This window comes from Leptonychotes weddellii, chromosome 8 (genome assembly GCF_054177405.1).
Source record: "Leptonychotes weddellii isolate Sample4059 chromosome 8, ASM5417740v2, whole genome shotgun sequence".
Taxonomy (NCBI): Eukaryota; Metazoa; Chordata; class Mammalia; order Carnivora; family Phocidae; genus Leptonychotes; species Leptonychotes weddellii.
Window position 1 is genome coordinate 108,109,738 of NC_138376.1, and position 72,089 is coordinate 108,181,826.

A 72,089-nucleotide genomic window follows, 5' to 3' on the forward strand; every position below is an offset into this window, starting at 1 on the left:
CTTTTTCATTGGTCCTCCTAGGTGCTAATCACCGCAGATGGGGAACAGGCCCTGTCAAGACCTTATTAATGGAGGAGGGAAAACTCCCCTCCCTCAACATAGTTTGCTATTGTTAGAAGAGGTGAGAATGGAGGCAGGAAGACATAAGCAAGAGAGTTCCAGTAGTATACTTAGTTTGAAATAATATCATTTAAAGATTTCATCTTGGGGACAAAGTATGCCAAGTAATGTGCAAAAGTCTATGTCATAACTTTGATGGAGGGCGTTAGTATAACCAATAGCCTGTGCAAAAACTGACTTTCTAGTAAGACTTTTAAAACATCTTTTTTATTTGGGAATAGTTACAGATTTACAAGAAATTGGAAAGAGTACAGAGAGGTCCCACGTATCCTTAACCCAGTTTCCCCAATGGTTATATCTGATTACATCCTTAGAGTACAAAATGAAATTTAGGAATTTGACAGGAGCACAATGTGTGTATATAGGTCTGGGTCACTTTGCCACATGTGTGGTTTTGTGTAATTGCTACCTCAGTGAGATACAGAACTGTTCTCCCTCTACAGAGATCTCTCTCCTGTTACCCCTTTATAATCACGCCTATCTCCTCCCTCCCTCAATCCTCGACCCCAGGCAAGCACTAATCTGTGCTCCATCTCTATAATTCTGTCATTTTGAGAATATTATATAGATGGAAACCTTCAGTATATAACCTTTTAAAATTGGCTCTTTTCACTCATCATAATGCCCCAAGAGCAATAAAAGTTGTGTATATTGTTAGTTCATTCCTTTTTAGTGCTGAGTAGTAATATTTCAAGTATGAATATACCATAGTTTGTGTAGTCATTCACCTATTGAAGAATATTTTTGTTGTTTCCAGTTTGGGGCTATTACAAATAAAGCTGCTATGAACACTTAGGTTCAGGTTTTTCGGGGGACACAGTTTTCATTTTTTGCTGATAAATGCACGGGAATGTCACTGTTGGATTGCATGGTATGTGCCTGTTTTCTTTTGTAGCAAACTACCAAATTATTTTATTCAGAGTGGCTCTATATTTTACAGTCCCATCAGCAATGAATAAGAGATCCAGTTTTTCTACCTCCTGGCTAGCATTTTGTGCTGCAACTTCAAAAATTTTAGCCATTCTGGCACACCTGAGTGGTGCAGTCAGTTAAGCACCTGATTCTTGGTTTCGGCTCAGGTCACGACCTCAGGGTCCTGGACTCAAGCCCCATGTTGGGCTCCATGCTCAGCGTGGAGTCTGCTTGAGATCCTCTCTTCCTCTCCCTCTGCCCCTCCTGTTCTTGCTCTCCCTCACACTCTGTCTAAAATAAATAAATAAATCTTTTAAAAAAATGTAGACATTCTGATGGGTATGTTGTGATATTTTGTTGTGGTTTTAATTTGCATTTTCTTGATGGTCAGTGATGTTGATCATTCTATCATATGTTTATTTGCTGTCTGTATATCTTTTTGGGTGAACTGTCTATTTTTTTTGCCCATTTCTAACTGGATTATTGTTTTAATGTGGTATTTTGAGAGTTCTTTATATGTTACAGATCGAGTCATTCGTCAGATGCGTAGTTTGCAAATATTTTCTCTCAGTCTATAGATTGTTCTCCAATCTTCTTCATATGGTCTTTTGGAGGGCAAACATTTTTAATTTTGATGAAGTCCCATGTATTGATTATTTTCTTTTCTAGACCTTGATTTTGATGTCACGTCACAGATCTGTTCACCAGGCCCTAAACCTCAAAAAAAAACCCTATACCTTACATAAAAAAAAAATCAACTCAAAATGATCATGTATTTCAATGTAAAGTATAAAATTATAATTCCAGAAGATAACATGGAAGATGTGTTATTTTTATGTAAAATTGCTGTATTTCCTCTTTAATTTAAGGTTTATTTGAAAATGCAGGTATGCCAGGAAATATTTAGAATTGCTCTGTGTAAACTAAGAGGGAGAAATTATTAACGGCAAAATATTTGAGATTCCTATCAAAGTAAGTCATAAACTCTGTTTATCCTGCTCCCTTCCTGACACATACTAGGACATTTCGGCAATAGCTGAGGAGTTATTCCCTGATTCAAAAGGGTATTAAAACAGACCCTCAAGTAGTCGCAGGTATTGCCATTATAATGATATAAAAATCTTGTTAATCATCATGTTTGTGCCCTCCGCAGTCATCGCTACCTTCTGACTGAGATCGGAAGTCCCTGAGATAGGAAACTACTTTGGGGATGCAGGGTGTTCTTCATCCCTGGTGGAAAGCTGTGTCTCTGTGTTCTGTTTGCAGGTGGCTCTGAGTGTTGTACGATAGGAGCACTTTCTATATTGAGGCCGCACCGTATTTGTCATAATACAGTCAGGCCAAATTGAGAGTGGCTGAAAGGAAATGGTCTTTCCTTCCTCCTCAAGCTGTATTTATAATTTCCTATTCATTTTTAGTTTGGCTACACTGGTGTGGAACTTTTCTTCTGACTGGGCAATAAAACAAGTAAAATTTACTTCTCACCAGGTGGTAGATAAAGTTGAGAGCACCAGTTAAAATAATAACAGAAAGCGCTGGGATTTGAATAACGCAACTTCTTTTGCAAGCATACAAAATGGAAATTAATTCTATGAGTCTCTTTTAACAGAATATGTTTAATCCATAAAAGCTATAACTTATTATAAACAAAATATCCCCTTACCTTTTGGCAGTTTTTTTTGGGGGGGGCGGGGGAGTGTATGTTTATGGTGTTCCAAAGTTTAAAGTAACATGATGTGATTAAACATAAAAGAATTTGGTAACTGACAGGAGACTGGAGTTAATGGTACTCACTGGAGACCAGCCTTAAGGTCTTCAGGATACATATTGACAGAAATTCTCAATGAATCATTCAGAAAAGTCAGGAGGGGCTGGAGTATGTACGAGTTGTTGCCAGGCTAACTTTGGAGGCCATTTATGTTTTAAAATGGGATAGGAATATTGGATGGTAGTGTTGGGTAGGGATGAAGGAGAGGAGGCACCATTTTTTTACTGCTGCCAGCCTACTAGAGATGACTGGGAGACCTGTTTTGGGTTGTGGTGGGTTTCTCCTGGGACGATAGTGACAACTATCACCACCCAATTTATTAAATCTCAATAGGAATGTTTCCATCATCTTTTTGCTAAGAATTTTTTAGATGTAACATTTTCCAGAAGTACTGGAAAATTTACTTAGGTGCCAAAAATAAGAGTGAAATTGACTAGAAGCAGAAAGTCCCTGTCCAAGCTGAGGAAATGCAAAAAGTAAACAAACGGTATAAATAGCGAAAGAATGTAAGTCTGTGGTTTGCAGTGACGTCTGGATGTCCAGTTTAAAGTTTTGTGCTTTATTCCCAACCTTACTTACAAACTGAATAAGATTGCAGTAATATAAATGTCCAAACAGTCTGTAGTTACACGAGCATTTCATAAATATGTCATTCTGGAATGTTTTGAGATTTGAATCTTGAAAATGATTGTCTTAAAGCAACTCATTTTAATTTTCCCTTTTAAATTCATGTTAGAGATAATAGTATATACTCTTTTAACCTAAACACACCTTTTACTGTGGCTTACAGATTCTGTTGGTTGGTGGTGATAGTTACCATTTAAAAGTCTGATGCTTAAATTTTTGTGATTTTTGTTTGATTTAATTTAGTTTTGTTGTTGGCCTTAAATCTTCAGGATACTTATTTTTATTTTTATTTATTTAAGATTTTATTTATATATTTGACAGAGAGAGACACAGTGAGAGAGGGAACGCAAGCAGGGGGAGTGGGAGAGGGAGAAGCAGGCTGCCCACCAAGCAGGGAGCCCGATGTGGGGCTCGATCCCAGGATCCTGGGATCATGACCTGAGCCGAAGGCAGACGCTGAACGACTGAGCCACCCAGGCGCCCCAAGGACACTTATTTTTAAACACAAATGTCCAGAACCTAACGAACATGAAATATTTTCAGGTTCCTCCTTGCATGTTTTTTGAGTTGAGATTGTCCTAGGTACTGGTTATCTTGACTGTTAATGTATTTATGAAGATAAAAAAAAATGATAATTACAGTCAATACCCTTTAATTTGTATATTGATCATTCAATATTTTGAAAGTACAACAATTAACTGCGTAAACAGATAAAGATACTGGCATTTTCTTTCGAATGCTTTAGGAAACAGGTTAGGACTACTGCAGATTTAGATTCATGTTTTCCTAAAAAAGGTAAATGCAATGTAATGCAGTTCCTTTCCTTCGCACTCTGTGCTTGAAATTTTATAATGATATTGACTCCAATTTTAAAATATAACTTACAAACGTTTGTAGTGCATATATTTAACTGCAAATCCTTATGATTTTGTAATTTCTAATGGAAATTATTAGACTCTCATGGTTTCTATGCCAAGTGATTTAAGACCTAAGAATGAGATAGATGTTAACTCTCCCTCACAACTATTTTGAGGTATGTTTCCTACAAAAAAAAATCTCAAGAGTCATTTTTACTCTAAAATTTGGTCTTTCTTGCTTTACTATACATTGTAAAATATCACACTAGTCTTTTTTCTCTCCCTTTCTCTGTTTCTTCTATTTATAACTATTTTACAGCTAATTATTTTTTTTTATGTAAGCTTTACACCCAACATGGGGCTTAAACTCATGACCCTGAGATCAAGAGTTGCATCCTCTACTGATTGAGCCAGCAAGTTGTCCCTACAACTACTTATTTTAAGTAAAATCTTAGAATGCTACTGACAAGAAAGGACCTTAGATATTATTTTGACCAGTCTCTATGTTTTACATAGGAGGAAGCTGAAATCTGAAAGTATTATTCAGCAAGGGAGGAAAAATATCTTTATCTTCCTATCCTTTTGGTTCTCAGGTGGGTCTGTGTGACAAAAGACAAACTAAGAAAAGAAAAGCATATGCATTTATTTAATGTAAACTTTACCTGACATGGGAGCTTCATAAGGAAATGAAGGCCTGCAGAAACAGCTAATCTGAGTGTTTTTATACTAGGTTTGATGAAGGGTAGAAAGTAGTAGAAAAATGTGGTAGAACAAAAAGGGATGTGAGCTAAGTGTAGTAAACTGGGGGAAACTTAGCAAAGCCTGTTCATTCAGATTTCTCTTGCTCTCTGTCTTTTGAGATAAGGATGACCCTTTCCTCTGGGCATAGGGAGGGTACTTCTCACATGAAGATCTTCTGAACTGCTTCAGGGAAAATCCTTCCTGCACCTGCTCGTTCTCAAATTTCTTCAGCTTAAAGTAATCAATATGCCAAGGCACCGTATTTGGGGGTAGCATGTCCTGGGACCCATAAATGCCCTTTATGTCTTTTCTAAGGAAAGTGGGGACAAAGCAAAGGTCATCTGCTGAACCAGGGGAATTTTTTATAGCTAACCATGCCATTCATTTAGAAAGTCCTCTTGGTTTCCCTGTTCTTTAAAGTCCAGCTGACAATTTTCAGAAATTTCATGGTGGAAAAAGTTAAAAGGAGCATATATGGCTCTTTTCTAACTATGTAAAGGTAAATATAATGTATTGAGTGTCTAATAATGGGTGTTTATAATTAAATTGAGCATTTTCACATTTCAGGACTTTTTTTTTTTTTTTAATAATCTTTACCCCCAATGTGGGACTAGAACTCAGGACCCCAAGATCAAGAGTCTCATGCTTTACCGACTGAGCCAGGCAGGTTTCCCACACTTCAGGATTTTTTAAAAATTTATTTTATCATATTAGTGACTCAATTTGTGTTCGTTAGTGATGTGTGCTTTCTATGAAAAAGCTAACATAATCTTCAAAGAATAATTTTGACAAAATTTATCACTGAGTACTATTATTTTTGTTCTTCAGAATGTCTTGGATTATCTCTTTATCTTCTACATCCCTAGTCTCATCAAGAGCATGGCTTACTAGAAAAAGATCATAATTTTTGAAGCTGAAAAATCAAAACTCAAATTCTATCTTGCTAGGATGTATAACCTTTGAAATTTACTTAAATATTCTGGTCATTAGTCTTAATATTCCTAAAATGAGGACTATACTGAATATCTCAGGTGATATGAGTGATTTTTAGAATTTATTTTGCTTATTGATGTAACCTATGGATGTTAGTTAGGTAGTTGTTTAATGATTTGTTGACTGAATAATTATTTCATTCCTGTTCGAAGAGACAGTTACTATTTGTATTTGGTGAAAGGTGAAAAAACATCTTCATATGGCTGTTTTAGCAATTGACTAAAATTATAACATGCATAAAGTACATACAAGTGCTTCAATGTTAAAGTCAGTCAGAACTCTTTGGAATTTGTACATGGGGTCTTTGAACTTACCTATTACCAAGCTCTCATTTTACCAAAAACAAAACTTAGCTTAACATGGTGGTGGTTACACAGAAAGTTAATGTCCGTTCTGGAACAGAACACGGACCACTCTACTTTTAGTCTCCAGCACTTTCCAAAATATTATGCCACTTTTTAAAAAAAATTTATTCTATTATGTTATGTTAATCACCATACATTACATCATTAGTTTTTGATGTAGTGTTCTATGATTCATTGTTTGTGTATAACACCCAGTGCTCCATTCAATACGTGCCTTCTTTAATACCCATCACCAGGATAGCCCATCCCCCCACCATCCCTCCCTTTTAGAACCCTCAGTTTGTTTCTCAGAGTCCATAGTCTCTCATGGTAAATCTTCCCCTCCAATTCCCCCTCTTCATTTTTCCCTTCCTACTATCTTCTAAAATTAACAAGTCAGGAAATGACAGATGTTGGCGAGGATGTGGAGAAAGGGGAACCCTCCTACACTGTTGGTGGGAATGCAAGCTGGTGCAGCCACTGGAAAACAGTAGGGAGGTTCCTCAAAAAGTTGAAAGTAGAGCTACCGTATGACCCAGCAATTGCACTACTGGGTATTTACCACAAAGATACAAATGTAGGGATCCGAAGGGGTACGTGCACCCTGATGTTTATAGCAGAAATGTCCACAATAGCCAAACTATGGAAAGAGCCAAGATGTGCATCAAAAGATGAATGGGTAAAGAAGAAGTGGTGTATATATATACAGTGGAATATTATGCAGCCATCAAAAAAACCCCGAAATCTTGCCATTTGCAATGACGTGGATGGAACTAGAGGGTATTATGCTAAGTGAAATAAGTCAATCAGAGAAACACATGTATCATATGATCTCACTGATACGAGGAATTCTTAATCTCAGGAAACTGAGTGTTGCTGGAGTGGTGGGGGGTGGGAGGGATGGGGTGGCTGGGTGATGGACATTGGGGAGGGTATGTGCTATGGTGAGCACTGTGAATTGTGTACGACTGATGAATCACAGACTGCACCTATGTCACCTTTCTTAATAAAAGGGTAATTATGTTGAGTCCAGTTATACTAGTATATTTTAGTAGATATGTCAAGACCATGAGAATTACCAGATATATGTTGCAAGATTTTATTAAATAATTAAACACACATACATTAGTATGATATATATTTCTTCAGATGCATATTTAATTATTAAATTGATATCAATTAGAATTAATTTTTAAATATGTGCTCTAAGTTAAAATTAAATAACATTAGACTGGAAAACATCACAGGCCATTTTCCTGTGTGTTAGAGCAAAGCTGAATTCTTTTTCTGAGGCAAATGTTGACTCTGACAATATGTTATCTCCTCTGTGCATATCAGTGTAGAAATGAGATGAGTTTCTAACTGTTCATATGTTGTGGCTAGTTCCTAACTGTTCCCAGTGAGATGTCAGTCCTATGACTGTCATGTGGTACGCCTTAAATTGACAATATATTATCCTTGCTATCCAGGTACTCATCGGAGTATGACTAAACTTACTGCCCCACAATTCTTACCTATTAGGATTTATTCTGGGATTTATTGGAGATTGAAAAATATGACAAGATTATCTCTCTAAGACATTCTAAAACTTCTATATCAAGTCAGACCCTCATAGAGGTTCACTGTGGGACCATATTGTTTTTTGCTACTCTTAGGATAGCTTTCATTCAACCTTACTTTGGCCATTGCCTCCAATCCAAATACTGGTTATGCCAGTGCCCTTTGGAATGGACTCATTTACTGGAGGAATGCCAAAGCCACTGCCCTTTCTACCAATTGGTACTCATCTCATGAGGACTAAAGGAAAAAATTGTGTCTGTTTTTAGTAACAGCCGTGGCTATGATTGTCCTTCACTACTGTTCTTGGTTCTGTGAGCCCATCTTACCAACTCTATAACTTATGAAACATAATTTTTTCCTTATTCCCTTTTTTGGTTATTACAATCATCATCATTAGGACATGCATTAGCTTTAGGAAAAGCAAAGGCATATTTATAGTCCAGATTCTTACAAATTATTGTATGGCATTCACTGGTATGTTAACTTTCCTGACTTCACCTCATCCTTTCTCTTCTTATTTTCATCATTTATTTTTTTTTAGCTTGCCAGAATCCATGTAATTTTATAAAGAGCTTCAAAATATTTTTAGAATAGATATTTGAATAAATAGTACTTATTATTCAAAATATATGTCACTGAGAAAGTGATCTGATGTAGCTGCTCTCAGAGATAAAATGTAATTTTGTAAAATTTTCAAGTAACTGAAGAATTTTTAGAAAACAGAGGTAAAGGAATGTGTCAGTGAAAGTGTAAAAATGATGATCATACTAAGAGTAGTAGACCAAGAAGAGGAGGAAGATGAGGAAAAAAATGAAGAAAAGGATAGAAAAGGAAGAGGAAGGAGAAGAACTTAGCATGTGCTAGGCACTGTGTAAAAAAAGTTTCCATCTACCCAAATTGTACTCAGGAAAAAAATGACTCTTAGAGAACTTAAGTAACTTTCCTCATGTGAGACAACTTGTAAGTTACAAAAAATCACACTCTTGAACTTTGCTACCAACTTTTTAAAAATCAAAAACAACATGAATTCAGAATTTATTTTATGCTTTTCATTCGATCTAATTCATTAATCTCACAAGTAACTTTGGATTCAGTTGAGATTTTTTGTATAATCTGTGCTACTACATCCTGAGAGAATTTAATTCTGTCCTAAAATGACATCTGAAGCCAATATTTATAACCCAGTCCTATGTCCTTGCCAAGTTTCCTGTGCTAATGATCTTAAGCTTCAATAAAAGCTGTCATGTAGATGAATTGCAAGGTACTTTGGGAGCTATATGAACATATCACACAGCTTATATCACAGATACATTTTCTCTATCACCCCTGGATTAAAATGTCACCTATTTTAAGAATACCTAGCAAAGCATAAAGAAAAATGTGAATACATATACCATGGCCAAGTGAAAATTTAGAGTAAAAATTAAGGTTGACAGAATGTCATTATCACACAAATTAGACTGGACGTGGAAATTAATCTTTGGAATTTATAAAACGATAATAATCATTTCTTTGTATTTTCATCCATTTCCTTTTAAAAAGAAAATATAGGAAGAAAACTAGTTCTCAGCATTTTATGGTTAATTAATTCAGGGGTTATTCAATGGCATAAAAGAGTTTCATATAATTCTGAAATAATTAATTTAAATCTTACCTTGACTATGGCATACTAAATAAATTATTTTTCTTATAATACTGGTTTCTGTCCAATGTATACAATAGCTTCAATGTATTTTATTTTATTTTTTTTTTGCTTCAATGTATTTTAATATTATTTAAAATTAAAAAAGAAAACATTGAATTTGATACATTCTGTTTTGATAGAAATCACTGCTAAGGAATAGCCACCAGTTAGTGCTTTTCAAGCATGTCTGATCATAAGAATCTTGTTAAGAGTCCAGACTCCTGTGCCTTCCCAGACAATATTGTATCAGACTTCCAAACAGAGAGGCCTCATAACTTGGCTCTTTTTCACAACTCCAATTGATTCTTTTTATCAAGGAAGTGTGGGAAATAACGTTGAAGGTAATATACACAGCAAGAAAGAAAAATAGTAAGTGTATGAGTTCTCCAGAAGCTTAATTTTGAAGGATATTTACTGCCTTTTGTAGAATGCTAGGACCCAGGGATATCTTGGGATTCAAGGCCTGCAGACATCTCAATTCATCTTACTTATCCATCCTCATTTCTCATGATTTCTGGCTCACACTTTTTAATTGAGCATCATGAGGTAGCTTATAGTTTCCATGCACACAGTATGTTGATTTTCATTCCCATGTCCCTCTCCTGCTACCTCCTTGATTCAATACTTTTCTTCTCTTCTTCTTTTTATCCCATCATCCTCACCATCTTTTTTCCCCTGGTTAATTCTATTCATTAAAACTCCTTTTATACATATCCTTGCTTCTTCTTGTGTCTTCCTTCACACTCTCCCCATAAACTGCTTTCAACATCCAAGACTTCATAAAATCCTGAGCATTCTTCAACCAGTGTTTACCTCACGTAATTGTGGCTTTAATGTGCCCTCTTCCTTCACTAGTTGAAAATATTCTGAAGGCACTTACCAGGACTTTATTTAGTTTCACTTGTCTGGCAACTTAATCTGGCACATAGTAGGTCCTTAATACATGATAGTGGATGGATGAAGAGATGGTGGATAGTTAGATAAATGGTTGAATGAAAGGAAAGATCTTGATCCACAGAGTGGGAAACAAAGCAAAGTTTTACAAGAATAGAGTCTACACTTCAATGAGTTCTAGAGCAGTATACACACAGCTTTTTTAGTAAATCAAGCTGGGTACAATCAGGGAGGCACCAGAGAACACTATTTCTAAAGGCAGGAAAACAAATGCTCCAAGGTCAAGTGCTTGCTAACTTCCAAATATATACTGGAAGCTCAAGGCAGGAGATCCTGATGCTGAAATCACCTTTCCTCACTCAGTTGTGTGTGTGTGTGTGTGTATGTTTGTGCGTATGTGTATTTTATAACCTCTTCTGTTGAACCAAACTTGAACAAAATGAGGCTTCAGTGTAGCCCCTGGCCATACCTGGAAGAGCCTGAAAAGCCTATACTGATTAGTTTCAGTGCAGTTGAGTCTTGCTCTTTCTTTTATTTAGAGGACGGGAGTCTTGGAAGGTAGGGTGTAATTTGCCTCCCATTTGAGAAACTGGATAAAATCTAGATGTACAACCTCAAAAACAAATTAAGTTATAAATTTATCAGGCTTTGCCTTGGTTCAGTATTCTCAAGAATAGAGAAGAATGAGGTGGGTCAGAGGGTTAAGTTCTTCTCACATAGGCTGCGAGTGATACCACAGCTTGTGTCCTCTTGATTTGTAATGGAAATTAGACCCAGTAAGGGGCATCTTACCTTTTAAGCCATGACATTTTTGAAATTATACATTCTAAGCAGGCTGGATAATATTTTAAACAAAACACCATTGAAAATCCAGTTCATCAGAGTCACTGCACATACTCAATTGCTGATTTTTATATTGCAGTATTTTTGGCTCTAAAATCATGATGAAATAACACCAAAAGCAAATGGGCCATATTATGCACAAATTGTTTGCTAAATCTAAATTGCTAAATTGAAGCTTTTTCCAGCTGTGTCAGAACAAAAATATATGCAGCTACAAATATATAGAATTGGGATATTTTGAAGGTGAAAAAATATGCTAGGGTTCCATTATAAAACTGATGGAAAAAAGATATCCTTCCTTTAAATTCTGTTTTTTAAACAGAGGAAATTTATATTTCTGAACAAATCCTTTCCACATTAACATTTCCTAGGACATGTGTCCCATTTGGTCTATAAACTGCTAAAATGGAATTATGAAAGAATAAAGCTGCTCATCTCATAAGGAGGGTTGGATGGTTTCATTGTAAAATTAAAACTGAATGTCTATAACACAGAGTACCTTAGGTTCTATGGGATGCGCAACGACTCAAATGACTCAAATTTGAAATTATTGTCTAAATTCTTAGGTTCATGCAAAGGTTACTTTGCAAATTTACTTCAGAATTATGGTACCGTAAAAGTTAAAAACAAGTTAAAAATTTTAATCCTGTGTTTCAAATTGAAATGCCTAGAAAAAAAATAATGCAACTGAGTGTTTTCAGACTCCTTATGAAAGGTCCCACCATTGCTTTACTCTAGTCAATTTGCAAGGTATAAGAATAAGGAGCTCATTGCCATATATGTTAAATATATGTATTTACTTTTTAAGAGAAGTTCAAAATCCAGATTTTCAGTGGATTTTCCCCATTTTTAAATAGCTATGTGCACCAAACAGTTGTCATCCATGAGCCACATTTGGCTTTTGAGTCCCCTATGCCATTTATGTTTCAGAAAATGACTCTTCGTTCAGGTGGTAGCATAGCCAAACCATCCCAGGCAGAGCCTTCTCTTTTGCTTCTGAACTTCTATCCCCTTCCTCAAGGCCCACTCAAGCTCCCCTTAGCCATCCCCACGTCACCTTCTTGGAAAGTCCAGAGGAAGTTGTGATTCTTCTAGTAATCATTTCTGAAGCTTGTAGTACTCTCTGCCTCTGCATTCTTCCAGAACATTTTTTTTGTCCCATCTATTTGGGAGGGATTATAGACCACTGCAAAAGGTATCTTTTTCTGTCTTTTCACTTTCAACTTATTTTTCTCTTTGACTTCAAAGTTAGTCTTTTATAGACATGAAATAATTGGATCATTGTTTTTTTAAATCTATGCTGCCAATCTCTGTCTTTTAACTGGAAAATTTAATCCATGTATATATTTAATTTAATTAATGATAAGTAGGACTTACTTTTGTCATCTTAAATTTTTTTTCTATTTCTGTATCTCATATCTTTTTTATTTCTCAACTCCTCCATTACAGCTTCCTGTTGGGTTTAGTTGATTTTTCCCCATAATACTATTTTGGTTCCTTCTAATTCTTTTAAATGTATATTCTTTAGGTATTTTCTTAGAGGTTATCTTGGGATTTACAATTAACATCTTAATTAATAACAGTCTAGTTCTAATTAATGCCAGCTTAGTTTCAGTAGTACATAAATTTGCTTCTTTGTAACTCCTTCTTATACTATTATTGTCACAAATTTTATCTTTATACATGTGTGTTCATTAACATAGATTAATAATCATTTTTATGCATTTCTATTTTAAATTACATAGGATAAAAGAGGAAGAAGTCATGGAAATAAAAGGCCCAGCATAAGGAATATAGTCAGTGATACAATAATAGCATTGTATGGTGACAGATGGTTAGTTATACTTGTGGTAGGCATAGCATAATGTATAAACTTGTCAAATCACTGTGCTGTACACCTGAAACTAATATAACATTGTGTGTCAACTATACTTAAATTTAAAAATTTAAAAATTACAAAGTAATAAATTAGTAAAAACGGAAAAAAATTGGCTAAAGAAAAGAAAAAGAGTAGTTACAAATCAAAAATACAGTAATACTGGCTTATCTATTTATCTAAGTAGTTACCTTCACCAGTGTGTTTATTTCTTTCTGTGGTTTTGAGTTACTTCTAGTCCTTTTACTTCATCCTGAGGACTCCCTGTAACATTTCATATAGGACATCTCTGTTACTGCTGAACTCTAGTTTTTGTCTATATAGGAATGTCTTTATTTTTGAAAGATAGTTTTCCAGATACAGAATTTGGGCTGACAGATTTTCTTTTTCTTTCAGCACTTTAAATATCTCATCCTACTGCTCTCTGGCCTCTATGGTTCTGATGAGAAATTGGCCGTTAATGCTATTAAGGATCCTTTGTACGAGACAATCCAGTTCAGCCTTGCTACTTTCATAATTCTTTCTTTATCTTTCAGCAGTTTTCAAGAAGTCTTAGTGTAGGTCTGTTTGAATTTACCCAAGTTGGGTTTGTTGAACTTCTTGATGTGTAGATTCAGTTTGCAAATTTGGGAAGTGTTTAGACATGAGTTTTTCAAATATTATTTTGGCCACTTTCTCTTTCTCCTCACTTTCTGGGATTCCATTACGTATATGTTGGTATGCATGATGGTGTTTCAAAAGTCTCATTTTTCTTTATTGTTTTTCTTCATTTTTTTTCTTTCTGCTTTTCACATTGGATACTCTCAAATGGCATATCTTCAATGGCATATTTTTTTCTTCTTCTGTCTATTCAAAACTGCTACTGAACTGCTTTAGTGAAATTTTTCTTTCAGTTATTGTACTTTTTAACTCCAGAATTTTCATTTGGTTTAAAAAAAATTCTATCTCTTAATTGATATTAACCATTTGGTGAGACCTCATCCTCCTGATTTCAGTTAGCTCTTTTTCTTGGTTTCCTTTAGTTCCTTTAGAATATTTAAAAACACTTATTTTAAATTACTTCTCAGGGAAGCCCAATTTCAGGGCTTCTTTGGTGACAGTTATTATTAATTTTGTTTTTCCTGTGAGTGTGATGAACATTCTTGTTTCTTTGCATGACTCATAATTTCTTGCTGAATGAGGGATATTTTGAACATTGCACTGTGGAAACTCTAGAAATCAGATTCTTCTCCTTCCCCATAGTTTGTTATTACAACTTGTTTTGGTAATTGTTAGTCTAGTTCTTTTTCTAAACTAATTTTGATATGTCTGCAATCTTTGTCTTATTGGCCACTGACATGTCTGTTTCTTCAGCTTTGTAGTCAGCTAGAGATTTGATAGAGGTTTTCTTAAGTACTTGGAACCAAAAAAGAAAAAAAAGAAAGAAGAAAGAAAGAAAGAAGAAAGAAAGAAAGAAAGAAAGAAAGAAAGAAAGAAAGAAAGAAAGAAAGAAAGAAAAAGGAAGAAAGAAGAAAAAGAAAAAAAAAAAACAACACCCAACCCTCTCCTTTTCAGATTGACTCTGTTAGGGCTCTCCAATGCTTGCCAGGTAATTTATAGCTCTGCTGTAGCCTTCATTTCCTGCCCACACAGAGCCTGAAGTTTAGCTGTAGGTGAGAACCTCGGTTCTTCTCAGGTGTTTTCTGAGCATGCATTCAGACTTAGTCATTTTCACGATCTTCTAAGTACCCCAGAATATGTGGGAGGTTTTCAAAGCTTTTCCTTTCTATGTTTCTCCTTCCCCAGTGTCTTAATTCCCAAGCTTCTGATCTATTGTTTGCCTCAAATATTACACTTTGGTCCAAGTGGCCATGGCTAATAAATTTACCTTTAAATGCTTTCAACACACTCTGCTGGAGATACGTCACAATCCTGTGGAAACTCTGAGGCAGATGTAACACATCAAGCTCTTGAGTGATCCTTCAGAGACCCACCAGACAGGCCAAAACACACAGCCACAAGTCTTTAAGAACAAAGTCTGTGTTGATCCCTCTGGTACCAATAACCTGAACCAGTAATACAGGTTGCCATCTCAAGGCTGCTGCTAAACTGGGTTGTGCAGATGGCAGCCACATAAGTTAAAATGTCCCAGAGCTCTCTTAACAAATCCAGCAGTTTTTCTCTTCATTAAATATTCCCCCAATTGTTATGTTTTATTTTATTCCAGAGCGCCAAAAAAATGTTAATTCTGACAGTTTTTGCCAGTGTATTTCTTGCTTTTGCAACGTGACAAAGTTTTGAAATTTCTACTTTATTTTTTTGATGTCACTCTACCTTACTTTTTATTACTGATTTTAAGCCATAGGTAGAATGGACATTTCTTATGGTCTAGACTTTTATTTTGTACTACTTTTCATGATTTTCCACTGTAAAGCCTAGAATTTTACTTATAATAAATATAGAAAAATAATATTAAATGAATGCATGAATGAATTAATAAATCAATCAGTATATCCATAGAAAGGTTTTTATTATCTACCTTAGTGACTTGTTCTGTAGTATAAAAATCTTAAATATAGGATAATGTTCTTTATACTCTCAAATAAATTTGTTATGGTAGCATTAATTTCCCTTTGCTCAACTGTTAGTAAAGATAGAGAAAATATGCTTATTACATTTTCATGTTGTCTTTCTTAGTGTACACTGAGTAGTTCTTTAATTTAATTTTCCCATAATCTTATCAACTCTAAAATAAACAATCTTTCAGCCCTTCCTCATTGGTTTTATTTTTTGCCTAAATTATCCAGATAAGGACTGGAAAATAGAGACCTATCTCATTTGGCTAAGTTAGCAGTCTTCAATTCACTCGGGAGTTGAGCAATCATTTCGCAATGAACTTTACTTTAGAATCTTTTAATTGAGTGTGATAATGTAAAATAGTAACAGGACTATTACCCTTAGGAATGGTGTTTCTTGCATAGTACTAGTAGCTGGCCATAGATATTTATGGTTGATGTATTTGGGTTAGGGTTATCCTTAGCACCAGTGAAGGCAGATCCAGAGTGGAGACTGACAAACTTAAAAATGATACATTCTGAAAGACAATTAGCAAACATCTGTAGAGATAGAGATAGTGGTATTATTGAATGCTCTATATTTATTTTCATGGAACTATTTCCAGAGTACTTTTTATGTACTAGGTAAATTCCTAGATGCTTTCTAGTGATTATTTACTAACAAACAAATGCTAACACCTTAAATTAGGTCTAGTGTTCCCATTTTAGTCAAGGAAATGAAGCATCAGAGCTGTTGAGGGACTTGTGCGGAGTGTGGTGGCCATGGGGCGCACCACTCTAATCACCCTTTAAGAGAGATCTTGCCTCAGGTGATCATCTCTGAGTGCAGTGTAGCTGAGGATATGCTCTCCTCAGGCAGCTTCAACCAATGTCCAAGCATAGTAGAAGAGGATTGTGATTTCTGCTAAAGGCAGGACTCCTCTACTGACAATCTTTGCCTTAGAGATCCCCTTTGGTCTTCAGACTTTCTCAGAGCTACACCACAGTCTGAGTCTCTTCCTTCTTCTTTGTTTCCTCTTTCTTCCACAGCTGTCAGACCTGCACCACAGACTGAGGGCTTTTCTTGCCCACTTCTGCTCTCTTTTCTGTTAGTTTTCACACACCTTACCTAAAATAAATCTTTTATACTGCAAATTCTCTTGTGGCATTTTCTTTCCAAAGAATCCAAACTGACACAAGGAGGAAGAATGATATATTGGAAGAAAACAAGAGTTATTTATTTATTTGGGGTGATTGCTTTGGTAGAGGTTGTTATGGTATACCTGGATTTTATTCTATTTCTCTCACTTAGCAATTCGGTCTTTTTGTATAGCAATATTGTTTTTATAAAATGAGGACAATCATATCTATCTTGCAGAATTATTGGACATCTTTATTATTATTATTATTATTATAAGCAAAAATAATAGTATTATATAGTAAATATTAGGAAATAGATGTAAATAATAATAGATCACATATTAAGTATTGGTTCTGGTATGAAAAGTCAAGCACATTCCCCAAAACTGTGACCTTTCCAGGCTGCATAACTCTTTCTGACATCATTCTAATTGATAATACAAGCTTTTGATTTCTTAACATTTAGTTGCTTTTCCTTTTCCAATAAGACATCGAGTTGATATTGTCACTAAATGTTTGGATTGGTGATACACTGTAGTGATATACAGTTGTCTGTATAGTAATTGGTAGAACCTGCCAACAATCAGTGTGTAGCTCTATGTGTCTGGAAATGGCACCCATGTACATTGTCTACTCAGATATTTTCTAAAGGGTTTAGTCAAAGAAGCCATGTGATTTTTTTTAAAGATTTATTTATTTATTTGAGAGAAAGAGAGAGAGAGAAATAGAATCTTCAAACTGACTCCCTGCTGAGTGTGGAGCCCAGTGAAGGGTGCCATCCCGAGACCCATGAGATCTTGACCTGAGCTGAAACCAAGAGTCAAATGCTCAACTGACTGAGTTACCCAGGCGCCCTGAGGCCACACAGTTTAAGAGTAAAATACTTAGACCTAGGGTGAGAAAGTCTGCTTTCAAGTTTGAGTCATCATACCAATGATGATTTAGGGCAATCATTAACTCACACATAACTCTAGTTTCCTTTATTACAAAATGAGGGAACCTGGGCGATTTATTCCTAAAGTACCATGAAGCTATGAAATCTAAAAGCTGACCATAAGCAGTTCTCTAGAATTTAAACTTTAAGTCTATAAGTTATACCAGAATATTCCTAGATTTTCATTTTGTACAGTTGGTTTTATAACTTATATTGAGGATGGATTTTTAAGAAAAAAAGAAAATAGTTAAATGGATGGTCATTTATTAATAGCTTAATAAATTAAGTAAGAAAATTAATCATTAAATTTTGCAATTTGATCCTATTTATTTATAAAAGATTGCTACAATAGTAATAAATATTAGAATTAATAGAATTGTAATAAAATTCACCAGAAAATATTAATGTTAAAGAAAATCTTTTCTATAGCCCCTTTCCCGAAAGAAAAAATTAAGGAAAACATGCAGAAATGTACCGTGCTAAAGATGTTGAAACAATGAGAAATATTACAGTGAGGATGATGTTTCCATCCTGCAACTAAGATAGAAGCTATGCTAGAGTTTCTACACTATGAAGTTTGCATTATCATAAAGAGTATGTTTAAGGTTCATGTGTGATAATGTCATCCAAAACAATATAGGTTCAGGCTCTTATCCAAACTGAAAGAGTCACATTTGGCTTCTGGATCAATGTCATGTTTGACATTAAAAGCCCAGAGTTAACATCGATAGATAAGAGTAGGTCACTGGTAATTAAGGATGGAAATGCCACCCATCTACAGCAATTGAAACCTCACTTCAAATTATCTGAATTCAATTAGAAAATCCAGAGGGGGTAGATACAAAAACAGTTGCCTAAAGACAATTTTAAATGGTATGGTTCAATTCAATACAGCGGTTAGTCATTCAGCATCTATTGCAGACCAGCAGCACTATGCTAAGGTCTGCATATCCAAAGATGAGTAAAATATGGCCCCTCCCATCAAGGAAGAATGACTTATTGGAAGACATGAAGCTTAGTCTAGGAATACTGGAGGGCAATTGATGCAAGTTGCTATTTCTTACTGCATAAGTAAGACATATAAATAGTATTCAATTTGGGCAAAAATGCTAAATGCTCAGAGAGAAAGGTAGAATGACAGAAATAATAACATATCAATAATAACATACCAAGCAAACACAACTGCATCTGCTCATCTAAGGGTTTATTCTGTGTGGCAATGATGGTTTTGCATCTTGGTCATCACTTATAAATTTCACAGCACCAAAACTGAATCATCTTAGGATGAAAGAAGCAATAATATAATAAATACAGATTCCCCCCTCCAATGTCTCTTTCTGTTTCTCAATCTCTCTCTCTCCTTCTGTTACACACACACACACACACACACACACACACACACGTACCTAAGTGGCACTGATACTCGATGACTTATTGTGGTGGTAAAAATCAATGCGGAACTATATTTGGAGAATAACTATTTCCAATGACAGTGCTGGTTAAATAGAATGCTATTCTAGCCAATACTTTTAGCGTATCTGGGGTAATGGGGAAGCTTCTGCACTGGAATAAAATGAGAATAAAGAATAGCCAAATAATGACGTGCTATATGTTGGCTAATTGAATTTAAATAAAAAAAAAGAAGAATAGCCAACAATATTAGATGCTCAAACTGTGAATTTGACTTGCACTTCATGGGCTATATTTTGAATAATAAGATAATAAACTTCTCTATCCTCCTTCATAAATCCTATTGGTTTAAAGACAGTTAACGCAATGACAGGAATATGACACCAATGAATGCCATTTAAATACAGCTGTCTCTTAGTGTTCAGAAACCAGGAAGTGATGTTTAAGACATGTAAAAACATCTTTAGGTATATGCCAAGGGTGCGGAGATCTGGTGCGTCATGTTTTCTTGCCTGTGACTTAAAGACCGCTGTTCCTTCCAGGTGGTGTAGTTGGTTTTCTGGGAAGGGAAGGATACAGCTTGGTAATACTAGTAATCACTGGTAGCTGCCGAGTACTCACTATACGCCAGGCCCTGGGTTGCGTGCTTCGCCTTTGCCTTATCTCATTTAAATCTTACAAGAGCACAGTGAAGTAAATGCTGTTATTATTCCTGGTTTACACGCAAGGCAGTGAGACTGCCGATCCCTTTTCAGGTTATTCTGATTCCATAACATGCCTCTCTGGTTGTACAGCTCTCAGTTATGATACAGTTAGGGTGCGACAATGTATACCCTGAATTCTTATAAAATTACTTCACTTATTTGAAAATGCTGCTTATTATTTCAAGGTTCATGCATATATCTGTTTTGCTGCTTTACTCAGGGGCCATGTTATGGGAAGGATGTGTTTTCCAAGCAGAATTGACCTCTTTGTTCTGCACCAATCATTTCCTACAACCTGTGGCAATTTGCTGCCAACAAGTCTACATACTTTTATATTTCTTAATGCCTATTTTAAAATATCATCTGTTGATGTTACTCTAAATACTTTCTGCCTTAGTACGGCACAATTACACATAGATTCCTAGACGAATACACCATTTAAATCTAGTTCCCTATTTTTCTCATCCTTTATAGACAGCTTTTCCAAAGGTAAAATTTAAAAGCACTGATCTACCGAAATGAAAAATATTTGAAAGGCAGATAATAATGATACTACTAAATGCGAACTGTTTCCTAATTATTTTGGGCTACTGTACTAAATCCCACCTGCAAAGACTGGGAATCAATTATTTAATGCAGAACAATTAATTCTAGTATTAGATTCTGGAGGAGGATAAAAAGAAATTCTGAATATGTTTCCCACATAGATCTCAGTACCATTACAATAAGCTGGATGCTTTCCAATCCAGCCATTAGACTGTGAGTCTTTTTATGTGTTTGTGTACAGATCTCTATGGGTACCTAAAAAAATATGTTCTTGCTAGCAGTCTGGGCCTGCTGTTTACCCACAACTTTGTAGCATGCATGATCTTGAGCAAATAATTTAAGGCGTCTGTATCCCAGTTTCTTTATCTATAAAGTAAGAGGCTGGGTCAGATGACCCATGAGATCCATGTCAGAACTAAAATGTATTGATTCTGTAGCTGAGAATGATGGTTTACTGGAACTATTGTGCAGCTTAAACCAACTGCTATCAAACTGAAAGTGTTCATTTATTTTTCCATTTTCTATAAAAATACTTTCACAGTGTTAGAAAAATCACTGCCATCTCTATTAATAGTAAATACTAAATTCCCACTTGGCCTGAACTCTTAGATAGCCTTTTTTTACACTTTGCAATTTTGAGCACAAATTTTTAGCCAGAGAGCAGAGATTTGTGATTGATTCACTGTGATCATGAGATATAATTCAAGAGACTGAGAAGCCAGCACATTGAGGATACAAAACAGAGAAGTAGAGTTTTTGAGTTTCCTCCTTCTGGACATTCTGTTACATTGGAAAAATATATCCCTATTTATGTACAAATGGTTGTTTAGGTTTTCCATTATTTGAAGCACTTCTAAGTCATCAAAACTTAGAGTTACCCACACTTTAGAATCAGATGAAGTTTAAAAACTATCAAATCTAATTGCTAATCAACACTGTGACATAGTGTTATTATTTCTACCTTTTAATATTTTCCTATGATTGATGAGAGAGATGTTTTTACAATATGCTTCAGTTTCATGCACTTATTTTTATTATTTTTGTTTTTCACTTAGTGGTAATAAATATAATGGATAAATTTCTGCAGTTAGAATTTAATGGTAATCCTTTTCTATTGGCAAGGTGTCTGTGATATTTGGTACTTACTTTCAATCCTTCCAGGATTTTTTTTCTGTGTGAAGATTATGACAAATAATAATTCAAAATTAGTTATTTGGTATGAGCATTCCAAGAGTAAAATATTTCAAGAATATTACACTCCTGGATTATCAAATCAAGGTGTTGAACGTACTTCAAACAAAACAGAAGCATAGTGTATTCCAAGTCCCTTGTTGAATCCTAGAGGATAAAAATAAGTATATTTTTATATAAGGATAATAACATTTGATCTGATTCCCATCTAGTCTTTTGAGAATAATATATTAGTCATCTGGGATACTTTTGAGATACCAGGTGCATTGCTTAGCATTTAAAACAAAACCAAATCCAATGACTGATTAACTTGGTCAGAATGCTAGAATGGGCTTATATACATCTTTAGCTATCATAATGTTTTCATCGGAAAATTTAGAACACCTTCTTTCAGAAATAAATATTTTACAATTTATACACACATTTTTTAATATAAAGATTTTATTTATTTATTTGACAGAGAGAGACAGCAAGAAAAGGAACACAAACAGGGGGAGTGGGAGAGGGAGGAGCAGGCTTCCCCCTGAGCAGGGAGCCCGATGTGGGGCTCGATCCCAGGACTCTGGGATCATGACCTGAGCCGAGGGCAGACACTTAACGACTGAGCCACCCAGGTGCCCCTCTCCATCATTTTCTTAAGTCAAGAGTACAAAAATGATAAATCAAGCTTTAATTTGTAGCTTTTACAGATTTTCATGCAGTTAATACACCAACCATGAACAGTATCATCTGAACATAAAATTGGGAAGAGATGTATAGCAGTTCATCATTATTTCTTTTTACTATATTGATATAATAGATGTAAATAACATCAAGAGCAAAAGATAAGCAGGGAATGATGAGTTTTGAGTGATTATTACCCTTACTTTCATTTTCAATAAAATTTATTTAATTGTATGCTTATAAAATTTAATTTTTTAAAGATTTTATTTATTTGACAGAGAGAGAGAGCTCACAAGCAAGGGGAGCAGCAGGCAGAGGGAGAAGCAGACTCCCCGCTAAGCAGGGAGCCTGATGGTGGCTCCATCCCAGGACGCTGGGATCATGACCTGAGCTAAAGGCAGACACTTAACCGACTGAGCCACCTATAAAATTTAATTTTTAATAATGGTTATGTTTAGCAAAGTGCTTGCTATATCCCCAACAATTTATCAGTGTTTTCTTGCAATCTACAAGTCAGTCACACACACTACAATGTTCTATAATAAGAATATTCCAGCTAGACATTTTTAATTTTTGTGTATTCTCAAGAATGAACAGGAGCTACTGGGAAGCAACGTACTGTCCTGTTAGGAAGGTGAACTCTGAAGCTGGATGGCCAGCTTCTCCCTCTTAGTGGCTGTGTATCCACAAACATGTTTCTTAGTCTCTTTGTTCCAGTCTCCTCAGCTGTAAAATGAATATAATAATAATAATAATAGTAATAATAATAATAGTAATTCCCATCTTATGCATAAATGAGGTGACATGTAAAATCTTTATGGCAAAGTCTAGAATGTAGTAAATGCTCAATATGCATTAGCTATATAATTGGATTTTAAGGTAGGATATAATATGATCAGATTTACAATTTAAGAGATCACTCTGTCTATTGTATAGAGTATTCAACTGTGTGGAAAAAAGCATTTAAATACCTGTTGTGTCTCCCTGGTGAAGCATAGAGTGATGGTTCTTGGATTCAATTTGTGAGAATAATGACAGCCACAACTAGACGGATTTTGAGAGATGTCAAAGATAACTTCAGGGTTTTTGAATTAGGCAACTGGAGGATTTCCTCTTCACTGAGGAACAGAATGATGGAAGAGAATCAGTTTTAGGCCAGTAGGTAAATCAGTAGTTTGGTTTTAGAATTTTAAGTTTGAGATACAATGAAGAGTTTTAGGAGATGTGAAATAGGCTGTTGGGGATACATATACAGAGTCTGGAGACGTCTGGGGTATAGATACACATTTTGTCATTATTGGTATAAAGATGGAGTTAAAACTGCATGGGTGGTTAATACCCTTTAGTAGGTCACAATATATGGCAGAAAGATGAGAGACGCCTGGGTGGCTCAGTCGTTAATCATCTGCCTTTGGCTCAGGTCACTTCAAATGGAAAAAAAAAAAAGATGAGAGATCTGTCTGAAGAACATCTATGTTGAAAAGTTATGTAGAAGAAGTGGCAGAGAGAAACAGTTATTCAAGGCAGAATTTATTATCTATCCCCATTTCATTGATAAGAAAACTGAGACTCCCTTGCTGATTTTTTAGTAAATTTGAGGTCACATAGTCAATAAACAACACACAGTTGGTATTCAACTCAGTTTCTTCCTGCTCAAAGACTCTTGGTTCATAAGCCACACCTGCTGAGTCTCTTGCTATTAACTTCAGCCTTTAGATTAAATGAGATGTGTTTAGCACTCAGCATTTGGTAGATTCTTCCTCCATTCCATTTCCGCACTGGAAGATCCATCAGTGTATAATACTACTGTATTCCTTATTATGCAATAAAAAAGAGAGAGTCAAAAAGGAGGAGAGACAGAGAGGCAGAGAGAGAGGAAGGGAGAGAGAGAGAGAGAGGGATGGAAGACAAGAAGATCCTTTTCTTTTTCTATGGAAGCAATTTATTCATTGTCTAGAAGAATAATGGTCTTTTGAAAATCTCCAACGCTTTCTGAGGGACCATGTTTTGTTTCTGATAACTCAAAGAGGAAAGATAACCTGTTTAGATGCAACAAATGGTGCCAAATGAGGAAGGAAATAAAACACATCATTAGCTGCCAAATATTCAAATACAATCTGACCTTAGTATACATGTTTCAAAGGCAAGCCAAGGAAAGGGGAGATGAGGTTAGAACTGAGAGTCTGGAGAAGGTTGAGGAAGGTGTTCATTAATCCTACTTATGCTATGCATACAAGTTAGTAATCAGAGCTTCACTTTCAAAGATGCTTGAACTCAAGCCAGAATTCAAAATGAAATTATATAAAATCATGTCTAAGGAACCACAAAACATCCAATAATAGGTCAATAAAGTGTATATTTTTCAAGTACTGTGTGGGAGGTGTGCATTACAGATCTTTTTCCTAAAGAATGGGAAAAGCAACTAAATGTTAAAGTTCCAGTTCAAAATAGCTCACACAAAAGTGAATAAACAAAGCACCTAGATGAATATAAAATGCTCAATTTTATAAGAGCTGCACAATTGAAAAAGACATTAATTGCTCATTCTAACCCAAAGGCCCCAAAAGTTATAGTCCTTTTATCGTAGGGAAAAAAACCCAATGACCCCAGAATACTTTGTATTCAGCTCAAGAGACACTCATCTAGTGATGTTACTAACGTAACACTGGGAGCATTTTCGTTTAGAACATAGGTGTGTTTCAGACAACGCAGAGAACTTGGAGTGAATAAAAAACAGACGAGTGATAAATTGAACACTGGAGCCATGGTTATTCAGCATGTGTGTGGAATTTGCCATTTGAGGAGATTTAAATCTGTGTCAATATATTCATAACTTGCCTGTTAATAGACTAGCATTATTTCCACTTTTAAAAGGACTGTGTATTGCAACATCTTTCAAATGAGGAAACTGAGGCAGAAAGTGAAGTGGCAGTTTAAAATCATCAGCAGAAGCACTCGCCCTTTAGCTGAGGGTTCATTCATTTGAAGTGAATTACCTATTCTCTGGAGCCCTATGATGGTCCTCACCAGCGTAATTTATTTCCAAGAAGGGAGTACTTTGCTTTTAAGAAGAAACATTTTTACTTATTGTATTGTGGAATTGTGTCTGTTACTAATATAATAAGAAATATATATCCTGACTACGCTAACATTAAGTCAAATACTGTGTTCTGTTTTTCCTTACCAGATGTTTTATAGCATGTAAGTGTGTTAAAGAAGATTGATAAACCTAATAACCTTATATATAAACCTATCAGTAAAGGATTATAGAAAGGAAATTCAACTTCACTTTGGAGTACTTGTAGGGTTTTGACCATAGGTTTTACTCTACTTTAGCTTATTTCTATTTAAAAGAGAACCATTTTTATCCCAGGTTTCGCAGCATTTACGTTTACACTAAGAAAGAGAAATACGTGCAAAGCTTTTAACCAAATTCTGTCACTAACTCAGCTCTAATGAAAATATTCTGTGCCTCAGATATTTTTCATCTTTAAAATGGAAGTATACTATGGTCAATAAGGTGCCTATCAGTTTTATTGAATCTGATTTAATTCCTTGAGCAAAAGGATTGAATTTCTAGAAATTTAAATGTGTGTTATTAAAGAGGGAGGAGGCTTAAATAATTTTCCTATTTAGCTATGACATTAGTTTAGCTGTTGGGAAATGAAGCCATAACCTACAAGGTGAATATATAATAAAAGTAGTTATTTTCCAAATTATAAAGAAGTACACATTGCTAATATATAAGTAATATAGTAAAGAACTATAATAAATACATTAACATCACTTAAATGTTGGCATAGTAAAAACCACCTCTAAGATTCTGATGACTGTTTCTAGAATTCTACCAATGACATACTTATGTAAACTTAACAAAGTCATATAGCACAGATTGTCTTATATAAACATTTTGTACGTGTCTTTTGGTTTTCTGTCTAGTCCTCATGATTTGTGGTAGTACTTTATAAATTCTTAATATAAATCCTTGTAGGATATATATTTAGATCATTTACATTTAATTTACTGATATATTTGGGTTTGTATCTAAAATCTTACTATGTTTCCTATTTTAACGAGGAGTTTTATATTCCTTTTTCTTTCTTTTATTGCATTCTTTTGTGTTCATCAAATGTTTATGTTGTTGCTTAACTTTTTCTCTACTAAGCTCTTAGTATAAAATTCTTCACTATTCTTTCAGTTTAATGAAATATTTTACACTAAATATTTTTACTCAAGATATTACAACATGCATATTTGACTTATTATAACCTAATATAAGTGATGTTTTACCAACTCCATTTTCGCTCACTCCCTCTTTAGTGTTATTTTCAAGAATTTTAGTTCTGCATATATGAAACTTTATAGAGTAGACTTACTTATTTTTATACAATCTTAATTTTTATTTTATATTGTTTTTATTAATTCTTTTCTACCTTTCTGTCTTTTCTTCTGGTATCATTTTCCTTCTGACTAAATAATTTCCCTTAGCATTTTTTTTAAAGATTTATTTATTTATCTTAGAGAGGGAGGGGGAGAGAGAGAGAGAGAGAGAAAATCTCAAGCACACTTCCCGTTGAGTGTAGAGCTCAATCCCGTGACTCTGACTGAGATCATGACCTGAGCCAAAATCAAGAGTCAGATGCTTAACCAACAGATCCACCCAGGTGCACCCCCTCTTAGCATTTTTAAAAATACAGGTCTGCTGGTGAGAGTTTCTCTCAGTTTTTGTTTATTCAAAAATATCTTTAATTTGTCTTCATATTTCATAGAAAATCTTATAGTGTATAAGATTTTGAGGGGACATTTAGTTGCCTTTAGCACTTTAAAGATGCCACTATATTGTCTTCTGGTTTCTACATTTTTGTAATATTTCAGCTGTCAATTGGATTGTTACTCTTTTGAATGTTACGTCTATTTAAACTTTGGTTGCTTTTAAATTGGTCTCTCTCTCTGTCTTTTTCATTTTTATTATTTTGACTATGATGTGCCTAAGTATATTATTTGATTTGCTTTGATTAGTATGTATCTTACTGGGTGTATGTAGAGATTTTTGGTTCTGTGATTTACTATCATTAGTTAGTATTTTTTAAACTCATTATCTCTTCAAGTATTCCTACTACCCAATTCTCTCTCTTCAGCTAGAACTCCAATTAGAGGTGGTGCAGCTCTTTTATACTCCATTGGTTTCTTTTCTGTATTTTCGTTTTACTCCTCTCTGTGTCAGCTTGAATATTTTCTTTTGGCAAGTTGAGTAATTCTCTTTGTCTTATAGTAGTTGGCTATTAGAATAATCTACTCATTTTTCCAATTATATATTATATTTTCATTTCTATAATTTCTGTTTTATTATATTTTTTAGATTATAATTCTCTTACAAATTTCTCAGTATTTTACTCTGTTTTGTTCATTTTTTTCTTTATTTTCTTGAAGAAATGAATCATAACTATATCCTTGTCTGTTAGATTTGGATCATCTGTAGATCTAATTTGTTTTTTTGTTTGTTTAATCATCCTGTACTTTCTTTTGACATGAATTTAAAAAATTCAATTATTAAAATTGAACTCCAGATACTGCATATAAAAACATGTGGAAACTTCATGTGATATTACATTACACTAAAGAGTTTCACATTTTTATTTTCCAAGCAGATACAGAAGGGGACTGACCCTCTCGACTTAATCAGAGTTTAAGCTGAATTATGGTCAGGCTGCTATTTTGGTAGCAGTCAATCTATATTCTTTGTCCCCATTTGGTTATATCTCTTCTAGAACTTCAAGTTGTAGCATATTACGATTATGAGACAACTTCTCTGTGATTTTTTTGCTTCTTAATACCAAAGACTGCCATCAATGAAGCTCAGTATTATAGGGAATTGTGGTTTAAGTGTTGAGCTTCCTATCTTGTTCAACTTTATAATTCAGCAGAGGTCTCCAGGAAAAAATTGGCCCTGTGTTTGATGCCTTCATATTTTCAATTTTTTACTCTAGTAGCATCCCTCTTCTTTGGCAAAACTTAGTTTTGTTTTGTTTTGTTTTTTTAAGATTTATTTATTTATTTGAGAGAGAGAGAGAGGATGCGTTTGCAAGTGGGGGGAGGGACAGAGGGAGAGAATCTTCAAGCAGACTCCTTGCTGAGCACAGAGACTGAGCTTGATCTCAGATCCATGAGCTCATAACCTGAACTGAAACCAAGAGTCCAACACTTAACCAACTGAACCACCCAGGTTCCCCCAAAACCTGGATTCTTATCCACTAACTACATTGAAAATTAGCCAAGGCTCCAGCAATAATGTTATAGATGGTCAATATACAGCTTCTGAAGAATAAATACTGTTGCATAATAAATTACCACAAACTTATCAGCTTAAATCAACATATATTTGTTGTGTCATAGTTTCTATGGGTGAGGAGTTTGGGTCCATCAGCTTAACTTGGTCCTCTGCTCAGGGTTCCATAACGTTATGGTCTTGCTGGTGGCAGGGCTCTATTCAGTTCTTGAGCTCAGGGTCCTTTTACACACTGAGCTGATTGTTGGGAGAATTCAGTGCACAGGGATCAGAAGCAATGGCAGCAGCTTCCCCTTATAGCCTCTCGGTTTTGTAACCAAATGCCTCCAGCAAGACACTTCCCCCAAACAACTTTTCCTGCATCACAGAAGGAGAGTTCTGGTAAGGTCCAGAGGGCAGATTTCAAGCAAGTCCCTCCAGTATAGTTTGACGGTGATTCTCTGTCATTCGGGTACCTCAGCTCTGCCCTCCTCAACAGGTTCTGGAGCTCACCTATGGGTGTGGGTCCTCTTCTTTACCCACACTGTCGTAGCCGCAGGAGTGTTGGCTGATCCTTGTAGCTGCTTTTTCTTTATTGTCTAAAGTTATCTGTACTCCTTAGTACCAGTCCTATTACTCCAGGGCCCTGTTATAGTTAATAATTCTTAATATTAAACTTTCATTGTTCAAATTATTATGTGGTTTCTATCTCCTGTTTGGACTGTGGCTGATACATTTTGTATTTGTTTTTAATGACTGTTCTTCTGCCACTGCCAATTATTACCACGTAATCTATGATATATGTTCCTTATAATGAAGAAAGAGAGCAAATCTAGAATTTACATAATACACATTAAAGAGTAATGCAAGCCACTGAACAAATAAAAAATGAAAGTGTGAATTAGAGATGGAATCTGAGAGAAAGGAAGTGATTTTGTAAAAAATCATAAAACTAAAAGTAGACAAAACAGCCAGATAATTTGTGAAGGAAAATAATGATGCAAGATAAAGTTAAATCAAGACGAGATGACTAGAATATATCTAAATTTACATTTTCAGCATCTCAGCATCGTGGTTACGGTAAACTAAACAAACAAATAACCAAAAAAACCTAAAACTTTCCCACGGAAGTGTGTAATGTTCTGGACAAATAAACATACTTTTGAAAAAAAACATTCATGGCCAAAATGTAAAGAAATCAACAGGCCCAAATAAAACAAGCCAAGCAAAGTTGTGGGTTAGCCCTGAGGGCTTATGCCATACTCCATGTGACTGGAACTGAGATGAATATACAGTTCTGAGGGAAGGCCACAAAAGCAGGACTTACACACTTGGCAGTCCCTGGTGAAACTGAACATGCATACCCTCAATGACCCAGTAACTCTCTGCTTAGGTATTTGCCCTAGAGAATCTTTGCACATTTGCACCAGGAGACCCCTACAAAATTATTCATGTCAGCAAATTCAGAAAGGTCAAAAGTGAAATGCCTTAAATGTCTATCAATAAATGAATAGGTCAGTAAATTGTGGGATATTCATGCAAACAAATGCTATTCAGCCATGAAAAAAATGTATTAGAGCTATATACAGCTACATCAATAAATCTGATAAACAGATTTTTATTTTACTTAATAAAAAAGACAAGTTGGAAATAGCATAATTTAAAAGTAAGGTCATGTGATTGAAGCTGACCATTTGTTTTGGTCAGTAGCTTGAATCGATTTGATAGAAGAATCTAAGGATGTTAATCTTAGCTTTATATTTTCCTTAAGTTGGGTTTACCCTAACGGGGGCAGAGTGTAGAACAAGTAAGCATATTGATGCCTTGATTTACATAATAATAGCTGACCACCTAAAATGTGTTTTTAAAGATGTGTTCTTAATTGTAGAATTTGTCACTGTTGCTTGAGCAGTTTACGTAAGAACAAGAAGAGATGAATAATAATAAAGCTACTGATAGCACAGCATTAGAAGCATCTTTATGTTACTGGAGAGACTGTTGCTCTAATTTGTAGAATTCTACCACAGGGCAATCATTTTCGCCCTTTGAACTTCGTAGGACTGTTTAAATATCATAGTTACATAATAGTCAATAAGCTCTCTTTTAAAAATGACATTTAAAACAGTTCTTACCATTATGCTTCAAATGCGCACATGTGTGTACTTGGGGAGAGAATAAAAAAACAAGAGAAAAAGGAACACTAAAAAAATGGCTGAAATGTCCTAAAACTAAGACTTCTAATGGATGGTGAATATAACGGATAAATGATTTGAGGCATTTGACCTTGAGCTAATAAATCATGTTCATTTAAAAGTGAACAAAATTATTTTATTTTCACAGATCGTTCACTGATAAAACAATGTATCAGAATATAAATATGGTCACAATTAAAATTTTGTAGCCTATCTGCTACTTTTGAGCTTAGACTACGGCTTAATAGCCTCGAAATATTTTATTATTTTCTATTTTGTAATATTTAAAAGTGCTTAACATTTTTTCAAATTAATCATTTAATTTAATTATAATATGAACCATGTATTAGGCAGGGATTATGAAATAGTTTAATTGATGAGAGAGCAAGACAAAAAAACAGAGAGACACAGCCTCAGAAAAAGTATACTCAGGAAAAGTATATTTTGCCCAAACCAGAGTTTAGGAACTCAAGCCAAGATTTTTTGGCTATTAGTCCTTCGTCACTTTGCCTAAACAGTAAAACGGCATGACATTTTTTCAAGATTAAACTGAAAACAACGTTTCCAGGTAGAACTGGAGTGGGAAGACTAGAAACAGGCTATTGGGAGTGCTGTTAAAGAATTCTAGATTGAGGTAACAAAAGAGTGAATTTAAATGGTAGCTGTGGAAATGGATCCTGCTTCCAGCTTCTTAACTGTGTCTTATGTCCTTTAACACATTTTCTGTGAGAACTAGTTTGATTGAGAGTCTTTACAATCCTTTTAAAGGTCTCTCTGGTGTTTTTTACAATGAGCTGAATGCGTTTGGATAATCTCTCTGATTTATCTAAGCTTAGTAAAGTGTTCAATAAAAGTGGACTATTTGAATTCAGAGAAAGAGCACAGACTGCTGTTAGATTTTTGGAATGTTTTCTAATTTCTACATATAAAAGGATAACAAATTAAACATTCAAGAAAAAGAATATGCTCTATGGGTTTCATCCTTACATAAAACACTGAAGTTTGAGGTTTGGCCAGAGAGCTTTTGTCTATTTGCAATCTCCCTGGTCTCGGTCTCAACTTCACATTTCTTCCTGTTGCCTTGGTTTATTTACACATGGGCAAGTCAGGCTGTAGTTAGGTGAATATTTCCTTGTGGATTATAATGTTTATTTGTGCGTGGTAGAGTGGAAAGGACACTAATCAAGAAGTCACAAAACCTGTATTCTAGGCCAGGCTCTGTTACTTTCTCAAGTTGTCAAATGACTTAGGTTAAATCATTCATCCTTTTTCCCTCAGTTTCCTCAAAATAGGGATTATGAATTATTTTATTCATTTTCTTTTTCTTAGAGATATATATGTATATATGTCATTAAGTAAGCAAACAAGCAGAAACTAAATGTTTAAATCTTTTGTAAATGATAAATCGGGAGCTAATATATCTTATTTATTTGTACGTTATAAAATATATGGCCAGATTTGACAGATGGTATGAAGTTATAACTACTGATTCAAGGCTAACTGATTACCAGGGGAGCCAATATATAAATAAATAATCATATATCAATGCAGCAGATACTATAGATTGACTCACTAACCACCATTCCCCCTCCCCTTCAACATGCTTTTCTAATAGGCTGTGAAGCTAGTAGGTATGTTTTTTTTTTTTTAAGTTTTTATTTAAATTCCAGTTAGTTAATATAAGTGTAATATTAGTTTCAGGTGTACAATGTAGTGATTCAACACTTCCGTACAACACCCAGTGCTCATCACAAGTGCCCTCCTTAATCCCCATCCCCTATTTCACCCACCCTCCCACCCGCCTCCCCTCTGGTAACCATCAGTTTGTTCTCTATAGTTAAGTGTCTGGTTCTTGCTTTGCCTCTTTTTTCCTCCCCTCTCCCACTTCCCCTTCCCGCTCATAATACTTTCTAGCTCCAACCATGTTGTTACAAATGACAAGATTTCATTCTTTTTTTTATGGCTGATATATATATATATTTCTCTTCTTTATTTGAGATATCTTCTTTATCCATTCCTTAATCTATGGACACTTGGGCTGTTTCCATAATTTGGCTATTGTAGATAATGCTGCTATAAACATAGGGGTGCATGCATGTATCCCTTTGAATTAGTGTTATTGTATTCTTTGGGTAAATGCTTAGTAGTGCAATTGTTGGATCATAGGGTGGTTCTATTTTTAACTTTCTGAGGAAATTCCATACTGTTTTCCAGAGTGGCTGCACCAGTTTGTATTCCCAACAATAGTGCAAGAGGGTTCCTCTTAATAGGTACAATTGCTTTGCAGCCAGGTTTCTGCACGTAATCTAGGAAATTTTCACACTCAAATATATAAGAGAGTGGGAAGCCAGAGATAAGCAATGTGAGATTGTGAGGTGGCACCTACACGTAGTTTATTTCTCGGGGTTCTCCAGGGAAATAAAACCAATAACAAACATTATATATATATATATCTCACATAATTCTGGAGGTTGGCAAGTCTGAAATCTGTAGGGCAAGCCAGTAGACAAGAAATCATGTAAGAGTTGATGTGGCAATATTGAGTCCAAAATCTGCAGAACAGGTCAACAGGGTGGAAACTCAAGCAGAAATTCTACATTGTAGTCTTAAGACAGAATTTCTTCTTCTTTGAGAAGCCTGTATTTGCTTATATAATGTTAAACTTATTAAATGAGGCTCATCCACATTATGGAGGGTAATCTGCTTTATTCAAAGTCAAATGATTGTAAATGTTAATCACATCTGTAAAATACTATCTAGGAGAGTGTTTGACCAAACAAATGGGTACCTCAGCCTTAGCCAACTTGGCACATAAATAACCACACCTGATAAGAAAAGATTTAGGGCAGGTTTGTTAGCATTTCTACTGTCCAAATTTAGGGGTTAGTGGTATAGATGCTAAACAATGGGTCACAGGAATAGTGGGGGTTTTCAATATTCTGATAGTGTAGAAACCCAGTTGATTTTCCTGGGCATCTAAGACATTTTTTAACTTCCTAATAACCCCTAGCTAGTTTAAGCAAAGTCAAGAGTGCATACTATTGTGGAACACCTCACTGTCTCAGTTAGTGGAGCATGAGACTCTTGATCTCAGGGTCATGAGTTCAAGCTCGATGCTGGGCATAGAGATTACTTAAAAAAAGAAAAACACCTTTTTTTTAAATTAAAAAATGTGCAAAATTGTCTTGTTACAAACAAAACAAAACAAAACAACACAGGCCTCAAATGGAGTCGCTTATGTTAAGTCCCCATGTCAGCAAACCAAGACTTAATACCTCACCTAACTGAAGTTTTAACCACCCCGGGAATGTAAACTTTAATCAGTCAGCATGGAATTTCCTGGCCAGTACTGAGAAATTTATTGATAGACCCCTTTCATTCCTCTTAGAAGGGCAACCTTGCCTAAAAAAATGCATTCTTTGCTAATAATTTCTTTTTTTCCCTGCTCACTCTCTGCCTTTAAAAAACTTTCCCTTTTCTCCAGCTCAGTGATGCTCCTTTCTATTTGCTAGATGCTGCCTGACTCACGAATTCTTTTTTTTTTTTTTTTTTTTTAAAGATTTTATTTATTTATTCATGAGAGACAGAGAGAGAGACAGAGGCAGAGGGAGAAGCAGGCTCCCCGCGGAGCAGGGAGCCCGATGTGGGACTCGATCCCAGGACCCCGGGATCATGACCCGAGCCGAAGGCAGACGCTTAACCGACTGAGCCACCCAGGCGTCCCCACGAATTCTTTAATAAAGCCAATTAGATCTTAAAACTGACTCAATTGAGATTTTTTTTTTCTTTAATAGTCTGCAACTAAAAATCCTAACCAAAAGAGAAGTTTTTTCATGGGCCATAACCTCGAGAATATGGGACCTAGAATTGGTTTTCCAACCTAGATTGTGTTTGAAACAATGAGAATCCAGTTAGTATTAGAGAATGAGTTACCAGTAGTCCATGAGAGGCAAGGTCACATGGTTACGTAAATTATCCCGCTCATCATTTTGAATGAATTTCCTCATAAAGCTAAGGCTTTAGCATACTGAAGAGACACTGTGACAGACCATGCTTAAAGGCAGGAAGGAGACAAATAAATTGTGAGATAAGTTGGTTGTTTCTAAGTGCCATAGGGATCTTAGGGGAAAATATAACTGTCAGATAGTTTCTCATGATTGAAAGAAAGAAAGAAAGAAAGAAAGAAAGAAAAAGAGATCTCTTATTTCCCAAAATTGCAATACTGATATCACCAAAAATAAGATGCAGAATTTAATTTTGTGATCGCTAAATTACAATGATTGGTTGGTTGAATTCATACCGTTGTAAAACTTGGCGCATCACTTGGGAAAGATCTGCAGAAATCTGTTGAGTATAAGTTCCAATGGATTCTGAAGCAAAATACAGAGAAGTATAATACTGACAAATGTATCTTTATAGGGTACTTACCATGGACCCCATGTGCTAGAAAAAACAGCTGAGAGGGATTCTGTTTGCTTAATTAATTGATCTATATCAGGTCTCAGAAGAGGCTTGTACTGAATTAAATGTAAATAACAAAAGCTCTGTATGGAAGAATGCAGAGGAAGGAAAGCAATAACTTAGAGAGCTAGGAATTTATTAAGGACATCCCACCCATCTACCTACAAATACAGTTCTCATGATATCCCAAAGATATACTGTTCTCCAAGGCATTTGGGAGAGGACCAGCATCTTTGAAAAGTACTGTAACAGTTGTCCTTTGTAACCTGGGATGAAGTTGGGAGATGTTGCCATTGAAGTGGATTTTCTTATTTCATATTGGAAGAGGATAAATATCAGTATTCCACTGTCAGACAAGATAGCATGGTTATAATGATGGGCAGCAGAGAAAGAATGGTAATCAAAATATTTTGGTCCATGTAGGTCTTTGTTGACCTTTAATTTATGGAGTCTTTGGTACCAAAATAAATGGCCAGACCCCTAACATCCTACCTGATTTCTATAAGTGCCTCCCTCACTGAAAGGAAGAAAGGAAGAAAGGAAGGAAGGAAGGAAGGAAGAAAGGAAAGAAAGAAAGAAAGAAAGAAAGAAAGAAAGAAAGAAAGAAAGAAAGAAAGAAAGAAAAAGAAAAAAGGAGGGAGGAAGAAAAAGGAAGAAAGGAGGGAGGGAGGAAGGAAAGAACGGAAGGAAGGACAGAAGGGAAGGAAGGAAGGAAAGAAAGAAAAAGAAAGGAAGGGAGGAAGGGAGGGAGGGAGGAAAGAAGGGAAGGAAGGAAGGAAGGAAGAAAGGAAGGAAGGAAGGAAGAAGGAAGGAAAGAAAGAAAAAGGGAAAGGGAAAGGAAAGGGAAAGAACTACTTTAGGTATAGCAAAAAACAGACGCCTGAATTGAGCTGCAAAATAGTCAGTTTTACCATCTACTCAATTGCCAGACTGAGTAAGTTTAAAGATATAAGACTGCTTGACAAAATGCAAAGTCATATCAGTTTGAGGAAGAGGTTTAAAACATTATAAGTATTTAAATAAGATCTCTTCCTATCCTCTCTCAAAAGAATTTATGACCATTTACCAAAATAATTGTATGGCAGAAAAAAGATATAACTAGAATGTTTTTGATTGTTGGACAATGGACACAGTTATTACTAATTTCTGGATACCAAAAAATAATTTTTCCCTTGTTCAAGGAGAGCTAATGAGAATAAAGTAACAAGTGCAATTCAGTCTGGGCTTACATGACGCACGACACCTGATCTATCTTCCCTAATTCAAGTCACTTGCTTGCTTTTTTTGAAGACAGCTTGGTCTTAGAGAATGATGGTGGATTATTGTAAAATAACACACTTAAAACGTTATGTACTATATGACTCTTTAATGAAACAAATAAGTATCACCATGCACCTTGGCATTTGATATACAGTTATTGATTTGGCCACCTCTCTATTCCAATAAGCCAAGAACACTAGAAAGAATTTATTTCACTTGGCTGGAAAAATACTAAGCCTTCAGTGTCTAACTTTAGATAGATGTCATTTTTCTAACTCTGAGCCATAATTTCCTCTGCAGAAAGCTTCATCATTTCGACATCCCCTAGAACATCAAACCAGTCCTTTTCATTAACGATACATGTGAATAGAATCTAGGGAGCAAGAAATAGCAGGTACTTAGATGCTTTGATTAGACACATGCATGCAGGAAGATAGGAGTCATACACTAAGAAAATTCAAATCTCAAAAGCCTAGCAAATTTTCCAAGGATACTATAGTCTGGAGTATACTGGAAATATATTTTCAAAGTAAAACCACTATATTTTGCTCTATCTAGTATTTGAAATTAAGTTACTTTGAATTTTGGAGGCAACATATGTGACATTTGGCATTTGTATAATCTCAACCTATTTATTGGATAATTAAGTTATCAGCTTTTAATTGGGCCTAAACACAGAAAAAGACTTTCTAGCTTATTCAGGCTGTCGTATAAACAGTTTTGACACTTAGCCCTTATGACTCAACAGATTTAGTGATATTTGAGATGTCTGTGACCAATTGGGAAGCTGAAAGGAAGTAGTAATAAGCTCCAATAACAGAATCACTGTTCAGCTCCTAGGTTTTGAAGCACAGCTGTGGTGTGTACTACACTATTTTGAGAAATAGCACTTGCCCCTGTTAGATATTCTAAGATTATTCATAAAACACCAAGTAATCATATGACCTGAGCTTCTCATTGTCATCTGTGTTATTTAATCTACAGAAATATAATTTTGTTGTATATATGGGAACAAACTCAAGAAGATAGGGAAGATGTTGGAAAGGATTATGAACAGGTGATCATGTTCTTCATGTACCAACTCCTGCATCATTGCCGTCTCTTCCTCAACCTCTACCTACAGCTTCAGGGAATTCCCTATGTCTAATAACTGAGGATAATACATTTGAAACTTGGTTGTACAGAGCTCTGTATGATGTTCTGCAACCAATTATGAGTAGAATACTGTAGAAATACAAGTCATGATCATTCCTGAAAGACAGTGCATAAAAAAAGTCCTCCCAGTAGGCAACACTTTGAGGAGTACAGATGATTTTTCCACTTTGATTAGGAGTGATGAACAGGGTGTGGCACTATTTAAATTCATGAGCTGTATCTAGTTTTTGGCCAGATGATTAGGGATTTGGAAGAATGTATTTGGAAGATTAATGACAAGGTTTGAGGGAAAATTATGTAAATGGTTCCCGAATTTGAAATATCTGTGCCCCATGTGAATGATCAGCAGATGGCCCTGTCTGTAGGGGAATCTCTCAGCAGTCAGCTGAAAGACTCACTTTTTTGTCAGGTAATCTCTTTCTGTACTCTCCCAGTTCTTATTCTTTGTGATCATGAACAAAATGTCATGATAGCCAGGCCAAAGTATGTAGATAGGCTTATAAACATGAGACTCCCCTCTTCATGGGTGTTATTTATATTACTGTTCTTGAGTGTCCAACCTGCCAAGAGCAGGGACAATACACAGAAAGCTAATATAGCATAACAGTTTGGAAAGACTAACTAAGAATTTGGGAGAAGGTCAGTTATGTTGGACCCTTCCATTTTGAAAGTGCAATGATTTGTCCTCATTGGAATTGACTCTTGGTATTGATCTTTTCTTTCTTCCTTTCTTGTTTCTGCTACCAATATTATTCATGGACTTATTTTATTTTTTTTTTGTTACCAAAACCCAAACAAAATAAAATAAAACATAACTCCTGACCAAGGAATTCATTTTACCACAAAAGAAGGAAATTATTAAATGTTCATGGGATTAATTTTAACTTTAAAAAATGTATTCTATCACCAAGTTTCCAACTGCTTTATAGAAAATAAAATGTTTAAGACTAAGTTAGAAGCCAGATGGGAAACAATGCATTAAAGTGTTTTGTGCTGTCCTATAGAGTGCACAACAGATTCTTAACCAGCAAACAATATGTGATAAATTTTCCCCACTATTAGATGTGAGTCTGGAAAACAAGGGATGGAAGAAAGAGTGGTACTTTCACTATAGCACTAAAATGACCCATTCCTAAAATTTTTGCTTCCTATTCCTGTGACTTAATACAGTGCTAATTATGAAGTTTTAGAAGACAAGGTATCAATACTTCCAACAATGGATGCATTGTTGCAATTGAATGGGTAGTTGAGAAACTCAACCGGCCAATTTTTTGCTTTTCTCATCAGTAGTTGGCTGGACCTACAGGCAAAAAGTCTTGAAGTGATGCTTCCTGAAAGCAAATGGAAAAATGCATAGTAGCAGTGGAAAAAATCATAAATACAAGCCATATCCTTGTGAATAATTCCAAAAATTAAAGTCATAGTAGATACCCATAATTTCTTCTCTACTCAGTTATATATATACTTAGGTTTATGCATATTTTTCCAAACCCATTTCCTTATTATATTATATAGATTATGTGGATAATTAAATATAATTTAGTATAGAGACTAGAGGATATCAAACCAAGATTGTGACTGAACTGTGGACAGAAAAAAAAAATCACCTAGCAATGGATGTGGTAGGTAGTGGTATGTAATATGTATATGTGGTATGCAAACTATGGATCTACACTTTTCTTGAGAGGTGAGACTTTCCACAGATATTTCATTTATATGGTGAATAGTTACAATCTATTAGGCATAGGCAGGATCACATGGTTTTTGCTAGAGTTGTTGATTTGCTTTTGAATATGGCATAATGGGTATGTTTGGGAGTGAGCAACCAAAGATTTGTTCTGTGGTAGATATTGCAGATTGGCAGTGGGTTTTCTATTACAACAATTTCAGGAAAGCAGTTGTGTTTACTTAATGTCTGTGTTGTTCCTGGTTGTATTGCCTCCAAACTTATCTCCCTGGGCATTTCAGAAACTGTGAGTTCCGTAATTCTCTGTAGTAAATTGCATTCGGCAAGTATACATTCTAAGGATTGAAACTTAGAAGGCTGATTGATTGACTGATTCATCCATTCATTGATTCATAGAAGAAATAATTATTGCCTGTGATGAGGCTGATGAGTAGAAAATTTCCTTTTTCCAGAAATAGAAAATGAGATTTAAACTGGGGAGAGCCGAAGGTGAGGAGTACTCTACTTTGTAAGGAAGAAAAGAGATCTCCAAAATTCTGCTCTTCAAATCACCATTCCCTACTCCTTGTACCCTCTCTTTCCCTGTTTATCTGAACTGAAAGACTATGGGGATTTATATAGATTAGAAAACAGTATCAGGGTCTGAGTTATTGAATTAGAGTCAGTGCTGGTAGTTTGGACTGGGGAGGTAGATGCTTGTCTCTTCTACCAAAACTCAGTAAAGAGTATGCAGGATAATCATTTATAAAGGTTATATGTTTATTCATGAAGGTAAGATTAGTATCTCAAGCCCTAGCTGTACGTGCAGCAGATCTGATGAAATGCTCTGAGCCTACATAAACACTGGAAAGAGAAACTGGAAAACTGGAAAGAGAGGGAGTAAGAAAGAAAGGTCAGAAAAGAAGTAGCAAACCCTTCTCCACCTCTGCACTGCCATTTGGCATGACAAAGATTCATGTTTCCCTGTGGAAAGTCATTGGCTAGGCTGCCCTTACCCCACCCAACAGATTCAGTATCAGGTCAGATGGGAGAGTGCAAGAGATCAAGTGGGAAGAAAAAAAATCTTACCTGCAAGTGAGCTGTGTAATGGAGAAGACCCCACAGATTACCCTTAAAGAAGGATATCATCAGCAAGCACGAGAGCTGGCAGAGAATTACAGTTGTATTTTCTTGTTAAGTAAATAAGTGTTTGACCTTTTCATCTCACCCTTCTGGGCAAGTCCAAATCATAAAGGAACTAGAACCTACAGGAGAGGACAAGAATGAAAGAGCAGATCAAGCTCCATAACCCACCTGGGTTCCCTTGGGCCAATATCTGGCATGGAGATAGGGTACAGAGAGCTATTAAATCACATGTAAGTTGGAAGAATTGGACTGGACTAGATACATACTTTTCATAACCAAAAGTGACCAGGAAAATATGGAATATGTTTGAGATATTAAGAGACAGGAAGGAAAGATGTACCATAGCCCAACTGGAAGTCAATAATTAGAGAAAGAGTATTTTATGTTACTTTCCAAAGTCACACTGTTTCATGATTCATTTGTATTTACTAAATGATGAAAAAAATATATATTAGTGGAGTAATCAAAGTGATTTTAGGTACAGAATAAGAAGAATTTGGTTTGGCTGGGTGAGTCTAAGGGAATTTAGTGAGTTGACACTGGAACTAAGTCTTGAAGGATGACCAGGAAATTCTAATGGAGAAGAATATGGACAAGCTTGTCAGTTAAGCAAATGCATTAAGGCTGAAATTTTGTGATTTGGCTAAAACACCAGGGACAAAGGAAATAAGAGGAAATATGATGGAAACGGTGAGTAGTGTGGTGGTAAGTTCTCAAAGTCTTTTGGTCTGGGAAAAACCACGATCAAGTGCATATTTTGAGAGATAGTACTGGTGACAGGACTGAGTTTGTAGTAAAAAGAGATCACTTAAGAGTCTGCAGAGATAGGTCATGAGATTTTAAACTGAAATAAGTTGAAAAAGGTGGAAGAAGGGCAGTTATACAAGGTTTTCAGTAATAGAAATATGAGGACTTGCAGGTAGGGATAGGTTGTGTAGAAGGAGGTGTATTGAGAATGATAATGAGGTTTCTAATTTGGACTGGGTTTTATAGGTGGGTACATTAGATGCAAACATAAATATTAAGATGGAAAATTATTTCTTTTTCTTCTTTCCTTCTTTTCCTCCTGTCTTTTCTTCCTTCCATCTCTTGCATATCATTCAATCTCTTCCCCACCACCCTCTTCCCCACCATCTCTTGCATATCATTCAATCTTTCTGTTTACATTTTATTTTCCACCTGATTTCCCAATAAGAATTTGAAGTGGTTAATAGTTAAAATTGTTCTCTTTGTGTTGTTCTAACATTTCCAATGCTAGATTTATCATCCTTTTTTTTTTTTTCTACCACAGTTTGGAGCACTATAAAATTGTCTTGGGAGATTAAGAACTCGATCTTGGTTTGTATTCCTAAACAATAGCATTCTCATATGCATGTGGATAAATTGATATTGGAATAATTATATTGAGCAATAACCAATAATCAATGTTTGTGCCTTGCTAAAATTAGGCCTTAGTGTAACTTACTTCCAGTTACCTCATTAAAAATCACATATAACAAAAAAATCATATGTAAAAAAGATCTGTTTTCATGGATGGTTTTAGATATAATCAAATATTTTAAGTCACAATATGCAAAGAACAAAACAACAAAATAAAACAAAAACAGAAATGATATTAGGAACATTGACTTGGTAAGCAAAAAAGCTTGACCCTTTATATGTTTTAAAATCATTGACAAATACAAAAAAAAAAAACCTGTTTGTCTAGTTTTTCTTTGGGATTCATTTAAAGTTCTTTTCATCTATTAGTATAAAAAGGGGGAATTTGATTTGATGTGGCCCATTGCCATGGAAAAGAGAGATGTGCCAATAATGTAACTTATTTGATAGATACATAGTATGTAAACAAGATGAAAAAAAATCAACATGTTTATTTTTCATCAAGCTAAGGTCAGTAGAAATATTTCTATGTAATGCAATATATCATCATGAGATGTCATCTTGAGAAGGTCAATTTAAATAAGAAAGAAAAACTTGTAGCCTGGATGAAAACCACAACCAAGCCTCCAAAGAAATATAAGACTGTAAGTTGTGTTCGAATGCAGGAATGTTTGATAATTGCTTTCATTAGGTAATTTCTGGGATATGGCAGCTCTAGCCTGTTTTTGTTGGGAGAAAGAGGGGGCTTAATTTGTTCTGCGTAATGCTAGTCTCCTGCAAAGAGAAAAGTCCAATTAAAGGGACATAAAATTACTTTAAGTGTCATCATGTGTTCTCCCAGAGCATGAGACCTTTATTTAGCATAACCTTACCACTCATAACTGCAACTAGGGCTGGACTTACTTAGGGAAATAGTGGAGATTTTCCAGGTGACTGGTTAGTTAATTGGCCCTCTTTTGGGGATGTGGTAGGAGAAGTAAAGGAAGTAAGATAGGTTTCCTGATGTTCCTGAAAACTGTTTAGAAATATGGCATGATGGGAATTTACCAACTTTTCCTTTGGATATTATTGTACTTAGTAGAATGATCCAGGTTCTTCTAGTGTCCAAGTGATGCCAGGAAATAAATTTAGCAGTGGAAGGAACAGATATTTTCTTCTCTATATAATTTGGCACAATGCTTAAACCAATTAACATCCACAGAGAAGAAAGCTGAATAAATAAAGCACCTTTAATAAGGTACAATGTCTTTTAAAAGTAAAATACTAAGAAAAATTATGCAACATAATTTACACTTGTTATGTAATATAATTTAAGGAAATCTTTCAGTGTTAATATGATGCATTAAAAATTCTGTGGTGTCAATAAAAAGTTAAAAGCAAAATCCTGTATTAATACTTCTTTCACAAACAGGTGTTGTAAGGAGTTACTCAGAGGTTTTAAGAATAAACAAAGAAAGTATTATGCATAATAATCATGTTATGAAATAAATGTGTTTTGTTTAGAAAAGATCTTTCATCTTCAAAGGTCTTAATAGTCATGATGGTATAAAAATGTGGTAGTTCTTATGTACAAATCCTTTCTTGTACTTTAATTTAGAGAGGTATTTTCTTTTCTCAAAAAAATCTATAAGCACCCTTCATATGTTTAGCCTTGAAGATGTGAAGTGTTTTCAGTTAAATATCTCTGGTTGGGTTACATACCTATGCACAAAGCAAATACCTTTAAATATTTATAAACATCAAATATTATATAAAAATTTCTAGAAAATTAGTAATTTTTTTTCAGCAAATATTTACTGAGACTCTACTAGGAGTGCGGGATGGGGGTTCAAAGCCAGATCCTGGAGATACAAAGGTAAAGGATGAGTAATACTTATTCTTTGCCATGGAGATACTAATATAATTCAAGCTATGTGTAATATCCATTTTTTCTGAATTCTAGCTCTATATGTTACTATGAATCAGACATTTTCATCTGGATGTCTTATGTTAATTCAAATTCAATATCCAAAATTAAGTTACTTATTTCCTTCATATCTGTCAACAGTAACCACCCCTCCTCTTCACGTCCATATTTTGTAAAGAAAACCCTTCTCAAACACCTTAGTTGAAAATTTCATGTTCTTTTGATTTCTCTTCCTCTTCTTTATCCTTTTATATGCTCATTTGATTTCTTTCCCTATTCTTTTTGAGTTCATCTAGTCATTCAAAAATCCAGACATTTCTATTTTTAAACTACTTATTTATATCCCATTCATTCATTCATTCATTCCAGGGGAAGTAGCTTGGTAGACAGTATATAGATCTTGAACACATTTTTTTAATTATAATTACACATAAGACTTTCAGTATTTTGAAGATATTATAAGTTATATGGTATTTAAAAATTTTGGTTTCCGGTTGTTCAATACTACTAAATAGAAAAGAATATTGATCTTCTATCTTGTGACATTGCTAAGCTGATTGAGTTTTAAGAGTTGTTTTGTAGATGTGTAGGAATTTTGTACAAAGACAAATATGTCTCTTGAGAATAAGAACAGTTTCTTTGCTTTTTTTTCCTCTCCCTATGGAAAAGTCTTTCATTTCTTTTCCTTGTCTTATTGCACTGGCTATAACTTTCAGTATATTATTGAATTGGTGTGATAAGAATGAACAGCTGTATAGAGTTCTTAATGTTATGCCTATTCAACTTTCACTATAAAATATGATGTGATTGTAGATTTTTGTAGATGTTCTTTTTCAGATTGAGGCAGTTTTTTTTTTTCTATTCCTAGTTTTTTATTTTTATTTTTTTATTTTTTTTAAAGATTTTATTTATTTATTTGAGACGGAGAGAATGAGAGAGACAGAGAGCACATGAGAGGGGGGAGGGTCAGAGGGAGAAGCAGGCTCCCTGCCAAGCAGGGAGCCCGATGCGGGACTCGATCCCGGGACTCCAGGATCATGACCTGAGCCGAAGGCAGTCGCTTAACCAACTGAGCCACCCAGGCGCCCTATTCCTAGTTTTTTTTAAAAAAATTTAAATCAAGGATACATGTTGAATTTTGTCAAATGCGTTTTTTGCATGTATTAATTTAATCATGAGGCTTTTCTTGTTTAGTGTATTAATATGGTAAATTATATTCATTGATTTTCAAATGATGAACTGGCTTTACATTACTGAGATAAACCCTGCTTGCTCATGATGTATATTTCTTTTACGTACTAGTGGGTTTAGTTTACATATATTTTGCTGAACATTTTTTCCTTCTAAAGTTTTATTTTCTTGTAATCTCTGGTTTTGCTATCAAGCTAATTGGCCTTACAAATTAATTAGGATGTTTTCACTCTTATTTTCTGGAGGAGATTTTGTGGAACTGGTGGGTCATTTTAACTTTAAATGTTTGGCAGAATTTACAAGTGATACAGTCTTGGACTAGATTTTTTTTATTTTAGGAAGACTTTCAAGTATGAATTCTATTTGTTTTACCTATCTCTTTATGTATCTATCTTACTGTTTAGGTTATCTACTTCTTTTAGCATGAGTTTTGATAGATTGTATTTTTCACCAAATTGGACCATTTCATCTAAGTTGTTGAATTTATGTGCATAGAGTTGTCTATATTATTTCTTTATTATCTTTTCAATGTCTATTGGATCAGTAGTATTATCTCCCTTTTCTATTTTTTAAAGGTAAATTATTTGTTTTATTTTTTTGGTCAGTCTGGCTAAAGGTTTATCAATTTTATTGATCCCTTCAATAAACCAACTTTCTATTTCATTATTTTCTCTATCATCATCCTGTTTTCAAATGTATTGATTTCTACTTTTATTTTTATAATCCCTTCCCTTCTGCTCTTTGGTATTAGTTTGCTCTTCTTTATGAAGTTTCTTAAGGTGGAACTTCTGTTATTCACTTGAAATTGTTTTTCTCTTCCAATGTAAGCATTAATGGCTATATATTTTCTTGTAGGCTTTTCTTTAAGAACATCTTTCAAAGCATTTTTATATCCTTCAAATTTTGATGTTACATTTTAATTTTTGTTCACTGAAAAATATTTTCTAATTTCCCTTGAGCTTTCTTTATTTATAAATCATTTAGTAGTATGATGTTTAAGTTTCAATAATTGAGGAATTAATTTCTAGTTTAATTCTCTTATGGTTGAAAATGTACTTTGAATAATTCTTAGCATGTTAAATTTAATAAAGCTTGCTTTGTAATTCAGAATATAGGCTAACTTGGTGAATGTTTCAAATGTATGTAAAAAAAAATTTCATTCTTGTTAGGTGAAGTGTTCTATATGGTATTTTTCAAATGTTCTATATTTTTACTGATTTCTTTCTACTTCTTTTATCAATTACTGAGAGAAGTGTGCTAGAGTCTATAAGTATAATTTAAGCTTTGTCTATTTATTCATTCCCTCCTGTTTTGTTTTATGTATTTTGAAACTCTATTATTAGGTGCATACACACAAGATTGTCATCTCTTCTTGAAAATGACAATTGATGCTTTATCCTTATGTAGTATCTTTCTTTATTCCTAGTGATTATTTTTTGATGCTGTGGTTATTGTTCTGAGGTCTGCTTTGTCTTCAGCTATTTTTTTTTCTTTTTATGAATTGCATTTGCAAGCTATATTTTTTCATCTTTTTTATTTTTAACTTTTGTTCATCATTATGTTTCTAGTGTTTTGTTTTTTTTTTAAGATTTTATTTATTTATTTGACACAGAGAGAGAGAGAGCACAAGCAAGGGGAGCGGCAGAGGAAGAGAGAGAAGCAGACTCCCCACCAAGCAGGGAGTCTGACGCAGGGCTTGATCCCAGGATCCTGGGATTGCGACCTGAACTAAAGGCAGACACTTAACCAGCTGAGCCACCCAGGTGCCCCTCTACTGGTTTTCTTATAGGCAGCATATTGTTGGATCTGTTTTTTTATTTTAACTGATCTGAAACATGTCTTATAATCTATGTGTTAAAATCATATTTAATGTGATTATTTATGATTAGATTTATATGTACCATTTTAAAAATTAGCCTTCTCTTTGTTCCTCTACTGTTTTCATTTCCTTGTTTTTCTTTTTCTGCCTTCCTTTGAATCATTTGAATAATTTAAACTCGATTCATTGAATTTTTTTTTTTTACTCTGTGTGTGTGTGTGTGTGTATGGTTTCTCTAGATATTAAAAAGCATAATTTGGGGACATTGTAACATACATAGAAATAAATATATATTTGTATAAAATATTTTTATCTGATATTTCTAAAATATTGATAATCTTTTCTTTCCTGAGAGTAGCTAAACATATCAATAAGTTGAAAAAACAACACTTACGTTCATATGCATTTATACTTACAAGCAAAAACTTTGTTTAAAGCTTTATTATTGTGAATTTTATAAAAAATATTTTTAAAGGTACTTTGGTTTATGTATTTTAAGTAAACTTTAAATTCAGTGGGCTTGAATCTTTATGGAAATAATTTTTCACATTTAATTTTTAACTTTTGAAAAACTAAGATTCTATTAAATTATACAACTAACCAATAGTTCATTACATGCATAAATCATACCCATACAGGTGATCTCTATGTGATCAGTACTATATTTAACTTGTGTCATTAAATTATTTGAGGAATAGGACCTTTAGTTCTTATAAAACTTATAGAAACAGAGAAAAGCACTTCAAGAAAAAAATAAAGAGAAAAGAAATAATTTTAGACACATTATTTTTTAAATTTTTATTTAATTTTATTTTTTTAGATCAAAAATATTTTTTACTGATGAATATTATTAAAAAATCTTCAAAAACGTAGCATACAGGTTCAAGTCCTGGGATACTGAATTTACAATGCCAAGATCACCTGTGCCATGGAAATTCTCACACACACACTCTAACAGCCAGAAGCAAGGACTACTCTGAGGGAGGCTGTCTCTCTGAAGAAGTGACAGCTACCAAGGTGTTCAGAGTAAGAAAAGAGCACATTATACAGGGAATTAAGTCAGTGAACAGTAATCCACCCTGATGTCTCATGGAACATCATACGCTTTAGTTTCATCTTGAAAATGCATAGATTTCTTCAAGAAAATACAAAGATGGCAATAATAGGTTACTGCAACTTCATTTTATTTTCCTTTCTCCATCAAATTTAAGTAAGAACAAAATTAGGAAAGGACCACTCAAATATTCTGTGACTTGTGGTAGTTTTCAAATGAAAAAATAAAAAGGCAAGATTTCACATGCAAATTCTCTAATCTGCAAAGCCAATTGGTATTTTATGAAAAGGCTTGTGTTTTGATAAAAAGTTAAGAATGTCTTTCCTACTGCTGGTAGGGAATGTGGGTGACGAGACCGACGAGTACTGAGCTCTTTCCTGCCACAGTGGTACACACTGAAGTACTCAGCAAATTATTTCTTAGTCACAGTACTTTTTTTTTTATTTGAGAGAATAGCTTGTAATAAAAAAAATTAATAAGCTTGGGAGTCTTCATCCATAGCACTACCTTAAAAGTATTTTGTAGTTTCAACAATATTTCCCCTTGGCCATACCTAACCCCTCACTTGTACCAGTGAAATAGAAGTTTTCCCTTTAGAAACACCTTAAAAAGCCTTTTAATTACAATTTAAACAAAATAGAAAACAAAACAAAACAAAACAAAACAAAACAGCAGCCCAAACCCTATGGGCCAAAATAGGTAGCGAAAACTAATTTTGGATCCTTGATAGTGCTTTAATACAGATTTATGAAACGTTAAAGCAGTGACGTAAAGCAGAATGATTGCACTAAGGACATCTTACCACAATAAACTCCAACAAATTCTAACAGAAACAGAGGCAGGAAATGGAAAACTGTAAACACTGTTCTTGAGAGCGCGTGGGGACCGTGGCGTGGTGTTGTCCCCTGCGTCCCATCTTGGGAAGTCAGTGCTAACTCAGGACTTACAGTGGCTATCCTGACTGCGGGTGTGGGACCGAGGTATCTAAGTGTATGTCCCAACCTTAACTGTTCCACTAATGCTGTTAAATTCAAAATGAGCGAGTGCCTTATGCTGCCTTTGTTTTCGGTCCCAAACGCACTCAGATTTCCCACTGGTGACAGCATGAATCGGAGAAGACCAAACACGTCCAGTCCTCCCAATGCTGGTCAGAGCTGAGACCTGAGGCCCACACACACAGCACAGCAGTTCCGATTACAATGCCTATCGCCACTGAAGCTTTTGTAAACGGGCTTGGAGGCCTTCCAGACACCCTCACATTTTCATTTCCCAAATCTTCCATCATTAGTTATATTAAATGACCCAAGAGCAAGCTTTCGTTATTTTATAAAAATCTAAGTATCACTATTGCTGATTTAAATTTCTCACTATTTTCATACAAAAAAATTTCTATATGACCACAAAATACCAAATTATTTATTGTTATCAGGTGTCAGGATAACTTATTAAAGTTGAGGCTTATCATTGTTTTATTGCTAAAGTATCCTAAGATATAACTCAACGCTGCAAACTACTCCGCTTCCTCCTGATGCGTTGCGGACTTCGGAACGTGGCTGACATTGAACTAGAACTTAGGGGTCTGATATAATCAAAAGAAACACTTGAATAGTATTTCACTGATTGCGAATCAGTAAAAAACCAAAACCACCTCTGGGAAAAGATTATACTAACACCGTGGAATGAGGAACCATGCAAACAACCAAGATCAGTTACATTTCAACATTAATGAAGTCAAATCATCCTGTGACTTGGTCCAAAGCACAATAGATTTCAGTTTTCCTAAGGTGAGTAAAGACATCACTAATTAGTATCAATTTACCTCAAACTTCTATTCAAGCATAACAATTTCTAACCTTGATTATTCTCTTTTAAAAAATATTGTGTTTCTTATGCACATTTCACAATTTAGGTGGAGGAAGTCTGAAGACCACCGTCCCTTCTGTGGCAGGTGAATTTTAGACACATTATTTTTGTTTAAAAGTCAAGCCCATGTTATATTTCACCCATACTCAGAGTTTTTTTTTTTTTTTCTTCTGCTTATAAATAGAGTGACCACCAGAACTAGAGCTTCTCAGACTGAGAGTAGTGCCATTGCTAGTGACCAATGAATAGAAAAATAAGCATCCAAACCAAATATTGATTATTGAGCCCAGAGATATTACAATAGCAAAAATAGTCCAGGAAAACTGGATCAAAATATTAAGTAAGTTAAAGCAGGAAAGTGTAAATACCCAAGTGTAAATACCCAATAATTATTCTATTAATGCTATAGACATATCACTACTATATTAAGATGATGGTGATGATGATGATATAACATAATGGAATTTTATATTTTACATTCCCTACTAACTTATAGAGAAGCAAAATAAAGTCTCATTAAAATTTAAGCATTTATGGGGCGCCTGGGTGGCTCAGTTGGTTAAGCGACTGCCTTCGGCTCAGGTCATGATCCCAGGGTCCTGGGATCGAGTCCCGCATCAGGCTCCCGGCTCAGCAGGAAGCCTGCTTCTCCCTCTCCCACTCCCCCTGCTTGTGTTCCTGCTCTCACTGTCTCTGTCTCTTTCAAATAAATAAATAAAATCTTTAAAAAAAAAATTTAAGCATTTATATCTAAATTAAATGTTTAAAAAATAAGTAAAAAGATCAGATTTCAAAAAGTTGATACCAGACAAGAAACTCCACTCATCTTGATACCTTTCATGGTATATTCCAATAATCTGTCCCTATCTGTATAAGGATTTGTGTGTAAGTAAGTACTAGATAATAAATAATTGTTTACATTCATTAAAAATATACCAATAAGATTTTGTTACATAAAACAATTTTTGAACTTAGAGAAGTGAATTTGGTTTAAAATGTTTTCAGATACTTTTAAGTTTTTATTTAAATTCCAGTTAGTTGACATACAGTGTAGTATTAGTTTCAGGTATATAATACAGTGATTCAACACTTCCATACAACACTCGGTCTGGTAGGGCTTACTGTTTTTATTTATGTATATATATATTTATTTTGAGTCTTTCAAGTTTTTATTTATATTCCAGTTAGTTAACAGACAGTGTGACATTTGTTTCAGGTATAGAATGTAGAGATTCATCCCTTACATACAACACCCGGTGCTCATCACCAGTAGGGATTACTGCTTTTAAATCATTGCTAAGAATAAACCCATAATAACCCAAAATAATTGGTTCTTTCTACCAATCTATTTATTTCAGTTATATGTGTGATTTTACTTTCAAGATCCTGTCAGGTCCTAATTGGAATGATCACTTATGTTTCTGAAAACAGAAACTTTATGACTCACATAAAACAGTCTAGAAAAAGAAATAATATAATGAACAAATACACTGCCATTGCTGCCTAGATATCTTTCCTCTTCCCTTCTAACAGTTTCTCTTTGAACAGAAGTCTTCTGTTTAATGAACAAACTGACAGAGACTAAAGAGTATACTTGTTTCTCCTGTTGTACCTTGTTCTGAATCATCCTGTGTTCACTGAATCACTGTGAACAACTTGGCACTAGGGAGTATTAACTTTTTGGTAATGCTTCTCTTCCTCTCTCCTTCATAAAACCATAAAGACAGGCATTGCTGACAGAAAGTTTTCAGGTAGAGAGAGCACTATACTGATAATACCAGAAAGGCTGAAACTCCAGCACCTACGTTCAACTCCACTTTGGTACAGGAAAAGGGTCTTCTATGAGTCTGGAGCTCCCCTTTTCATTCTTGCTAAGACCTGACTATGTTCTTTTACTGGGTTTCTCAGGGTTGTGTTTGTAGTGAGCCATCTTTTGGGATGGGACTATATCTATATCCAGACACAGGGCAGGCTTTCTTCCATTTATTAAAAAAGGACCAGAGCCTCCATAATCAGTGTTCTTTCTTGCAATGCAACCCACTGCAGGTGCAGATATCCTTTCTGGACTTTGCTGTGGATGGAATTGTGTCCTCCCGAAAGTGTTGAAGCTCTAACTGCCCAATGTGACTATATATCTGAAGATTAGGTCTTTAGAAGGTAATTACGGGTAAATGAAGTCATTAAGGATGGGGACCTAATTTGATAAAATTGTGGGTTTATCAGGAGACGAGAGAGATCACTCTTTCTCTGCACCATGTGAGGACACAAGGAGAAGAAAAGCCAGGAAGAGAGCTCTAAGCAGACCCTGACCATGTTGACATCTTGAGCTTGGACTTCCCAGCCACCCAGAGTATAAGAAGATAAGTTTCTAGTGTTTACACCATCCGATCCTGTGGTATTTTATTATGGCAGTCTGAGCAGAATAATACAGGCCCTTTGTGTTGGTCTTGTGGAATTTGAGCATGAGAAGTATGGGGAACTGTCCAAGAAAAAAAAAATGAAGCTCTATTACTTTTGCTTGATTAATAAAATCTTTTATCTCTTACCTAGGAATCTCATGTCTTTAACCAATACCCTTGAAATAATAACAGGTTAACTTGTTAGCTTGTGAGTAGGATAAAACCTTGGACCCTACACACTGCTTTACATTAGGATGCCCACTTTCAACCTAAAATGATCAGCTAGTAAGTGTTAAAAATGATGATGATGATGTGAGGATGGTGATGGTAGAATCCTCCTGTCCCGGTGGCTATGACTACAGCCATGATCATGTATGAGGTACCTCATTCAGCAATTTTTACATATTATCCCAATAAGTCATAACAGCAACCCTACAAAGTAGTTAATATTAAATGAGGGACTTAACTGATCTGATTTATATTTTTTAATAGATCATTCTGACTACGAGGTGAACAATGGAATCAGAGTAAAGTGAGCAGCTATTGAAATAGTCCATGTAAAATGTAATAGAAATTCCAACTTGTGCTATGACGATGAAAGATACTGTGTTGCATCCTTATTAATTGTTTTAAATATTTGTAAGATGCCCAGAGTCCAGTTATAATGCAGAAAACTCAATACACTCAATTCATGTTACCTTATTTTTTTTTTTTTAAGATTTTATTTATTTATTCATGAGAGACAGAGAGAGAGAGAGAGAAGCAGGCTCCCAAGGAGCAGGGAGCCCGATGCGGGACTCGATCCCGGGACCCTGGGATCATGACCTGAGCCGAAGGCAGACACTTAACCATCTGAGCCACCCAGGCGCCCCCATGTTACCTTATTTTTGTTGTTGTTGTTCAAGTTTTCAAAATGTATTGCCCTTCTTTGATTTGCTTAGGTTAATCCCATACAAATCAAATTAAGTTAAGGTCCCCACAATGGTATATCCAAAGCTTAAACTGCTATTTTTAGTGGGGTTGTAGTCATCTACATTCACTCTGGTGAGTGGAATCTGAATTCTCAGCAAGTGACCCACACTGACTGCCAATAAGTTTGCTCCAAGTAATTAGAATATCTTTATTATAATGATGTAGTTTCAACCCTTTTAAAAATGTTTTCATATGGAATTTTTTTTTCATTTCCAAAATGTATGTGTACTGGGTATTAGTGTACATTTTATCTAAGTGAGGAAATGTGTTAATTTCTAGTCTTTCTCAAGGAATCACAACTATGGCCAAACCCTGCCTTTTCCTCTCAAACTGACTCGATTTTTCCTTCTTGTCAAATTGTTCTCATACAGGCTGTGGAGAATGAATGAGTTGCTGATTTTCAGTTTCCCACACTTCCTCAGGTTAAAGGGTTATGCTAATCTCTATTAATAAATGGTTGTTTTCTATTTTCTTTGTGTGGCCAAGAGAAGGCAGTGATAGGTATTTACAAAGTCACCTGCCCAAGAGGCTTTGACCACCTCTTGTAAATTCTTTCTTTCGGCTTTCTAGAAGCCCCTCTTCCCTGGTCCCCTTGTTTACTCCTGGCTTCAGTACTTCATAGTTTAATACACAAGTGTAAGGCTCTGAATCAACCACCTGCTCCCTATGACTTCTAACCAAATTTTGCAAGGAACATTTAGTCTCTGTGGTGGTTTTTTTTTTTTTTTTAATTGCTTTTTAGGGAGATGTATTTGCAGTACCACAAGAAATCTGTAGAAAAGTTTAGCAAAGAACAGAGAATAGCACAAATTATTCATTCTGTTATTGTTCTGAAACATGTCACCAAAAACAGACTGATAAATACTAAAAGCAAACCTAATGTTTTAAGTGAAAAAAGTGGTTTCTTGAAAATTGTGCCAATTTCTAGGAGAAAATTATTTACAGATTACATTTTATATTTATATATACATTGTGGGGATTAATTTTTTCATATTTTTATTAAAAATTACTTCGATAAATACATTGAAAAAATAAAGCTAATTTTGCCAAAATTAATGTTGTTTTATTTACATTTTATTTATTTTATTATGTTTTAAGCTGTTTCTCATGTACCCCTATGGTTTATAGCTTGAAAGGGCTCCACTCACTTTGAGTATTTATGGATTGATTCGTTATGATCTGATAACCAAATCCAATTCAATTCTTTGCTCTGGCTGTTCATTTTGTTTTTCTCCTTTGTGGAAACCTATCTAAAAACCAGTTATGAAGTTTTTATTCCTATGTGGTCTCTGTGCTCTGATCATCTGCATTAAAAGATCAATAGGATATGGCCCCAGGACGGTCAACTCTACTATTTCATTAACATAGTTTCAAGATGGGAGACTGTAATAATATTGTCTAGCTAATAGGTTTATTGGGAATACTAATTAGTTAATACTTGCCAAGACAATTTAAATAGTTTAATTTTTCCCAAGAAATGCACACATAATAAAGGAAATGCAAACATTCTTTCAAACCACAAGCCATGCTGTATTTAAAAAGCTAAGATATTCAATCTAAAAGTTATCTGTCAGAATTTTTTCTTTAATGAATAATTCAACATTTAATCCATTAATATTAACCTTTTCATTTTAAATATAGCCTGATGTCAAATATATATCAAAAAAAAAAAAAACCCTTAGAATTAGTATGCCCTTTGACCAGAATTTTTGCTTCTAGAAATTTATTCTAAGGAAATCATAATGAGTATGTGCAAAGGACTAATGACAAGAATATAGATCAAAACTGAATTTAAAATACTGAAAAATAAACAAATGAAATGCTCAACAATAGGGAAAGCTAAATAAATTATATTACAGTCATAACTGTAAATACTCCGCAACCATTAGAAATCATGGAAATATTTCACTATAAAAATTCATTTAGCATATTATTAATAAAAATAGTTATAAGAAATCTGATTACATTAAAAGATATGTTAAATGATATGATATCTAGAGTCTGCTTTAAAACATACTACCAAAAAAACAGCAAGTATGGGGATAGATAAATCAATATTGGGAAAAATGTTTATGATGGAGTTGAGTGAATGAGCACCAGGGGAGCTATTACACTATTCTTTTTCCTTCTTTTGTGTGCTTGAAGTAAATTTACATAATAAAAAATTAAATTTAAGTAAGTCTTAACTTCTGCTTAGAAACAATTAAAGGTGAGTTTGCAAATTTACATATTAATTTTAGGAAAATGAATCAAAACTTATTTTTGCTTAATTTTAAGTATATATATGCATACACACATTTATACACATATAAACATCTATGTGTTTAGGCATAAGTATGTATGTGCATTTCCTTGAAATATGATGGTACCATTCATCAGCTTCATATTTTTTTATAGTTTTCCATATATTTAAGAGAAATTTTACATCAACATTAGTTAAATTTAGAATCAGAACAGTTATTATGAAGACATATGAAGTCTAAGTAACAAATTATTTCTCCATCATATCAGGACTTTAAGTATGAAAACCTTTAGTTTACTCATTACCCAAATGGTCAGAGATCACTGAATTTGTCTAGACTAGAGGATGTTAATAAATAATTCTTTCAGGAATTTGTGAATATATTTTATTGATTGTGGAATCAAGAGATCATTTCTAATGAATCTGGCATGTTTAATGAATAAAGGTTTGATCCAAATATTACATCTAAAGCAGTGAGACATTCATATTCCAACAGGCAGGATCACTTAAACCCTGATTAGTTAACAGACTGTATTCAGGCGAACAGTGTATTGATTTCAATGGCTTTATTGATTTTCAGTCTGTTGAACCTAGGCACCTTGCAAATTTATGGGCTGGCTTCATTGACTGTGTTTTGATGTAATATAGAGTTGTTTTTAGAAAGTGCTATAAAAAGTTTCTGGCATCTGACCTTTCCTATACAAGATCATTAACCTGTAATTTTTTATTATTTTCAAAGTTCTTTCGTAGAGGAAGAGTAAAATCGTTAATTAAGTTCTGTTATGTATAAGAGGGAAAACCAAAAACTAGGCACTATTGAAAAAATCAAATATATTTAAAAGAAATTTTCCGTAAGAATTTAGTTTATTGGAAATATAACTTTGTAGATGAGAGACTTGACTAAGAGAAGCGAAGTCAGCCCCTTTCCATGCTGCTATCTGACCCCATTGGGTTAGTTGGCAAAAACCAGCAAAGTATTAGGACATGGATCTGATGAGTATTTTTCTTTAAAGTCACAACATTTCCTATTGTGTCTCACAGAATTGTTTCAATTCTCTCAAATCAAATTTGCTGAGTTTTCTGTAAAGTTTTGATTCTGAATCTTTTGATAGTGTGAATTCAATTTAATATGTCACATAGTTCAACACTACAGAAACTAACTCTACTTTTATTATATCTTGTATTGTGAAACACATAAAGTCTTTGAAAATTGGAAAAATGTTTCTTTCATAGGTCATATCATTATCAAAGATGTCTAGAGTGATTAATGAGATTATTTAGATTCCCTGCCTGGGTTTCACTTAATCTTTCTTCCAAAGGTATGTAAATAAAGTTGAAATTTGTTTATTTGCTTTTAGTGACCCTGACTATAGATATATCTGTTTAAATTTAGCCTATGATTCCTTAACAAAGTTCTGTATCTACTTTCATTCATGACACTAAACACTGGATATCTCAGTGATATTTTTTTTTTTTTGGTATTTGAATAAACTTCTGTTTGTGTCTTTAATATCTTCCAGTAAGATTAATTTCTTCCCCGACTAGTTAATACAAATGTTAAACTGGACAGTACTATGGTTTGCTGATAGATTTCTTCTTCTAGTTTGACACTGATCCATGAATCAATCATGAAATAAAGACAGAACAAACATCTATTGACAGTCTAACATATGCCAGGATTTTGCTCCATGATTAGCTTAACAGCTAAGGACTTTATTGTTGAATTTTGCTATTTTGGTTAGAATTCTTTATTTACCAGTTACTAGCTGTTTGACTTAGATCAATAATTTAAATTTTCTATGCGTTATTTCCGCAAGTATAAAATATATAACTACTAGTTACAAGTAACCACTTTTAGGATTATTTTTACAATAAATGGATTAATATATCTGAACCATTAGAACAGCGTTAATCATAGTAAACCTCAATACATACTAGCTATTGCTCTGTCATACTTACGAAAATTTACAGTGGTATTTTAGTATTTAAATATTATATGATTTTATTATTTTTAAAATTGTATTTATATTTTATGCGTGGTCAAAACTAATACAAAACAGTATAAAATGAAAAGATATTTGTGCTCTCCTCTCACTCCCTTAGTTACAGTCTCCAAAAATAACGGCCACTTATACTTTCTTGGGCATAGTCTCGGATACAGTGTATGCATGTATACATATATATACATATTTACATATAGTATGCATATATACTTCTGTTTCTAACACAAATTAGAGCATACTCATAGAGACTGGCCTATACTTTATCGTTATCGCACTTAATATACTTTCAGAGTTTTTTTTTTTAAAGATTTTATTTCTTTATTTGAGAGAGAGAGAGTGAGAGAGAGCACAAGAGGGGGGAGGGTCAGAGGGAGAAGCAGACTCCCCACTGAGCAGGAGCCCAACGTAGGGTTTGATCCCATGACTCCCAAGGTGGATACTTAACCGACTAAGTCACCCAGATACCCCTATGTTTACAGTTTTATATTTACCAAATATAAGAGGGCCTCATTCTTATTGACAGCAGCCTTGTGTAAATTTAACTAGCCTCTTTATTTATAGATTCTTAAGTTGTTTCTTTCCTTTTTTTTAAACCTAATTAATGCTGTGATAATACGTGTGTATGTATTTGAATACATGGATAAATATATCTGTTGGACAAATTCATGCAATTGGATTCTCTGGTTTACTGAGGGGTGTCTTTTAAATGTCTCATAGAGACTGTTAACCTACTGTTACAATATAAATATAATACCAGTATAAGTTTTCAACAATGGTATGTGTTATGCATATTTAATACAAATATGTTAAAGGCATTCTTTTTTAACAGTGTATCTATATTGCTTTTTCATTTATATGTTATAATTTCTATTATAATATTTGGCTGTTTGAAGGCTTTTAAATTTTATGTAGTCCAATGTATCTTTGTATGACTTCTTCTTCCATGATTGGCATTTTTAGTAATTGCTCGTGTTTTCTCTAACACTTTTTCATTTTGTTATATTTAAATCTTTTATTCATTAGAAACTTACTTTGGCATAAACTATAAGTTAAGAACAAAGCTTTTTTATTTTCAAAATAAAAATGTTACTGAACCCAAAAGTGTTTACTGCATGAACCATATTTGCCCACTATTTTGAAATGTTACTTTTATCATTAACTAAATATTTAAATATTTTCATGTCTTTCTAGTCAGTTCAAGTGATCTATTTTTGAGCCAGTCCCTTAGTTTTAGATTGCTGTAATTCCTTACATTATAATACATAATTCAGATAGTCCCCATTCATTACTTATCAATTTTCAAAATTTTTCTAATTATTCTCACACAACCCTTAGTATTAGCTTCTCTTATCTTTCCAAAAAGATGCTGCTGACATTTTTATTGAGATTTAATGAAAGAGTATTTTAATTTCTAATAGACCACTTTAGTTTAATAAATAGAAAGCATAATGGGATAATATAACTCTTTTCACTTTCTAAATAGAAAAACTATTTTTATATATTAATTTTATAATCAGCCATCTTACTAAGTCTTCCTGTGGTTTGTAAGGTTTTTTAAAGTTAATTTGCTCATGTTTTCAGCTATATAATCATATAATATTTAAAAATGATAAAGTTACTCTTGTTTTCCAGTTTTACACTCATATTTTATTCTATTCTCCGTTAAATTGCCTAATGTTTCTATTATAATGTTAAACAGTCATGGTTCTAAAAGTTTCTTTGCGTTGTTTCTGATTTTAATGTCATTTGGTCATATAAATGGTTCTCAAAATTTAGCATGTAACAATTCATATGGAAGGCTTGTGACAACAGATTGCTGGACCCCACACTGAGTCTTAACCGGATAGGTATGGGGAGAGATACAAGCAGTTGTATTTCTAGCAAGTTCCCAGCTATATGTGAAATTGCTGTCTCATGGGCCGGACTTAGAGAACTGCCTAGTATTATCATGCTATTAAGCATAAGCATAATACAGGATTTTTGTTTGAAATACACATATATTTTGATTATATTAAGAAATCATTTATTCATTTTTATTAAGAGTTTTGTCAGGAATAAATGTGGAAGTTTTCTAAATCCATTTGAGGACTCAGAGTTGACAAAATTGTTTTATTTATTTTTCCCATTAATATGATGAATTTCTATAACAGCTGTTCTAAAATTAAAATGTATGCAACATATTGATGATGGCATTTTACTTTTTTAATATGCTACTACTACATTATAATTAACATTTGTTTAGGAACATTCTTTTAATTTCATTAAATTTTTATTCCTACCTTTCTCTAAATTGTCTAATAAATATAATTTGAAAGATTTCTTTTGTATATATGCTCTGGAAGATTAAAATTCATAGTAAAATTAGTAGTTTCTTGAAGTTTTGATAGATTTCACCGAGAAAAATCATCTGGGCCTGCCAGTATTTGGAGAGACTTTGAGAACTATACTAAATTTTGTCCATGCCATTGTTATTTTTTGTTGATAACTTTTGATAATTTTTATTTTCCTGGAAAAATAGCTTCTTTTCTAAAGAAGAAATAGCTTCTTTTTGGGGGGAGATTAACAACATACTCCTAAATAACACATATGATATGCTGGCTAACTAAACATAATAAAAATAAAATAAATAAATAAATAAAAATTAATAAATAAATAAAAACATATGGGTCAAAGCATAAGTCTCAATAGAAATTTTAAAATATATTGAACTAAATAAAAGTCAAAGTGTAACTTACCAAAATTTGTAGGATACAACCAAAGTAGTCCTTAAAATGAAATTTACTGGATCAAAAGCATATATGAGAAAAGAAGAAAGATCTAAGACCAATAATCTAAGGCTCTATTTTAGACAACTAGATAAAAAAAGAAAAAGCAATATATACCTAAAGCAAGCAGAAGAAAAGTAATAATAAATAGAGCAGGACAATGAATCATGGAACACTACATCAAAAACTAATGATGTAATGTATGGTGATTAACATAACATAATAATAAAAAAAACAACTAATGATGTAATGTATGATCATTAACATAGCATAATAAAAAAATAAAAAAAAATAGAGCAGGAGTTAATGAAATAGGAAACAGGACATATATAGAGAAAAATCAATAAAACCAGAAGTTCAATAATATTGATAAATCCCTAGCCAGGCTAACCAAGAAAAAGAGAGAGAAGAAATTAGATCAGAAATTAAAAAGGAGCCATTACTACTGATACCATGGACATTAAATATGAACAACTCTATGCCCACAAATTTGATAACCTATATGAAATGGGCCAGTCTCTTAAAAGACACATCTGCCAAAATTCACACAAGGAGAAATAGGTAACCAGAAAGGCCCACATCTAACAGAGGAATCAAATCATTGTTAATAGCCTTCCACAGAAGAAATGACCTGGCTCATGTGGTTTGACTGGTGAATTCTATCAAAAATTTAAGGAAAAATAATCTCCTCCAGAAAATAGAAGAAAAGGGAATAGTTTCTAACTCAGTCAATGAAGCCAGCATTATCCTAATAATAAAACCAAGTAAAGCCATTATAAAAAAGAAAAGTACAGACATATCCCTTATTTACATTGGTGCAAAAATCCTCAGCAAAACACTATCAAATCAAATCAAACAAAGTATAAAATTTATACACTACAGCCAAGTGGTATTTACTCTAAGTATGTGAGTCTGGTTCAACTTCCAAAAATCAAATGATACAATCTATCACACCACAGGCTAAAGAAGAAAAATCGAATGATAATATTAATAGATGTTGAAAAATCATTTGACACTATCCCAAATCATTCACATAAAAAACTAAGCAAACTAGGAATAGAGAGGAAATTCCTCAACTTGATAAATAACATCTACAAAAAGCCGACAACTAACATGATATTCAGTAATGCTAATTTCTCTATAATATCCAGAATAAAGCAAGGATATCTCCTATTTCCATTCCTATTCAACATCATACTGCAAGCACTAGCTAACGAGATAAGATAAAGAAATATTTATATTGGAAAGGAAGAAATAAAACTATTTTTGTTTGCTGTTGGCATACCTATCAATGTAGAAAATCCCCAAAATTCAAAAACAAAAAACCCTCCTAAAACTAAGAATTGTTTATAGGAAGGTTCCAATATTAAAGACTGATATGCAAAAGTCAATTGCTTTTTTATGACAGCAATGAACGATAGGAATTTGAAAGTAAAAACACAATGTCATTTATATTAACACCACAAAACTGTAAGTATAATTTGTTAGAAACTATAATTAGATAAATCAAAGAATATCTAAATAAATTGAGAGATATTTCATGTTTATGAATAAGGAGACTCAATATTGTTAAGATGTCAGTGCTTCCCAACTACATCCTATAGATTCAATACAATCGAAATCCTAGCAAGTTATTTTGTGGATATGAACAAGCCGACCTTAAAGTGTATATGGAAAGACAAAGATCCAAGTAGTCAACACAATACTAAGGAAGAACAAAGTCAGAGGACTGACACGACCTTACTTCAAGACATACTGTAAAGATATTAATAAGAACAATGTGGTTTTGGTGATCAAATAGACACACCAATGGAATAGAATGGAGTTTAGAAATAGACCCACACAAATATAGTCAATTGATCTTTGACAAAGAAGCAAAGGCAATTCATTGGAGAACAGATAACCTTTCCAAGAAACAGTGTTGCGAAAACTGGATATCCACATGAAAAAAAAAAAAGTATATAGATACAGATCTCACACCTTTTAGAAAAAATTAACTCAGAATGGAACATAAAGAGAGTTATATATAAAATACAAAAGTATAGAACTTTGGAGGATAATAAAAAGAAAAAATTAAAGATTTTATTTATTTATTTGTCAGAGAGAGAGCACACAAGCTGGGGGAGTGGCAGGCAGAGGGAGAGCGAGAAGCAGGCTCCCCCACTGAGCAGGGAGTCTGATGGGGGACTCGATCCCAGGACCCCAGGGATCATGACCTGAACTGAAGGCAGATGCTTAAGCAACTGAGCCACCCAGGCATCCCCAAAAATTTAAGTGATTTTGGGTTTGGTGGTGACTTTTTAGGTACAACAGCAAAAGAACTATCCATAAAAGAAACAATTTAACAGTTAGATTTCAATAAAAATAAAAACTTTTCTGTGAAAGACACTCTCAAGAGAATGAAAGACAAAATAGACTGGAAGAACATATTTGCAAAAGGCGCATCTGACAAATGACACATCTAAAATATACAAAGAAGTCTTAAAACTCAACAATAAGAAAACAGACAATTTAATTAAAAACTGAGTAAGAGATCTGAACAGACACCTCTCCCAAGAAGATATACACAAGGCAAGTAAGCATATGAAAAGAGGACCCACATCATATGTTATCAGGGCAATGCAAATTAAAACAACAATGTTTAGATATCACTAAACATCCATTAGAATGGCTACAATCCAAAAAATTGACAATACTTAATGCTGATAAGATTGTGTAGCAACAGAAACTCTCATTCATTGCTGCTGGGAATGGAAAATGGCACAGTCACTTTTGAGGATAGTTTAGTAGTTACTTGCAAAGTTACACATAGTCTTATCATATGATCTGGCAATTGCACTCATAGATATTTACCCAAATGAGTTGAAAATGTAAGTCTGCGCAAAAACCTGCACACAAATGTTTATAGCAGTTTGCTTATAATTGCCCAAATCTGGAAGCAGCAACAATGTTCCTCAAGAGTTGAATGGATAAAACAAACTGATTCTCCTGCACAATGCGATGTTATTCAATGACAAAAACAAAAAGTAAAAGCCAAAAAACTACCAAACTATGAAAAAATATGAAGAACCTTAAATGTACATTGTTACGTGAAAGAAGTAAGTCTGAAATATCACCTACCATGTGATTCCATTTATATGGCATTCTGGAAAAGACAAAACTATAGAAACATTTAAAGTACATGCTAGAGGCTTGGGAAAGGAAGTGAGGATGAAAACAGAACACAGGATTTTTAACCTGGTAGAGGAATTCTGCATGATACTGTAACGATAGATGTAAAACATATGCTTTTCAAAACTAATAGAATAGCACAGCACAAAAAGTGAACTCTGATGTGAACTATAGACTTTAGTTAATTTAAAAAATAACATATAATTAAAATTCTACATGGGAAAAATACAATAACTTTTGTAAAAGTATGTGTGTATGTACATGTGCAGGCATTAAAAAAGATTCACGTACATATAGTTACTGTAATCTTAAAAAGAGTTGGGCTTATTTTCTTATACCCTTCCATATTGCTTAGTTCTTTTTTCTGTTATTATTTCATTTTTATGATCACAAAATAGGCTAACTTTATTAAACTACCAAAATGAATGCTAATTTTTATAAAAGATTATTTATTTTAAGTGAGAGACAGAGAGAGTGTATGTGAGTGGGGAGAGGGGCAAAGGGAGAGGGACAGAGAAAATCTCAAGCAGACTCTGTGCTGAACATGAAGCCTCACATGGCGCTCCATCTCACGGCCCTGAGATCATGACCTGAGCCAAAATCAAGAGTCCGACGCTTAACTGACTGAGCCACCCAGATGCCCCCCAAAACCAAAATAAATGTTAATTTAATGATATTCAGTAAAATATACTGGGCATAGCGTCTGAATCAATTAACAGTTTATATAGTGTGTTAACAGGCACCTAACAGTGGATCTGTTATGGACTAATTCAAAATGTATGTTATTCCTGCAATATTTTTCTTCTCCTTGAAGATAAATTTCACTCTTAATAAGTGGGCTTGTTCCTATGATCATGACTTTAAAAGGGAATCAAAAGGCACTCATTTCACTTTTATGTAGCAGTTCAGATTGAGATTAATAAAATTATTTTTTAGTCATTATTTAATAGTGTATGTTCAGGTTACAAGCTCTTCTGGTATTCTGGATTTCAGGATGTGAAATATTTCTGCATAATTTTTATGACTTTTAAGAAAGTGACTTTTTCTAAGAGAGTCAACATGGCCGTATTTGTTCTATGCTACTATTCTTATAAATTAATAGCTTTGTACTAACTTTACTGACAAAGGATCTTTTGTTACTATTACATGTAGGATAAAATCCAGATAAAGCAATCTTTTGGTTTTGGCATTATTTAATTCTTAGCGACAGTTAGATCAAATAGTTCCATGTGCAGGTGTATTTGTTTTTCACATTTTCATCACCCCTGAGGGAGGGGCACAAGTGAAGTCTTGTAACACTGCCATAGTGTGTTATTTATACTCCCACTGGGTACCATCCTTCCTATTTTACTTTAGTCAACTATTTTCTAACACATTTAGATAGTTTTACTTTAATTATATTATTACCTGATTTAGTACCTCTCTTTGACTGAATAGGGCTAATTTTAACTCCGGCATTGAGGGAGAACCAGATATTCCCTTTTTTTGGCTAACCAGAACACATATGTTAGCTATTTAATGTAGCTGTTATGTTGTATGTATTATGATATCTCCTAAAGAATATAATAATTAATTGTCTTAGGATGAGGTATTGCCATTGTTATGCTGGTAAATTTTTAACAATCAGCTCTCTTAAAGAAACAAATATGGCCTTGATTTGTAGTATTGCTTTTTTTCCGAGATGTACATAGTCCCATCCTGGCCTATTTTGAACTAGCAAAGTGACATCAACTGGCCTTCACAGTTCTGAACATTTAACAATTGTCACGCCCAGGCCAGTTTCAGCAGACACCGGTGTGCCTATGTTTCAAATATAATATGAGTGTTGGGAGGTGTTAGACTATCCCTATTTCAGCATAACTCCTTCTTGAAGGAGCCGTTTCCCAATTGGGCAAGGATCTTTCTGATAGTCTGGCTTTATGCTACTCAAACTAGCCAAGCTCTTTCTTATTTTCTCTGTTACCTGTACCTAGGTATTCTAACAAAATCAATCAGATAGGTTACTTATAGCTTCCTGTTATGTAAGGAATTTGTTTGTTTTCCGAAAGCATGAGTAGAAACAGAATCTTCATATATTAATTCGGATTTTGGTCCGTGAAAGAATTGCATGGGAGTTATTATATTCTCATAAATATTATTACAAAAAATTTAAATTTATAGGATACTATAGGATTATAGGATACTTATAGGAATAAGAATACTTTGGGAACAAATGAACAAGTTGGAATTTTTACCTGTACTCTATTTTACTATAACCCCTTAAGATTAAATATGATTACGCCCAAGTTGCTCTTCTTCCTTTGAAATATAACCAACGTGATTATTTTAGCTCGGCACATTTTCAGAATTTTATCCTTTTGCTTGACTCTCTAGGATTAGAAACACTTGCCAGACTACAGGTCTTAGAGATCCATGTTTAATCTGTTCAGGTTCCATGAGGCAGAACAAAGCTAATGTTTACCTGGGAATGGAAGGGATAGTAGCTGGACACTGAGCTCACTGATAGGATCTTCAAGGAATAAACTAAAACAATTCCTGGCTGCATGTCTGGCTTTGCTTAGGGAGATGATTGGGTGCACCAGCACACCTTCTTTATACCAATCTTGGCTACGAACATTACTGCGGTCTGTCACCTTCTAGCTGACATTTATCTTCTATTTCAGTTTTTGTATTCCTTAGGGCAATGGTGTTGAAGTGTCCATTTAATAAAAGCCTATAGGTTTTTTAAAAACAGAAGCCAAAAATAATTTGGAGGTATCCCTGTTGGTTTCTGAGATTCTCCCCTTCATTTCTGGGTCTAGGTTATTTCTCAGTCCTTTTACTCTGCATGACATTTCTACTGCATGATATAAATCTACTCATGTGTGACCCTGAACTACAATGATGACAATCAAACAGCCATGTGAAGAATGGACAAATAAATGCTGTATTTCTAAATATAGTATTTCACCGAACTCTCTTAATAAAGTTTCTATGACGTCTTAGGATAACAGAACATACAGCATAGGGATGATAGGAACAATGGGAAGATATGTCCAGACAGATGCATAATAGCAACCCACAAGCCCGTAAAACTTTTTTTTTTTTTTTGAGTGGAAAACAAACATTTGTTTACTATAGTTACCAAGCAGAACAGAAAAGTAATAGGTTCAAATATAAGAAGCAATACTCAGGTTAAACAGTAGTAGAAAAAATGGTAGATCTTTTCAAATATTAGAAAAACATTTATAGGAATATCTAGATTGAACTCTTTTAAATTCAGTTTGAGGAATGCTCTCCCTCTCCCCTCACTTCAAGCTTATGAAGATGCTAGCGATGAGTTCTCCTTGGGGAATTCAAAAGAGAAAATTTTCTTGACTTTCCCTTGAACCCACGTTCTCACACCAATGTTAGAATAACATAGCAGCTGCTCTCTCAAATCATGCAAATCCCAGGAGATGTGGTTATACTTGGTGATTGTAGCTAACTCAGCTGCTCTGGGGTTAGAGTAGCTTCCTCTTCTTCCTATGTCTGCAAAAACTTTTTAAATAGTGTGCTGGGAGAAAGCACAGCTAGGATCTACAGCTGTGTTAGGAACCCATTCCTTCATGGTTTGGGGTTAACAGAGCTTGTAAGACACTTTCCTGTAAGAGGACAATACTCATTTGTCACACATGATGTTTCCTTTCATGTAGAGGGATCTACAATTCTATAACACTCTTGGCTTCTCCCAGGGAAAGACGAGTGACTTACATTATAAATGAGTTTAAGAGATAAACAATGCACTTTTTCTTCCTCCCTTCAGCTCAAGGAATATACCTTCTGTGCTGCTCCACCCTACCATAACTTTAGTAAGTTTTATAAACAAAAAGAGTTAAGGGGGAATTTTATGGCATAAAGAGAGTATAGTGGGATATAGTGTCTATCAAATTATTCCATTTATCATTAGGAAGACCATTGTTGCAAAATATATCTTTGCCATGTTCTGTAACCTAGCCTTCACTGGCAATCAGTACTATTTTGCTCTTTATCTACTTATCTTTATCTCTTATTTAGCAAATGGTTTAGGACTCAGACTGGGAAAACTGTGTGTTATTATTGGACCCTGCATTCTTTAGGATGGAAATAAAATTTTGGGGAAATCGAACAAATTATTCCTAAGCCTTCAACAAGCACACAGTAACATCCCAGGTAGATGTTACCGAACTATGTCATCAATCATCAAAGTTATAAAGGATCCTTTTATCTTGATTTAATTTGATTTCTTTTCTAAAGTAACTTCCAAGGCTATTAATGTCCAGAAGTATTTTAAGTGGTCACTGAGCATCACAATTTACATCCTACACACACTATAACTGAATCTAACAATCAGTAATAAAGAACAGGAAATATAACATGTCAATTATACCTCAAAAAAAAGAAATAAAAAGGTAACATCAATATGGTTTCTGCAATCATTAAGATGTTATTTAGGAAATAATATGAGCCACTTCATATCAATACATTTTATAATTTAAATGAAATGGACAAATTCTTCAAAAACTAAAGTTCTCCCAAACTGCTACAATAAGAAATCAGAAATATAATTAGTCTCCTATCTACAAAAAAAGTTGAAAATCTTATTAAAAACACCCATGCAAAGGAAATTCCAGGTCCATGTGCTTTCTTCATTGAATTCTTCCAAAAGTGTAAAGAAGAAATAGTACCAATCTTACACAAACTCTTCTCTAGCATATAAAATAGAGAAGAAAGTTCCTTACTTATTATGGATTCTGACAATATAGAAAGCATGATACATAATGAACAATCAGAATTTATTTCACTAATACAAGGGTAGTTGTCCATTAAAAAAATCAGTCAAAGCAATTCAGAACAATACTAAAGAAATGGTGAGCTCAAAGGTTTATTAATTTGGAGATATTCAGATTATTCATAGAAAATGTACAGAACTTGCCCTCAAGTAGCTCATGGTTATTTAAGCAGATAAATTACCATCAATATTATGAAAGGGCTATTAAGAAGTGTCATGAACAAAGAGCTATGGAAGCTAATATTTCCTGGAGAAATCAAAGACCTTATCAGAGAACAGCATTTAAATCATGCCTCTATTCCTTTACTCAGCCAATAATTATTTACTGGGCATTTCCTGTGATTCAAAATGGATTAGGCGATAGGGAAACAAATATAAATAAGAACTAGTTTTATAGTAATTTTCTTTTGCTATAATTATCACACATTTAATATTTGTCTTTATCCATGGAATATAGCTTTGTGAGAACAGAAATTCTTTCTAACTTGTTCACTGCCACATGCCAGTACCTATTATACTGTCTAGTTCATCAAAGAAAACGCAATAATGATGTTAAACTCCCTAAAATAGGTGTGTACACAAAGTATGGTGGGCCACATAACTGAAGATTGGGGACAGGCTATATGAAATAGTTTGTAGATGCCATAATGACTGAAATTCCAAAGTAGGGTTAGAGGTACAGAGGTGGTAGGGAAAAGAGAATGCAGTAGAAAAATTCATTCTATGTAGGAGGACCTGAGAAAGCAAAGTGAAAGGGGTAAGAATCATCCTTTTCGCTATATACTTCCTTGTTTTATTGTGTAATGGTTGCTAGAGTTACAGTGTAAAAATAAAACAGGAAAAGAAGGGAAGCTTCTAAGATGAGTGTGTGTATGTGTGTATTCATGTATGTGTGAGAGAGCTATGCACAGTGCCTACCATTATTACATTTCTTTTCTCTGCTACTCAGACATGAAAGCCTGCGTTTACCCCCTGGATGATTTGCTATAGGACCACTGCGCCAGTCCTCCCATAATACTGCTCTTGCCATATCCTGGATGTTAATGCAATGCTGGACCTTTGGAAAATTATGATGTGAATATGCCTTGATACTTTCTAAATTTCTTTTAAGAGGGTCAAGAATCTTCCCTCCAGGAACGAATAAATAAAAACCCCCCAAAACATATACATGGACACAAAAATAATTCTTACATATGATTTCAGGGAATTTATGAACCCCCTGAAATCTATGGACCTGAGTTTTAAAATTAGGCACTTAGAAATTGATGAAAGTGGATCCTGGATAAATAAATAGTTGCATTAAGTGGGTCATTGAGGCTACAATAGACTCTTGAATTAACACTTGGAAACTAACATAGGACCGATGGCTCTGTTATTTTCTCCTTTGTTCTTCCATATTTGACACTCCCAAATCATTGCAACTTGACTTCTGGGACTGATATTCCATAGAAAATGTTCTCTTTGTATCAGCATGTACAAAAGAGATGTGTAGGAAATGTTTTTTAAAGTTATGCAGGTGCATATCTCATGTTGAGATGTAAGGCAAACAAAAGAATGTGTTTGCTATGTAAGAGAATATTCTAAAAAGTATTGTATGATTATCTCACTAAGAAAAGGAGATAGAGGATTCTATTAGTAATGTTTATGTTCAGTGATAGTTTATGCCTCTTGATTTTTGTAATCAGAAATTAATGTGTAGTACTTAGTTTTGGCTGTAAAAATTTCTTTTTTTTTTTTTTTTTTAAGATTTTATTTATTTATTTGAGAGAGAGAATGAGATAGAGAGAGCATGAGAGGGGGGAGGGTCAGAGGGAGAAGCAGACTCCCTGCTGAGCAGGGAGCCCGATGTGGGACTCGATCCCAGGACTCCAGGATCATGACCTGATGGCTGTAAAAATTTCTTAATTTCTATGTATTCATTACATTTTGTCATTACAGAGTACATTACAGGAAACCACTGCTTCTCTCAGCTGACCTAAAGAGAAACTAAACCGATGCTTCGTATATAACAGTTTTAATCCTTCAAGATATGTGGTGCCTTCACCACTATGGGACACACTACAGAAAAATAGTCTTACTGGCAATCAAGTCACATTTCAAGAGAAATCATTAACATTTCACTGGATATATTCCCTTCATTGAATATTCCTGTAACTTTTCTTCATTAACTGGAGGAGTTTGAATATATGGAACTAGCTTTAAAAATTAACCTACCACAGTGACCATGACGTATCTATAGGAATGGCTCTAAAAAGTAAAACTGACAATACCAAGTGTTGACAAGGTACAAAGCAACTGAAACTCTAATATGTTATCAATGGGATTGTAAAATGGAAAATAGTGTGCTGGTTTCTTGTGAAGTTACACATACACTTACTATATGAGCCAACAATCCTATTCTTAAGTATTTATCCAAGTAAAACAAAAACCTACCAAAATGAATGGATAAATAAGTACATAAGAAATCTATATTCACATGAAAATCTTTAGGCAAATATTCATGTTGACCGTATTTGTAATTGCAAAAAACTGGAAGCAGTTTAAATGCCCCTCAACTGGAGAATAGATAGACAAACTGTAGTATATCCACACAATGGAATATTACTCAGCAATAAAAATGAATGAGCTACTAATACACCTGGCAATATGGATGAATTTCAAATACACTATGCTAAGTAAAAGAAGCCAGACCCAAAGGCTATAAGTGACTGATTCCATTTTTATGATATTCTTGCAAATACAAAATTATAGGAATAAAAACAAATCAGTGGTTGCAGATGCTGGGAAATAAGGGACAGGGGTTGGCTATAACGATAATAGTTTGGAGTAATGGAGCTATTTTGTATCTTGATGTGTCAAAACGTGGAGAACTATACACTAAAAGGGGTGACTTTCAGCCTATGCAAATTACACCTTAATAAAAACCAATCCTCTGTGTCTCTACCACATGACTTAAATAAATACTGGAACTTCATTCTGTGTTCTAAAAGAAAAAAGAGAAAGATAAAGAGCTATTTTTCAAAACTTTTTGTTTTCTGGTTATAGATATAATATTTCTCATGGTTTGATATGCTTAAATTTTAATGCAGTTTTCAAAAAATAACTCAAGAAGAGCATTAATGCTAACAATATTATTTTATAATACAAATTTGGAATTTTACTGTATCTGTATCTATACTAATTGTTTAATACAGAAAATAACATATGTAATGAAATTTATTTGCACAATATCTTTTAAGTAGGTTTTCAAACATTAAAGAGTAGATAGAGTACAGAGGTCAATATCAAATTAGCTGTAAGCCTAAAACAAGCCTACAGGAAACTTTACTCTCAGTTTTTGTGAAGCTCTAGTTATCCTGCAACATTTACCATAACCTTATGTAGTGGCTGAAGAGTGGATGTTTTCTTAATTTTACAGCTTAAGAAAAATGGGAGTTTAAATAAACAACTCAAGAATATAAAGCTCTGAAAATAATTGAAATACGTAAAAAATCCTGGTGCTTTCTGTTCAAATTCCATGCTTTCTCACTGTACACATTCTCTTCTTCTCCTTGTTATATACTAACTTAAAAAAGGCAAAACATAAATATACCTGGTTCAAATTTTGAAAATATTTTTCCTTTAACTAGCTTTATCATTTGTTTTTCTACCCTTTCCATTTATGCAGGAAGTTATAGTACCTAAATATTTACTCAGGCATTAACATTGACTCTATTACTTATACAAGGATAGATTTGTTGGAATTTATTATACTTTCCTTTGAAATATCAATGTGGTTTATTTTGTACAATTTTTAAACTTTTATTTATATCCCAATCCCATTCTTTTCAACAGGTATTTTATATTTTTACTACTTATCTAAAGATTTCTAAAAATAACTTCTAGCTTTCTTCTTTTACCACTTGATTTTGACTTTGATTTCTTAAAACATAAGACTGTCAAACTAAACCTCTTCAAATGCATTGTCTTTCCCTACTCCTGATGTTCTGTCCGTAGTGCTCCTTCCCCTCTGGTCAGACGAGAAGTGTTCATTGTCCTGTTCAGGATCA